The sequence below is a fragment of the Aristolochia californica genome, unplaced genomic scaffold, assembly GCF_029961685.1.
Source record: "Aristolochia californica isolate CCGP_79_NKW_82.1479 unplaced genomic scaffold, dmAriCali1.0.hap1 SCAF_7, whole genome shotgun sequence".
Lineage (NCBI taxonomy): Eukaryota > Viridiplantae > Streptophyta > Magnoliopsida > Piperales > Aristolochiaceae > Aristolochia > Aristolochia californica.
The window spans coordinates 32,913,799-32,985,887 of NW_027182268.1; the positions used below are offsets into that span (position 1 = coordinate 32,913,799).

A 72,089-nucleotide genomic window follows, 5' to 3' on the forward strand; every position below is an offset into this window, starting at 1 on the left:
AACTCAAAGGCAACTCCCTAGATTTAGATGGCAATATTTCCGAGTAAAAAACGAAGCTGAGGAACTCGGCCACACTTGTTCGTGATTTTCCACCTCTCATGACTCATGACTGACATGAGACCCGAGCCCATCTCTCTCCTCTCCATTCTAACCATCAACCTATACACAACCAGCCAGGCACTGGACTTGGAGAGTCAGAAGGGACCCCACCCCTAGAGATGATTTAGACAGTCCAATTGCTGATATGGACGTGGAAGGTAGTCCCACACCAGGAGGAAACTCCAACCCATCTCTTTAATGCTCTTGCACCTTCCACATGGAGTGTCAGTGTGTCAACGCCAGACTTCCAATTAGACCTTTCTGGATAGACACCGGAGGAGGAGATAGCTACGAAGGTGCTGTGTATTGAGCGTGAATTTGATCCTACCAAAAGGGTCTCTGGTTGGATTCTCCATCTTTAACACCATTGAAGCTTATCAGGACTGGGAACCGGAGGGCTCCATGATGGACTGGGAGACTGGGAGGCTGCCTGCTCGAATGGGAAATCCCATCAAAGCACGTTCTCTTCTGATTTTTCCATGGTGGTTGGGAATCTTCATCTGAGTGTTGGTAATGGGATTTTTTGTCATTCCATTACGATCCAATCAAATCACATCTGTTTGGAGTTGAATCGAATCGAATCAAATCAAATCAAATCAAACTCTAGCATTATCGTGATTAAGATAACCTTCGAAACGTGACGCTTTTAACTGCTAGGAATTTGCTGCTCCATAGGAAGCACCAAACTTTGGTTCTGCATCAGCCACAGTCAACCTCCCATTATTCACATGAGGACGTCAAAGTAAACAACGATAGTGTTCTTGTTGGCCGTATCTGAATTTTGGTTTCCTTCTGTCACGATGAGCAGAATGATCGGATAACTGTCCGCCTGGATCCACATTTCTTACTGTTCTTGGATTTTAATTCATATTGGACTTCCCGGAAGTATACTCTTGTGTGCCTGAATGAGAGGCAGATGCAATCTCAGCAAGAGATCGCAGATATTACATATACAAATACTAGAAACAGGGTTCAACTGCAACTGTATGGAAGAAAACATAAAAGAAAGTACTTGATGACCTATAAAGACTAATATTAACAGATATAAAAGGCCTTTGACAGCTTAAAAGTACTCATTAATCAATTGTAGTTCATTTCATCAAATTAATTATGTGCATTTTGGGCTGGACGACGAATCTTCAGGTAACCAAACTTTCCAGCACCAGGTGAAGAGCCCTCGAAGACATACGGCAAAAAGCCAGTAGCTTCTTTGTATCTCTGTTGGATCTGACAAACATTATGCAGAAAAATATAAAATGTTAAATCTGTAAGTCTGTACATACTGTGTGAATACAGCAAGTGAAGCTACGAGCTACTAAAGTGAAAGTTACCTCGAGAATTTGATCACTGCTTTCAACACAATTCCTGCCTATCACACAAACAGAGCCACCCGAGCCTCCGCCAGTGATTTTTGCACCAAATAAGGTCCCTCTTTCAGATGATGACTTGCAGTGCTGCTTTTCTTGCACCAGTTTCACCAGCCTGTCTGTCCCGTCTGAGCCAAGCCCACACTCGTTGTAGCTGTAGTGGCACTGAACAAAACAAAGCTTCCATAATTTAGATAATCTATACACCTCATATAGTAAATGTACACAAATAAGAAAAGAGAGATTTACCTTGAACAGGGAGCTGAAGGGGGCATAAAAATGAAAATGACAAATCTAACTACTTGCAATGGCCAAGGCTTTATAATTTATTCCTAAAATTCGGTCCCAGTCACTGTCACTCCCCCAAGTTAATTTGAACAGTAGGAATAGTTCTAGAAAAACTCAGTTCCTCAACGAGTTAACCAAGCATGTTTTTACAGATTTGCTGAGTTTTAGAAACTTATTGCAAATCTCAATAGGTCCGAGTCAATACAAGGAATTCAGCAGAGTCACTTCAATATAAAAAACCAATTTTTTCTTTAATTGTTCTTCACTACACCTTATTAATATCTTTGTTTGGCTGCATTTGTGCAATAAAAGGTAAATTAACTGACGGGTTGGATTAATATCTTTGTTTGACTGCATTTGTGCAATAAAAGGTAAATTAACTGATGGGTTGGATTAATATCTTTGTTTGGCTGCATTTGTGCAATAAAAGGTAAATTAACTGATGGGTGTCCAACGGGTTTTATTAGGGCAACAAGAGAAGAGAGGTAGACTGAGGTAAGTTGAAGGGAGAAACAAAAAGTGCATCTGAGGGTAGAAGCCATCAAGTCAATGGCCGAGGGTGGATCTCACCTAAGATTTGTTCATAGAAGCAAATTATATCATCTGTGAATTGTTGGGATATGTCTAGCTCCAAGGTAAGGGAGATGGGTGCCCATCGCCCCGATAGCTTTACCAAACAAAGAAGGGCAGATGAAATCCCACCAATGATACTAAAGAGGAGGGGTGAGAGTGGATCACCTTTGCGGCTGCCTCAAGTGCCTTTGAAGTATCCATAAGCCATACTATTTAACAGGACCATATATGAAGCGGAAGATAAGCAGATTCAAATCCAAAAGGATCAGTTCTCCAAAAAGCCATTTTGATCATAAGCCCATCTAAAAATTTCTGGTTGATCAAATCAAACACTGCTCTATATCAAACTCTTTCTTGAACTGATCAAGGACCACATGCATCCCCAATAACAGAATCAAGGATATTTCACCCTTTCAGGAAGGCACTTTGATGTAAATGGACCACCAAATGAAGGGCAGCTTTTAGGTGATGTGCCCGTGAGAGATCTTGGGTGCATGTGTAGTCAATATTAAAAAAAAAGGGGGCCAAAGGCCTCTAGGGTATCCCACATTTTTCTCATGTTTAAATCCTAGTAAGGGCATTTTGGTCATTTAACTAGTCTGCTATGTACCTTGGAAGATAGCCAGCCATAAGCTAAGTTTCATGTTAGAAGTTTTAGTACCTTGGAAGGCTCTCTCTCCACCACCTTAACTGATCGCTTCTTCGTCTAAGAATCCTGAGGTAAGTGATATACATCTTCCTGTTGTTGTTTGTAAGGTTGTTCGTGCATGTACATGGTATCCCACTTCTTTGTTTGTTTCATTTGATTCCTTGTCTGGATCCTTTAAAGAACTTGCTCTAATTGTCTTCCACAGTGAAGGAATCTTTGATGTCTCTTGTGTGAAAATAGGGAATGGATGCAAAAATGGACACTCATATTGAACGAAGAACATGGACGCTATGTGATTTGCCTGCTAGTGCTATAATTGTGGGGTGTCATTGTGTCTATACAATTAGGAGTCAATGGTTCTATAGAAAGGTATAAAGCTCACCTTGTAGCTTAAGGGTATACCTAGACATATGGTGTTGATGTTTTTGAGATATTCTTTCTTGTAGCCATATTATCTTCTATTCAATACTTGTTTTAGTGGTAGTGACCAAGGGATGACCACTATTTCAATTAGATATCAAACATACAATCTTATACGAAAACTTGAAGAGGAGGTCTATATGGAGTAACCTCTTGGGTATGTTGCTCAGAGGAGACTGAAAAGGTTTGTCAGTTGAACAAGGCAATTTATGCTCTTAAGCAGAGTTTGAAAACATGGTTTGACAAAGCAAAATAGTTGCATCATTGGGATTTTCTAGAAGTCACTGTGATCATTCTTTGTTCATATTGAAAAGACATACAAGTATTGTGGTACTACTACTCTATGTGGATGATATAATGCTATGTGGAGATGATAAACAATGGATTGAAGTGGTAGAAGCACATCTTGCTAGATACTTCCAAACTAAAGACTTTTATATGGAGTATACCATTGAAGTACTTTCTGGAGATTGATGTAGTAAGAAGCAAAACAGGAGTTGTGTTGACACAATTGAAATATATGATAGATGTGCTATAGGAATATAGGTTGCAAGGGGCAAAAATTGCGTAGACTTCTATGGAAATGAGTCATAATCCACATGAAGAAGAAGGTAGTGAAGAACCTCTTTAGAAGACTGATAGATAAACTTGTTTATGCTATTGTTATACGTTCAAATATATCATTTATTGTTAGCAAGATCAATCAGTTTATGGAGTGCTCTAGTAAAGTTCATTTGAAAGCAACTCAGAGAATATTAAAATACTTGAAAAAGACATTAAGGAAAACTTTATTTTATGAACCACACGGTCAATTGAAGATAAGAGGCATATTCAGATGCAAATTATGTAGGGTCATAACTAGATCGAAAATCTACTAAATATTATGCTTTTCTGGGAGGAAACTTAGTTGGAAGAGAAAAAACGGAATATGGTGGCCCACTCTAGTACATAAATTAATTACAAAGCAATGACACATACGGTTAGTGAACTTATGTGGGTCAGATGTATGCTGCGGAAGTTGAGTTTTCAAAACAAAGTGCCCATAACTATGTATTGTGATAACTAGGCAGCAATTTTTATTTCTAGCAACCCTATATTTCATGAAAGTACAAAACCTATAGAAGTTTAATGTCACTTTATGTTAAGAATTAGATACCCTAATTCCAAACTAACAAGAGCAATAATAATAAATGCGAAAGAAGGAAAAAAGCAAGAACAGAATGACACAACAAGATTTATATAGGTTCGCCTCAAGGTGAGACTACGTTAGTCTTCCGCTGCTACAGTAATCCACTATAAAGATAAAATAGTTCACAAGAGAGATCGCACACACTTACATGTGTTGTTTTTCTCTAACCTCTCTCGGCTGCAACTGATGCTCCTCAGATGATATATTCACCAAAGCTTTGGGCAAGAAAAAAATTGGGATATTTTTTAACAAGTCGGGGCTTCTTGACATGCATGCTCCAGGTTGAGAGGGAGTATTAGAATCTTATTTTGGTCATTTCACTAGTGTGGTATGTACCTTGGAAGATAACCATAGGCTACGAGTCATCATAGAAGTATTAATTTTTTTGGTAAAGTTTTGAGTAGTATTCAAAGAGATATGAGGATTTAAGTTGTAAGGGGCATTTTTGTAATTGTTGATTTTTAGGACTCCATGGATAACATCCTGGGTAAAGAAGAGAAGGAAGAAACGAGAGAGCAGGTGAGGAAGAAAAGGTAGAAGAATGGGATTCTGTACTTAATCCAAACCATCCCCCTTAGCTATATGTATAGATAATAAAAGTACAATATTACAATTACACTCTTCACCCTAGTAAGAGTGAAGAAGAGACAAGAAAAATAAACTAATTACATCAATAACACCCTAATTACATTATATCTTCCAACAATAATTTTGCAAAGCCTTCACTTAAGTTGTGTTTAATAAATGGGGCTCAATTTCTGCCTCCCAATTCAGTACTTTCTGTCAGAGTGGTTTCATCCACTCTTGTAGGCGGTAGCTTTCCGCACCTAACAGATCGGTCTTTTGGGTGTATTGGCTACCTGCTGTCATGGTATCAGAGATGGACACGTCACGTCCGGCGTTCGAATCCCATGAGAAGCGGTCAAGAATGGGCGGAGTGGGTGTCAGAGTGGTCCCATCTACTCTTGTAGGCGGTAGCTTTCCGCACCTAACCGATCGGTCTTTTGGGTGTATTGGCTAGCCGTTGTCACTTTCTCACACATTTTTCTCTCCCCTTCTCTATCTTCACAAAGTTTATATTTTTACAGCTTCTTTGGACTTGAAGCAGTAAAAGAATCTCCAATGGTGCATCAAGTGATTCCGTTTTTCACTAAAAGTCGTCCACCATCTCCTTGATATCATTTCATATGCATACATATATTTGCTCCAATGTTTATAAGTTATAAAAAATGACTTGCTCCAATGTTACAAATAATCTTTTTTGAATGTTAAATCCCATATCTAGGTGAGATTTGGAGCTAAAATCTCAACTCAATAACCACCCACCATTGAAACAAAAGGCTCATTCCACTACACACATAAACATAAATATATGCATCAAGACACCTAAGTTTGTGTTAACTTAGATTAGTAAGAAAACAATGAAGTCAAAGTTTCTACCTTTTTAATCTACTCACGATAATCTACTACCTAGGTTAGGATAGACAATTAGAGGTATTAGTGTTAATGAGCTCCCATTTGTTAGTTGTATAAAGAAGCATATTAGCATTGTCAGAGGTGGTCCTGGGTTAAGTACTCTGCTTTCCGCACCTAACAGACCGGTCTTTTGGGTTGTATTGGCTAGGCGTTTGACAAGCATATCTGTACTGAGTGATGTTGTTAAAGTTGAGTCTAGGTCCTCCCCTAAATGACTAGCCAATGTAAGGAATGTCATTTCCCAACTAGTAACTATAGGATATTTTTTTAAAGCTTATCCGTGTGGGTCTATTCTTACTAGCTCTCCCTCTTATGTTCAGGCTTGCATAATCGGGTAATGGATGTAAGGACATTGGTATAAACTTAAACTAGGCATAAACTGGGTTCAACAAGGAAGACATCCTGCTTTCATACCATTTTAAATTCAAGTCCAAGTCTTCCCCAAAATGACTAAATAAAGTTGGGAGGTTGTTTTCTAACACTTATCTATGTGGAACTATTCCACTAATAGATATAGTGGGATTACCACCAAAATTGGAATAGAGCAAGAAAACAAAGAAAGACCTGAGTGAGAGTTCACTCTCATGCCTTCCAGTTTCAAGCTTAAAGACCAAACTATCTTTGCATCAAGTCTGACAGACACGAAATTTTTTTATGATAGCTCTAGTAGTTGTTTTGTATTTTTTCTCACCATTGAAATGGCTTCTGCAGTTTGACAACCTAGCTCAGGGAAGTTTCTTGAAATTTTTGTTTCTAAAATGAGAATATGTTTAGATGTCTTTTTAGAAATTTTTATTGAAAACTGTATAGACCAGAGCCATGAACCTAAACTTATAAAAATTACCTGATACAGAAGTTCTCCAAGAGCAGTAAGCTGTTCATCTGACGATGTCGCAGTTAGAAGCATTTTAAATGCCTGAGAATAAGCAAGCAGCCAATGCAAAGTCAGATGAACCAATTATGATGCACAATTTCTAAAAAAAATCTAAACATACTGCTAAACAGTGATACATCAAAATAACATGTAAAATATACATGAAATCAGAGTATTAAAATTACTGTAATGATTTTTGAGGAGAAATGTCAGTCACTGTAATATATTATTCATTTCTCTGAATATTGATTGTTACCACTAATATTAGACTTACAATCAATATAGTGTCGGAATGTTGCTATACAATTATATCCACAAAAAAAAAAAGACTATCCTCATCTCCATGTCATTCTTCCTTTAGTAGAATATGTTTTCTGTTTAAAACATAGTAGTAGCATATGTTGAAATAAAGAGTTTGAGACGAATCCCGAACTCTTGAGTTGGGGTATTACAGACTAACCTTGGCCTTTCTCCTTTAAAACAAAGCCAGTCTATTAGACTTCCACTAGGTTTATCTATGTGTTAAGAGGGACAATTAGGGTTCATATCAGAGGGAGAACATTGAGAGAATTACTACATTGGTTATGAAGGGCTTGACAAGTTACTATAAGAACTTGAGTTGGGACTATGCACTGAATCTATTGCCATTCTTTATCAGATATTAGATTAGTGGATAAAGCAATTGATTCTCTATGCTTTGGCAATCAAGGAGCGGGTCCTCAGTCCCTTGTGTGAAAAGACGATATTATAAAAGTATAAAATTGAAATAATTAAAGAGAAAAGTGATAAGAGAAAGAGAGACAGAGAGAGAGAGCAGAAGATGAAAAGCAGCATGAGGGAGGCTGCTCTTGTTAGGGGTTAAGCTCGACCCCTAACAGTATTTATATCACTTAAGTTAGAAAGGGTTAAATGACCAAAATGCCCCTTAGTACATGTACCCGTAATACACTGAATATAAAGCCATAAAATAAACAGAAAACAGGCCAGACTTATTGACTAACTTCCTACATTGCCGTCTGACAGGGGTTAATAGCACACAGGCAGAATTACCAAAATACCCTCAATAACCTTTTCTAAAAAATATAAATGTATTTATGCAAGGTTTCGACAAGGAAGTGCACCAGAAACCTTACCATTAATTTTTGAAACTTGCACATGAAACATTTTCAAAACAAGAACAAAATAAAATCAGATGAAATTCAGACAAAAAAGACAGATAGTACAGTGGAAGAGCCATCCCCAGTAAGAAATAGTCTACAACAATATTGGAAGAAAACTTAAGAAAACAACCAAACCTTCACACGGAAATTCTCATAGATGGGATGCCTTGCAGGTGCTTTGACAACATATTTGTGCTTGCTATCAATTACTGTCACAGGATCATTGTGATCAACAAACTGGTCCAAAAAATTCTGTCCGAACATAGATTCGGGAAGTTTCTTCGCATAGACTGCTTCAAATCTGCAACATAGGATAGAAAATGAAAGTATATGTCTGAAGCACACTTACTTTTTTTTTTTTTTAAACTATATTTTTTTATAAGTAAAAGCTATACAAGAGTTGCTACATGGTTTTCACTTTGTATGAGATCTAGAATAAGTTTTTCAAGTATTTCATGAATATTTGAGTCATGCAGCATTTAAACAGTATTAAGTGATGCTGCATTTGTTCCCATGACCTTACCTATGTGGAGGAAGATTACATAAGTAGTCTAATGAAGATTCAGCTTCAAGTAACTCAATACCATGCTCTTCAAATTCATCACAATATGCTCCATTTCCATTCTGCATGCCATTGGCTCCAGCTTTTGAACTGGATAAAAGTGTAGATGCCATGGACTTTATGATCTTTCTGCCCATAAAGGCGCCTATTCTTACAGATCCATAGTCAGCTCCACCAACACTGCAACAGATGATAGTTTCGGTTAAACAGAATTTCCGACTAAAAAAGCATGGAAAGACCAAAGCAGGGGCATTGTAGAACAACTAATAGAACTACATTCATAAACAACTAAACAAAACAACCATAATTGCATCACAAAATTCATATTTCATCATCATTTAGCAAGAGATAACACACTAAATAGGCAATACTACTGACACTACAGACTAGAGACTGCTTCTTTTGTTTCAGGATGTAAAGTTAAATTATTCAATAATAATACAAATTTTATCCAAACATCAATATCAACTTAATTAATAAAAATGCCTAGCTCCAACTGGAACAACAAGACTAAACTGTGCGCAAAAGTAGATAAATAACATTTGATCGTGGATCATAACGGTCATAATGGCCAGGATCCACTTACTGATCACATGCATGTCAACTTTGATGGGTACTGGTAACATTACCACCATCAGCACATCTACTCCAATAAAGTACTCAGAACGTTGAAAATCTAACTCGAGCACAGGCATTCAAGAACTTACATAGCTACTATGTTTTTTTTTAAATAATCCTGTACATAGTTACTACTAATACCACCATACACTTATTAAAATAGAACATAGGTCACCCCTACAGAACAACAAAAATATTCTTCTTAGGGGGAATAATCTCCACATTGGACTAGTAAATTTGGGATAGATCTCAACCAAACTTTAACTTGGTTAGGGTTTCATTTTTTGCTAGACCTAGATTAGCCTCATTTATGTTGTCTACATCTCAGGCCAAACTTATTTAAAACTGGACATGGGAAGGAGTGTTAGTAGGAATAATCCCACATTAGGCTAGTCATTTTGGGATGAATCTGGATCCAGTTTTAATGTAAGAAGATAATTACTCAAGTAAAACAGAAGACCTAACCTATGTCGTATTCCCGAGTCGATTCCCCAAAAACGGATGTGGCTTGGAATACTGACAAGTTCTTTTACTTCAGCAGGCTGCACATGAGAACATAACAGGCCCATCAGAATAAGAGCAGGCATAGAGTCGATAAAATCTCTGTACTGAACTGCTTGTGCTAACCTGGCAGACCATCGCTAGAAGTTTATTCACTTCGCCACATGCCGACGTCATCTGGTCCATGACTCCACAAGGAGCTCCTACAATACAGTTCTCCACCTGGCAAATTATAACAGATTTAAAAAATGGCTTCTAATGTCCCACATATGAAATGAAACTCTTCACAAAAGGTTTTATGGGTAATCATGCCTTCTGGCAGAGTAGAGCCAGATCTCTTGGAGGGATATTTAAACCTGCAAGCAAGGAAAATACAAAAAATAAGAAATCATCATTCATGTATATAAAGATAAAAATCAAGGCAGCTATGTGTACTAAGAAGCACTTGACATGGACAAGGAATATTTTGAAACTGCAAAACCAACCATGGGCAGCGGCAATCGCAGACATAGTTGCAACCTCCACGGCTGCAGAAGAAGATACTCCTTTCCCCTCTGGAACAGCTGATGAAACCTAAAATATCACACTGCTATATCAAGCAAACAAAACTGCAGGTTTGCTGCACCACGATAGCTATCATTGACTACCAAAATACTAAAAGAAAGAACAGCAAGGGTAACAAAGGTCTATGTGCTGGCATCTGGTGAACTATAGCCAAGAGTGACCATATAATACTGCTCATCTATTTTGACATACATCAAAGAAAAGAAAAGATCTTTCTAAAAATCTTATAATCATCAAAGAAAAAGAAAATAGTTTTTTTCCTGAGCATATAAAAATAAAGTCAATTTTTTTAGATTTGAAGACTAGTGGGTTATCAACCAAAAATTTATTATTTGCAGAAAAAACTATAAATTTCTGCTTTCGACTCAGGCTAGCAGTCTGAGAATGACAGCAGTTATTGTGGGAAAACAATCGTACATAAGACATTGAAGAACCTAAAGTTATTAGTTCGGAAGAGGTCTTTTAGCATGAGGAGAGACAAGAAGTGAAAAACACAGCACATAATGGCGACTAGTTTGCCATGCCAGAAAACCATGGATTCCAGTAGGACAAAGGAAGCAAACTACTGACAGGAACTTCTACCGTGTCGTATATGGAATTACCACCCTCACCATAGCCACTGTGGAACGTGCCTCTGGGGTGATAGTTCGCGTTACAGGGAGAAACGCTCCTTTGTCTCTATCCCAATCGTGGTAGTTTCAGCCTTCACCACCCAGTTTAAAGGGCTGACCTCCGACCCAGTAACTCAACGGCAATTGAAGGAGCTTTGGACGGGTTGCTTTGCCTTCTACCTCTCTACGACAAACTTCTGTGGAAAGCACGAATGCAAAATTGTCCAATATCATGGAGACCTTATCATGGCATGTTTCTACATACTGGAGCAGACTGCATCTCACTTCTACTGGAGACTTTTTTCTCGCCTGCTTACAAAAGCTCTCATCACCATCCCCACTTCATACAGCCAACCAATCCCAACCACTCTGAATGCCCAATTTTCTCCCCTTCCCACATATTGTTCTGCCACCCAACTTCTTCAGCCATCATCATCCCTTGTGCCCCCACTGTCATCACCAACCGCCCCTTGTCAGCCTACCGCCACAGCAACAGAAACCCCATCACACTGCGCCAGTATCATTCTTTCCTCTCAAACTCTTCACTCTGGGTGAGTTGCACTATCCCTGTCCCTGGTTGTCACTGTCAGTCCAAATTGTAGTGGGACTGAGATAACTAACTGGCTTGTCTCCTAGTTACAACTCAACTACTCATCATGCATCTTGTACCTGGAGCCCTCAGAGTGGCTTATCCACCTTTGCTCAGCTAGCGACAAATCTTCAGCCCTCAAACTCATCCCTACAATCGTACAGGCATTACTGGTATCAATGAGTGGCTACCATCCACCCCTACTGGCTCACTCGGGCAGTGAATCATCGTGTGGGGGCTACCTGTAGAACAATGGCAGATACATGTCTTCTGCAAATTTGCTAACACTTCGGGTGTTCTGATCTCTCTTGACGACAAGGTACATCGGCATCATATGGACTTCACTAAGCTCCTTATTAACCCAAGCAAGCACTGGCAGGGACAACACTTCATGCAGATTAACATAGATAATGCCAGATTCTGGGTTAAAGTCTTTGAAAGCCTTGATGATTTCTGGCAACCAACCAAATGAATGATGTGTCTCTCCTGGTTCCGACAACCAACTCCTCCACTCACTGAGTCGACACCACAATCCACCGACTCAGAAAGCTACCCCACCTCCAGTCTGCATCACCACCAAGCTATCGACAAAATGCAAAATTTCCCCTCCTGAACCAGCCACCCACCACCCTTTGCAACCCCGTCACGGCTGACACTGCTACCCTTGTTCAGACTGACCTGGCTACCCTTCCCTGTCAGCTCTGTCCACCCCGTGACCCTGACACATCCCAAGAAGCAACAGAATTCCTCCCCCCCCCCCCCCCCCCCCCCCCCCCCCCTTGTCAGTGACAATACTAACCCTATCCCTTCACCTCCTATACACCAGCCTGCCACCAGTCAAACACCCAAAATCTTTTACCAGTCAACCTCACAACCGCTACCAACCAACCACACGGACCCCCTTCCCCCTCCCTACCCCGCCTGTTACATAACTTGTAGTACTCCTCCAACTCTAAGTCTGCCACTGAAACCAATGACTAACCCCAACTGAACCACCCAAACCTCCTCATTGCAGGGGACTTCAACTCCATCCAGTTGTGTAGTGAAAATTGTCCGCAAGTGAGCTGCATTACCTCCTCCATGTGGAACTTTGCTGATTTTATAAGAAGCTGTGAGCTGAAAGGAATTGTTCTCTCCGGCAAGTCTTTCATTTGGTCGAATGGTCAACGTCCCATTCCATCCAAGCTGGAAAGATTCTTAGCCAATGGTGACTGGCTTCACCTTTATGAAAACACCACTTGTAGAGAACTTGATCGTGCCACCTCCGACCACTGGCCAATCCTTTTGGACACCCACTTTGGCCAATGGGGCCCATCCCCCTTCAGATTCGAGAAGTCATGGCTAAATGAGGACAACTCCAAAGTTGTTCTCTCCGGAGGGTGGAGCAATCTTTGTGTGAGGGGCCCGAGCGGTTGGTCACTCCCACAAAAACTTAAGACGGTAAAGCACCATTTGAAGCTCTAGTCCTCGAGGTATCGTTGGTGAAAGAGTCTCCCTCCTCAATCAGCTTGCCAACCTTGACACAGACGAAAAGCACAGGTGTCTTTCTTCCACTAAGTTCTTTAATCGCATCTCCATACAAAATCAACTCTAGACCCTAGCCAAAAATGAAATGACACACTAGAAACAGCATGCTCGACTTAAGTGGCTATCTGAAGGCGAACGAACACAAAGTTCTTCCATGCCATCGCCTCGACAAGAAGGAGAGCTAATCGAATTACCTTTTTATCCATTAAAAACGAGGTAACATTAGAAAGGTCCTCCATAACTGATACTTAGGTGAGTTTTTTTTTCAGATTTGTACACAAAAAAATGCTTGAACCGGCCTAAAGTTCAAAACATCTGGCTGTCCAAGATCTCCCCAGTTGTTGCTACATTTATTGAGCTTCACTTTTCCGCTATGGAGATTGAGAATGTCACCCTCAGCCTCCCTTGTGATTGCACCCCAGACCCAGATGGATACTGCTGAAGAGCAAATATGGAAGAGTCTTACATGAATCTCACAATAAGAAGTCTTACAGAGCCAAAATTATTATGGAAACAGGTCTCACAAAAGAGTTTTAGTTTAAAGGTGTTTTAGTTATGTTAGTCTTCTCTTTATGTTGAGTTATTTAATTATGCTAGGACTTATCTTTAAGTGTTAGAGTTTGGGTGTAATTGGGACAAGGGTAGTTTAATTGTAATTGGACTCTACCACTTTCCTCCATTATAAATAGGGGTTCATGTACTCTGATTACAACAAGTCAATGAAGTATTTCTCTTTTCCATAAATTCAATAGATACAATGGAGACTTCTATAGAAGGAGCTGGCCAATCATTCGAGATGTTGTTATTGCCATGGTTTGCGCATTTCACCACAAGGGCATAACATACAATAGCTAGCATGGGAGCATTGTTCATTGCTCTAGTCCCTAAAAAGGCAAATGTGGAGCGAAGCAACCATCGGACTTCCGCCTTATCAGCCTCGTCATGAGTACATATAAGATTATTGCTCGCCTATTGGCCCATTGTCTCAAAGCGGTCTTGCCTCTGGTGACTCATCATGGCCAATGTGCTTTTATCAAGGGTAGGAAAATTCTCAATTCAACCATGGCAATCCACGAGCTCATCGACTTCTTCAATAAATTGGGCTTGCCCAGATTTGCCCACAAACTCGACTTTGAAAAGGCATTTGACAGAGTCAATGGGAGCCTCCTTGATGATCTTCTTGAAAGAATGGGATTTGGGCAGAAATGGAGATTTGGGGTTAACAGTTGTATATATTCGGCATCGTAGTTTGTGGTTATTTCAAGGGCTCTTGTGGTATCCGTCAAGGGGATCCCCTCTCCTCAAAGTTGTTTAATATCATTGCTATATACCTTTCTTCTATGGTCTACACGGCCAAATAAGTTGGTTAGATCCCTCCTGTTGCACCTTTGGCTGTGTTTGATATACCTATTCTCCAATTCATAGATGGCACTATTTGCTTCAGAAAAGGTACCATGGACCAGATTCAGAAACTGAGGGCCTTACTTGGCATCTTTGAGGTATCTTCTGGGCAGTAGATAAATTGGTGCAAGACTATCCTCCTCGGATACCACAAGATCCTGATTATGTGCAAGAAGCTGGCCCAGACTGACTGGGCGAAGCTGCAATGGAGGAGCACATGAGTGGCGTTTTTCGATGAGTTATGGCAAAAGGGATAAGAAGGGTTGGGAACATGGGTCCCGCGCCAAAGCAAGGAATTAGAGGTGAGGATCTTATTCCAACAGGCGCACCAAACAAAGAATCGGCATGAGGCGGGGCTTGTAGAGACCAAGCAACAACAGCTGGATGGTGGGGCAAAGAGGCATCATAACCCATCAAGCGGTTGTAAGCGGAAGCCACAGTAAAGTAGCCATTAGACCAGGGCATCCAAATAAGCACATCTGGAGTGGAAGGTCTGATTTTGATACTAGCAAGATCAGAATGAATGCGGGAAGCCTCCAAAGCCTCATCCTAAGTAAGTCTTCTATGGAAGTGGAGATTCCAGTCACCCACTTGATGCCAAAATTGAATCAATCGAAATTGTGAGAAGGGTGGAGAGGCTCAAAAGAGAGCAATAGGATTCACGCTGACAATAGGATAAAGAAGCTCCGTGCCCGACAAGTTGAACTGACTTCCCACTGACAATAGCTGTTTTTCAATCTCTTCGGCTTTCTCACTCATTGGGGGATGGTTCTCCATCAACACTTATCAGGACGCTGATATTGCCTGGAAGCTGTCTGTTCCCCATAAAATCAGATTCTTCATTTGGACAACCATCCTGAACAAGATCCTCACTACAAATAATCTCCACATACGGGGTAACTTCGGCCCATGTAGCCTTTGCGCCCTCTACAATGTTGAGGATGAATCCGTTGGTCCCCCCCCCCCCCCCACAAGATTGGAAAGCTCCTCCTCTTTGCCTGCCTTGTCCACATTCCTTGGTGCCTCTAGCTTGAAAGAAACAATTGTCAGTTCAATTGCAAATTTAGCAACGGGGATGACACTGTCAACAACATCATTGGCCTTATCTCCTCTTGGCTCCACACCAGGAAGAAGTTCTTTGCCCTTACAAATGTCCCCCTCATAATCAATTGGCGCACTCTCGTTCAGATGTCACCCCCCCCTAGAACCCTTGCCATGGTTGAGTGGTCTTCCCCTCCTCTGAGGGTCATCGAGCTCAACTTTGATGGTAGTGCTCTTGGTTGCCCCAGCTGGATTTGGTGGCGTTTTTCGGGACTCAACTGGCTCCGCTTTCATCACCTACTCAGGCCCTATGGGAGTTGTTGACTCTACTTCGGCTGAAGTTTTTGCCCTCCTCCAAGGGCTTATCATTTTCCGAGATCACCTTTTTAGCCCTTTGCTCATTGAAAGAGATTTTAAAGTGGTCATTGGCTAGTGCTCTGGCTCGCAATGCCCCCTTGGAAACATTGTTCAAATTTGTATTATATTTTTTACAGTTGTTTTAGGTGAAAAAAATGGAATGAAAATGCCAACATCAGTCATCCAAAAATCCAGCTCAAGATCTAGGCAGGACAAGAAAAGGACATCATCATATTAATCAATGCCTACGAAGTAAGTGAATTGAACATATTATATTTTTAAGGATCTCAAGTTTCTTTTTGTTGTCAAAATGTGAATATACAAAGATTTCTTAAATATTAGCCCATTAGGTAAAAACCTACTCAACATATTCTGCTCTGTATCACTAGTTGGCTACCAAGTTTTGACATTTTCTACAGCAGGAATGTATGTTATGCTACAAATCAATGATTTTCATGAAGTAATCATTCTGATATCCAGCACACTCTTACAGCCTTCCAATCACATTTTTTTAAATGGTGCTAAATTTTATTAAATCAAAAGCTCAGAAGAGCAAGATTACAAAGGGGGGAAGCCTTCCCAAACAATGAGAGATTGCTGGGAGGTTTCGAATTTAGCCAATTTATCAGCCAATTTATCTAATCACATTTGAAGTCAACAATCTAAGATCTAGCAACATCTTGTTGCCTTCCAACTGGCTTTTTAGTAATAGTTGGCCTTGCTTGTGTAATTTTTTTATCCCCCTTTTATTTCTTAATAAATTTAAAAAGTTCTCCAAAAAAAGAAAAAAAGGATCTCTTGGCTAAGAGAATAGAAAATAACTGTGAAGGAGGTGCTGTACCAGTATGCTGATACTGTCATTGAATGTGACACCCAATTCAGTCATCAGAACAAGGATTGTACCAGCAATATAAGCAGCCCACCTAAAACAAAGGCTCAACCAGTTATAAACATGAAGTATGAGCATTCAGCAACAAAATAAATGACAAGAGATGCATACTTCTGGGCTGGATCTTGGGCAAAGAATGCTTTTGCTTTTTCATATGTTATTGGCTTCAGACCATCCATCATATCAGACAAGTCCATGTCATATGTTGGGGCACGGTTACTCAATTCTGACCCAAAGGATACCTGAAGTGCATAAAGAAATTATGGCGTTGATGTCAAAATGCATTGAGCTAAAAAGAATATCATGAGATGACGGCAGGCAACATGAGTGTCACCAGTAAAACACTCCAAAAGTGTAGAGATGAATAGAAAACAAAACCAAAGGGCTAAAGTTCTTGATAAGATAAGATCACACAATTTGCACAACAGGGCTTGGTCCTTGTCCTTTGGCTTGCTGGCGTGCTAGTGCATGTTTCCAAAGCTTATGCTTGCTGGGGTGATTCCTCTGTACAGCAACATGGCAAGCTTCTCTAATTGGCATCTGGAGGAAAATAAATTGAGTCAAACACATACCGAAGTAAAACTTTAAAATAAAAAACACAGTATCTATAAATATACTTGAAAGATTTAAAACAAGTAGAATATTTTTAATGGAAACCAAACATTCTGTCAATGTAACCAAGTATTTCCCTTCTTAGAGTTCTAAAAGTTGATCCATCATATGATCCTGGGAATATAACATTTTCTTCCATGTTGATTACACAAATGCACCTTTTTTGTCTGTGAGACTAGAACATAATACCTCAGACGAGAAAGGCTCCCAAAATGACTCTGGAGCCAGAATAAGCGCAAAATTCTACACAATGTTATAAAAAACAACCCGCAGAGGTGACCTGGTCTGGTCAAACCCTGGTGAATGGGTTTGACTACTAGTTGACCCAATATGACAACAGCTTGACATTAGATTTGGAAAAAATTAAAAAAAGAAAATCGGGTCAAAGGGGGGGGGGGGGCACCCCTCTCTCCTTCCTTTTGCAGGTGGAAGAAGGACCCCGCCCTCCCCTTCCTTTCCCCAACATCCCGAAGAAGAGAGCCCCCCCCCCCTCCTGCTGCCTTGTGGGGAGGCATTTTACCCTTTGCAATACAACCTGGCTGATGCGCTAATTCGGTTCATAAGCAATTAAACCAGCAAATTGTCAGTCAGGTTTTCAACCTTTCCCTGTTTTTACATATATTTAAACAGAATAAGGCACTGGCTCCAGTTCAACCCAGTTCAACTGACCAGTCTGGTCCGTGTTTTAAATCACTTGTTGTAGTTACAAAAAAAAAAAAGCATCAAATTCAAGACATTCCCAAAAATATTGGACCCAAATCATCTTTTATATGAATTTTGTCTTTATGGGTGATATTGAGACATAACCCACAACAGAATATGTTGTTTCCACAATTTAAAGTTCTGAGGTCTCACCATAACACCAGGTAATTCCCTGAAACTAGATAAATAAGCATTTTAATCAAATCCATTGTACGTAAATTAGCAGAAATTAATAAACCTAGGATTTTTTTGCATGATTTCTCTAGGATGAAGCATGCTGCTAACATGTATATGAGAAAAGAAGCACAGAAGCTTAGTAAATGAAGAATACAAGTCACCCTAGAAAGTAAATTAGCATGTAATTTGGGTGGCCTAACACTTCAGAAGTGACATGTAGGATTGATGACTACTGGCTTATGTTGTTGCTAATTTGCATTCTGTAATGGAGGGAGACTCTTTTCCACTTCAGATTGATTGAATAATGTTCTTGAGGTTTGTCTTCTCGGCCATGCTGTATTTTGATGTATCTTTGTACTTTCTTCTCCTTCAATGAAATTCACACATTTTTTCAAAAACAGATGTAAGATTGACGACATATTGTCTCTTTATTTTAAAACACTTCAGTAGCATGTGCAAAATTTCCTACAAGAGGGTCCACTCGCCTTGTTTTGGCACTGATGGATGGAACTCATTTTAGCTAGGAAATTTACTTCCAACTCATATTCTCTGTCCTATTGCTCTAAACACAAAATGGTGGCATCTCAAAGAAGAGAATCTGAGCCACACTTTTTTTGCACATCATTGAATTGTTTGTCCTTTCATAATTCAGGAAGAAATTTGTGCCAGAACAGGCTACATGTGTCACAAGCATTATGTTCAAAAGAAAGTTAAAACATGCATATAATTTGCATAAAGAATCTAATGTGGAATGATAACACAGGCAAACAGATGAACAGAAAGATTACCTGCAAAACAAGACTTCCTGAATAGTCTGCAATTCCCCCCATGACATCTAACCGTCCAGGTGCCCTTGTGACAAATATTTCTTCCTGAGATACATTTATGAAATAACTAACACTAATGAATAGTGGCAAAGAATGTGTACAACTGGATTCAAGCATATTCTGTAATCATTCTACTGAAATTTTTGTTCTATTTCCCTGGTTCTGATAAAAAAATTATGGCAGAGTTCCAAGCCACAAGACAAGATGAATATAAAAGTTTCTTAGCAGAGGAGACCCCGAGGTATTCACTCAAAAGGTGTCGCTAATTCCACCAGTGCCGCTTGTCAGATGGGACACATGACAAAGACATTATTCTGGTACACAGACTTATGAAGCAAGCAATTCAATAATCAGCATACCTCCCAGTTAAAAACTCCAGCAACGGCCATATGCTCCCGCTGTAGACGCTTCTCAGAAGAATCCACTGCCTGATCAAGTCCAGCTAAGGTATTGAGAAAAGAAACTGTATCAGGAAGACTAAGGAGGTTCCCATGAAGAATCTCAAAGCTCCCAATGCATCTGCAGCAAATAAAAGTGAACAAGTATTAACAGAATATACATATAAAACTGAGGATACAACATGTATCGAAAGCTTTAAATAGAAACTCACGATTCTGCAAGCGAACTTTTCTCAGTGGCTTCCATACTTGGGTGTGAAGGTCTTAAACCTAGTTCATTTTCAGCAAGGGCATACCAATCTGGTACACTGATATCTCTGCCAAAAGCTCTTTGAAGTTGATAGCCAAGTACTATTGCATCACTCAGTCTCCTCACCCCACTTAACTACATTGCAAAAGGGAGATAATCAACACAGTATTCAGAGTAACATGTTCAAACATTGACCATTCTATGGTATTAGAGTTTTTTAAGAAAATTGTAGAAAGAAAATCACAAAAATAGACAGCAAGATAGATGTTAATAGTAAAAGAATATCATCAGAAACTGCACAATAAACTGCCAGTTGAAACTTTACCCGCCACAAACATGTGGGATCTCTTATACCCACATATAATATGTAGCAATTCCTAGCCAACAGAGCATGTCCAGATAATACTTCTAAATTTTAATACACAATCCGTTTAAAAAAAATTGTAATACACATTAGGTGTAAACATAAACTTTTACGCAAGCACTTTCGGAATTGAAAAAAAATATATATCATAAATTTTTTTTAAAATCCCATGAGAAAAACACCAAACAATGATGGTGGAGATCAATTTTAATTCAAGCTAATAATTAGAAAATGACCTCGTATTCAGTATGTAGAAGGTAGCCACAACTATGTTCCAATTTCTAAGCCAGTTTATAAGTTAAATTCTCATTCTTAAACAGTCGAAGTGTATTAGCTTAAACGTCCTATTTGATCACTTATGTAAAATAATTTAAAGAAGCCAGCTGAGAATCTAAAGAATAGTTGCACATCTTCCCTGTTTACTTTCTCTCAAGTATTTCTTCCTCTTCACTTCTCCACCTTTTATCCTGTTTGTTTGTCCAATACATTCTTTACATGTACTAGCGCATAAGGTTTGATCCTTGTGTGCTTTCTTTTTTTGTAAACAAAGCTCATTTTATATAAAAAAATAAGGGATCTGAATGCTTAAATAGCAATAATACATAATCTTCATCTGCCCTGGTCATGTGAATCATGGTTGATGTTGAAATTAAATCTATGTTTAATTTTCTCATAATCATAAAAGTGAGATACTAGCATCGTGGCAAATAGGGTGTATTTAGTGGCAATCTTGTAAATTTCCTGACTTTCCAAAGGGAACTTTTTATAAAAAAATTTAAATTTTTACATTTATGATGTAATTAATTTTCTGTATATTTACATTTTTTAATTTTTTAAAATTTTGATATGGTAATTATTATAGTTGGAATAGGCTATGGGCCGTGGATTTGGCCCAGATGCAGGGACAGGGACAAGGCAGAGGCAGGGTTTGATCATCACAATTTTTCATGGCGACATGTTTCAGGGTTGGGTTCGCTCGGTAGTGCTAGGTTTTCAAAACCCCACATTGAACCCAACCTGTGTGCACCCTTGTAAGAGACATTGGAAATATCAAAGGGTCAAATGAATCTTCAGCACTAGATTCTTTGATATCTCTAACAAAAGATTTTTTTTAAATTTCTCTAATGAGAGAAATTCCGCAAAAAGAATCATAATTATGCTAAAACAAATCAATGAAATATGTAATTTATTTTCCCCTTTAAGTTGTAAATGGAATCACATTCCGCGCTCTGCTAATCACCTGGCAGACTCCCAGGCCAAGGCGGGCATTTCTCTCCAACACTTTGTTGTGGAGATAGGCCCCCGGACCTAGGCTTGTATTTTTTGCTCTTTTCTTCTCAATATACTCACTATTCGTAAAAAAAAATTATGCTAAAAATTCAGGAAGTGAATACCTTATGTGAAGTGTAAATTTTTCCCGCAGCAGTATCCTGTAGTATGGCAGCAGCTACCTGGAAAAAACAATTATCACTATCTTCCACAAAATCAACAAATTATTCCATATTTCATATGATACAGGCAATCCATACATATGCTAGGGGTACATGTGCCCACTGCATATCAATATGCATTAGCCTATACTAATAGATGCACAACCAACCTAAAGTAAACAAATAATTTTACACCTTAACATGTATCAATACAATGGAATCAGGCAGCTGAAAACTGAATTGAATCAGAGAACCAAATAATAGACATTTTCTTTATGAAAAGTTAGTAATAGATTTCATTCTCTCAAATCGTATGTTATCTAATAAAGCAGTTTCCAATGATTCCCAACCCTTCTAATAAAAAAAACAATTGCCACCAAAAGTCCTGAGAAACCACTAGAAAATAAAATGACTGTGTAGAACATACCTCTCCACCATTGATCCCTCCCTCATAAGATGGTCTTAGTGAAAGTGCACGTTCAAGATAAGGCTTCCAGTGTCCAGTGAAGAGATCCCGTCTAATCATCTCAACCCCACACTGGTAGTACTGTTATAGGAAAATGGATGTTACACATGACTGAATCCAATAAACCATGGAATTTTCTAGGCAAAGTAAAACAAACAAGAGTCACAATTACCTCAAGCATATTCCGCAAAAATGGCTCTTCATTAAAATAGTCTCTCCTTACAAACACAAAAGGTACCTTATAAGCCAAAGCTTCACTGAAGGTGCCATATCCAATTTTTCCTGAAAAAGAAAAATTTAAGAACATCTAGAAAACCTACTTTCTTTCTAGTAAAATCACTATAAAAATTTAAAATATCCAGTACCAAGCATGCAGTCAGATGCAGCTATCAAATCGGGTGTATAAGCATCTTTTGACAGCTTGATATAATTAGGAGGAAACTCTTGGTTGTCAGATGCACCACAGACCTATGAAAGATAAAACGTTGGAGTTTATCCACTTAACTAGAAAAAGATTACAAAGAAGCAGTAGAGATGATCACGTAAAACTTAAGCAAAAAACTCTCACCAGGCACAACCAACCAGCAGGCAACCACTCCTGCTTCAAATGCCAGCCTGCAGGCTACAAGTAACCCATGAAAGTATTAAAAAAACCATCAGGAATAACAACTTCCAAATCATCATGTGAGCAGAGGTTAACATATGAAAAGGCCACAGAAAGGTATTAGTAAAACCTCAAGAAAGAAGCCAAAGCCATCAATAGAAAAGAATATTTGATTATACCAAGCAAAAAAAACCAAGAAGCATTGAGAATTGGCATTTTTTTTCTAGTACTAGTATTAGCAACAGGGGTATAATTTTCAGACATCTATTTAGCTTTAATTTCTTAGTTCTGTGCTGGAGAGCATTCATGTAACTACAAGTATTTGTCAGTTTAGTACATACAAAGGTAAGACAAAAGCACAATATTATTCCAGAAAACCCTCCTCTCTCTGCCACCAGCTCCATTGCTCTTATTTTTCTTTTTTCTTCCTTTCTTCACTCTTTGACTGAGACTCTCTTCAATCTTCCTTCTTCCTCTTATCTATTGTACAGATTCTATATCCTTTTTAACCGCTGTGTCATCGAGATTTTTTTACATAGCCTGAAATAATCAGCAAAGACAAAAATCTGCCATAAACTCACGTCAACTCATTGTCTCACCTGTCCGCCAAAATTAAAAATAACCACTTTCACATCTTCTCCAATTCCAAGGTCCTTCCTAACCTGCAATTCAGATATTGATTAATTTTGAAAAACATATATTCAAAGTATCTCCTGTAATGTCATCATGATGCTAGATATTTGCTTAAAATCACCTCAGCTCTGGATTTGTGTAACCTTCTTACAACAAGGGGCCCATCAATAACATCACGAAAAGCAGGCACTGCAAAAACAGCACCTATTTTAGATCCAGAGAATAACTAGAGTACAGCATTAAAAAAGACCACAAGAAGTGTTAATCCTCCAAAGTTAATATGACTCACTGGGACAATATCCTGGAAGTCGTATGAGGAACTCACAGTAAGAATAATCATCAGCAATCTGAAAGTATATCCAAGAGAAATAAGGGAACTAATAGCCACAAGACAATCATAAATTCAAATTAATATAAACCAAACAAGCGTAAAAAAACACTTATTTCCCAAACTAACAGCAACAACAACAGAAGGAGCATATCTGACATCAATGCACTCTACCAATTATGCTTACTGATGAAGCTATAAAGAAGAAAAGAATTAACAACTAAATATATGAATAGTTGATTCACATGCACTTTATGGTAAAACATAGTTTTCTGTTCATAAAGCATATGTGCCCAAGAGATTCAAAAAATAACTGGCAACTTGATATTGAAAGCTAAAGTTTCTGTCAAGAATAGTGAGATTTCGTTAACAGAAAGAAAAGAATATGAACGTTTACAAAATCGAAGCCAGCCTAAGCACAAGGCCACCAAAAAATAAAACAAAAGCTTAAAACAACCACATAAAACAGAGGTAAAGACAAAAACAAGTGAAAAATAGAATCAATCATCCCTGGTCAAAGGGTTAAGTGCAGCTCTCGACAAGATGTGGGAGAGTGACACCCATCCTAGCTAATGAATCAGCTATCCCATTCTCATGTCTAGTAGTGTGGCACCAACTCACTTGAAGACCTTCACAAGCTGCTGCAATTTCATCATGAAACACCAATACCTCCAAGACGAAGTCTTCCCATAAAAAAACCAGCCAATCACCACTTGAAATCTCCCTCCATGACAAGAGGATTGATCAGCAATTCTATGACCACAGAGAAAACCTCAAAGTTCTACCTTAGTAGAATGACAAACCCCAAACGGAATAGAGTACACATGCAAAACTGTCCCCAGAAAGTCATGAAAGACAGCACACCACCTACAAGGCCCAGATTCCTTGGGGTGTTCCCATAAAATTTAATTTGATCCATCCTTTTGGGGGAGGCTTCCATTGGAGAATCTAACAACCCTTGGAATCAACAGAGAGAACCACATCTTCCAGTGTGTTCTCAGGACAACACTTGTGAAATGTGAAAGCAAGGGAATTTACTAATCTAAAAGTATGTAATGAATCATTTGCTCAATAACCCTACCAAAAAAATAAGAATTGTTCTTTAAAATACCAAAGTTTCTTTCTTCCCACAAAACCTAGAAAGTTGCATATAAAATTCTTACTCGCAAAATTTTCCTCTGCTTTATTTATTTATTTATTTTTGAAATGATACTGAATTTTATTATGAGAGCTCAAACGAGCAGATTACAAGAGGGAAAACTTTTCCAAACAATGAGAGATTGCTAGGAGGTTCCGAATTTAGCCAATTTATCAGCACAAAGTATTGGCTGATCTAGGAACGAGGTTCTAATTACAATGAATGGATGACAAAATGTCAGCAATACAATCAGTGATTGGCCAGTGGCGCCAAGGAGGGTAGTTATCTTTTGAACACCAGCTGATGACAGTCTTTGAGTCGCCTTCGATAATCAGCTTGCCATGAAGCCACTCTTTAAAGATTTAGAGGCCGAATAGAAGAGCACTCACTTCAGCAGTATTTGAATCAGCAATACCCACCGGCCCTGCATAGGATAGAATAGGGTCTCCACTGCTGTCTCTGAAAACACCACCAGCTCCAGCCGGCCCAGGACAACCTAAAGCACTGCTGTCAAAATTGAGTTTGGTGCAGTCGTAAGGGGGAGGATCCCAAGCGGCCATAACCGGTTTCCTACAGGGACCCACCATGTGCGCAATCAAACCCCAATTTTCTCGAAGGGAGACGCCCGACAAAGAAGCAAACTCCTTCCTAGAATGTAGCCAACTTGAGATAAGGCCCACTGCCTGAGAAGCTATATTATCCGGGTTGCTAGCCTTGGAGTTGAATCTCCGGTTTTTTCGCTCGAGCCATATATACCATGGGACATGGGCAAGGCATGCCAAGAGAATTATCTTGCCCAACTTAGGAAGGCATATCCCCATAACCATCTCAATGGTTCCGAAATGGTCCTGATGCAGCCCCATTTGGAAACCAATCTTCTGAAATATCTTCATCCAGACTTGCCAAGAAAAGTCACAATGTAAGAGAACATGCTGGACTGTCTCGTCGCACACACCACAAAGGGGACAAGTGCGATCGGGGGCCGTGTAACCTTTTTTATGGAGGTTGTCAGAGGTGAGGATCAGATTCCTGATGATCGTCCACATGAAGAATTTGATTTTACTAGGCACTGAAAGCTTCCATGCCAAGTTTGCCTTGTGCTCATGCATGTTGTAATCTTGTTTTCTAATGTGAGAGTAGGCGGATGCAGTTGTGAATCGGCCATTAATGCCGGGCTGCCATATCAGTTTATCAACTGCATGCTCATGAATAGTAGTGTTGTTGAGTCTGGAGAGGAGAGAGCAAAAAGCCATTGTTTCCTCATCATTTTTTCCTCATCATTTAGTCCTCGGCGAAACGTGAAACTCCATGAGCGATCTCTCCAAAAATCAGCCACTGAGCAAGAGAGGTCCCTCACCACCCTAGAGAGCCCCGGGAAATCCTCAGAGAGGGGGCGGGGGCCACACCATTCATCCGACCAAAAGAGGAGGATCCTTCCGTTGGGAGGAGATTTTGAATTGCTTTCCATACAGGGGATAGGAGGCGAGTAGCGCCATCCTCCCTCCACCAGGCACCCGAAGGTTGAAGATAGAATCTGACCGTATTGCCCCATAGGTTGTTATGCTTGACATTGAAGTTCCAGATCCATTTGAACAAAAGGGCATTGTTCATCTCCTTCGTAGGCCAAATGCCTAAACCACCCAATTGCAGGGCATGCAAATATCTTTCCAACTCACCAAATGATATCTGAAGGTGTCCTCTGATCCTCTCTAGAGGAAACGTAGATGGATGGCGTCAATCCTGTTGCAAACAGAGGCCAGACAGTGCATGAATGATAGTAAATAGTTTGGCAGTCCTTCCAAGCAAGACTTGAGGAGAGTGAGTCGCTCAACAGTAGATAAAAGCTTGCCTCTTCTCAAATTTCTCAATGAGGGGGGACCAGAGCGTCGCCGAAGGCCAAGAGTCAAACAGTGGTAGTCCAAGATATGTAGCTGGCAAATTTCCCACTGAACACCCCAAATAGTCAGCCATACCCTGAAGCACCGGTGAGTCAATATGATAGCCTAGGAGGGTGGATTTCATCCAGTTAATATTTTTACCAGAAGCCAGTTCAAATAGTCCCAATACAGCATGCAATTTTCGGATCTGATCCATAGTACCAACCCCAAAGCAAATTGTATCGTCTGCAAACTGAAGGATCGACACGTCAAAGGTGGCACAGTCCGTCGTGGGGAGGAGCCAACCCAGATTTTTGGCCGAATAAATCAAAGATGATAGGTATTCCGCTACCACATTGAAGAGCAAAGGGGAAAGGGGGTCTCCCTGTCTGATCCCCCTGGATCCCTTATAATAATCGCAGGCCGTTCCATTGAGAAGAACGGAGTAGTTTAACAAACTGATCAACCTCCAATTCATTTTACTTACTCTAGAAGGAGTAAGCAGCAGTTGAAGGCTAATTAGAAGAAATAACAATTGATGATAGATTAATGAGGACAGGGGTATTTTTTGTATACTATCAGTTGAGTAATGGGGGCAATTTTCTGATGTGGAATTTTACGGTTTTGGCTTGGGGATTTGGGAAAAGTTTTGTTATGGGAATTGTGGGTGAATATAGGTACAGAGGAGAGAGAGAAGAGCGGGGATTGATTTTTTTCTCTTAGAGCTTTGCTCAAGGAGAGTACTGGTCTCTCGAATACCAGTGGCTATGTTCATTTATTTTCTTTGATTTCCACAGTGAATATTCAGCATTTCTTTCTATTTTATTTGCATAATTTTACTACTGCTATCTGGGGTATATCATTTGGTATCAGAGCATCTATTCGATCCTCATGGCTACTACCACAATGGAGTCGAGAGTGGATTCGGTGGAGGGAATCATGAGTTCAGTAAGAGAGGAGGTAAGCTCGATGAAGAAGGAGGTTCGGAAGATTCCGGCCATGGAGCAAGGGTTGACGACGTTGATAGGACGAGTTGAACAGCTCTTATGTACCCAAGAGGAACTCACATGGAATCTGGCTGCGCAGAGTAAGTCAACGACGGCAAAAGAAGGGCTGAACTCGGTAGTTGGCGATAACTCAATCCAGAGAAGTACCGGAAGCAGACGTGACGCTAACAAGGTTGATCGAAATATATAGGGCCGATTTGAAGTGCGACCCAGAAGGTTAGAGTTCCCTCAGACTATTTCTACCCCTCTTCATGTTGACAACACTAGTGCTATTCAGATTGCCACCAACCCTGTTTTCCATGAACGCACCAAGCACATTGAGGTTGATTGTCATTCTATCCGAGATACCTTGGATAGTCGGGTGATATCTCTTCCTTACATTTCTTCGAATCTCCAAGTGACCGATGTCTTCACCAAAGCAATGACTCGGCACTGGCATCAATTTTTGGTTGGCAAATTGTTGTTGGTTGACTTACCAACATCAATTTGAGGGGGGATGTTATCGAATATTATTGTAATTTTTGTATCATGAAAGGGAATTATTGTAATTTCTGCATCTTATAACTTAACCTATGTATATCTATGTATCGGGAGGAAATAAACGGCATCGAAATCAAAAATCAATCTCTTGGTTCGGGAAATTTATTGACATGGTATCAGAGTTGCGGGAGATCATCGGCGCCAGAGTAATTCTTCGACGTTTTCGACAGAGGTAAGTTATCTTCCTCCCAATTTCTCAGTTCGTTGGATCTAGGTTCTTGATTTGGTTTCGGTCGACTCTCACGGAGTCATTTGCGAGAGATTTGGGGAGATTCGACTCTCACGGAGTCATTCGCGGGAGATTTGGGGAGATTCGACTCTCACGAAGCATTTGGGGGAGATTCAGTAACAAGGGTTCTGCGTGGTTTTTGCGCGTCGTTGGGGTTTTGCATGGTGTTTACGCCGCGAGGGTGTTTGACGGGAAGCCGGATTAAGATCCCAGAGAACAGTGCTGACTACGCACTTCTGGGTAGATATTTCACCGCTCATGGTTTCAGGATTGGCGGCCACTTCTAGGTTAACGTTTTCGTGAGGTCAACACTCAGTTGGTGGTATGATAGATCCCATCTCAAGTCTCTGGGGTGACGACTGTAGCAACAGTGTGGGCAGCTGAAATTTGTGTGTCTAAGCCATTTTTTGGGCTCTGTGTCTATAGATATAGAACACCAGCCAAAGAAAGGAAACACAATAGGGTGTTTCTTTTCTGCAATTTGTGGGCTTCTGTCCAGAGAGGTATCATCTGGATTTTATCTTGTCATCTGATAGGTTAGACTCGTTCCCTATCCGTTTCACGGGTAAAAATTACACTGCTTGGAAATTTCAGTTTCGTTTATTCGTTATGGAAAAAGAGTTATGAGGTCATATAGATGGGAGTAATCCCGCACCTCGAGAAGCCGAAGCTTTGTCCAAGTGGACAGTCAAGGATGCTGGGGTCATGACCTGGATCCTTGGCTCCGTTGAGCATCACTTTGTTCTCAATCTGAGGCCTTCTAGAAATGTGGTTGACATGTGGAGTTACCTCGCCAAGGTTTACCATCAAGACAACACGGCTTGGCGTTTTCAATTGGAGTATGAGATGGCTAATTTCACACAAGGAAGTCTCTCCATTGAGGAATATTTTTTTGTTTTTCAAAACCTTTGGGCTTACTATGCAAACATTGTTTATTCGAATATTCCCGTTGCAACTCTCTCTGCTATTCAAGCAGTGCATGAAACCAGCAAGAGAGATCAATTCTTGATGAAGCTCCGTTCTAATTTTGAAATTGCACAGTCTAATCTAATGAATCGTCATCATGTACCATCTCTAGATGCTTGTTTTAGTGAACTTCTTCGTGAGGAGCAGCGTATAGTAACTCAGGTTGGCATAGAACATCGGTTGTTGGTGCCCCTGTAATTGTGGCTTATGCAGCACATGGGAGGAATAAGGGAAGAGACATGAGTGTTGTTCAGTGCTTTAGTTGTAAAGTTTTTGGTCATATTGTTTGGGATTGCCCTAGAAAGTTTTGTAACTACTGCAAGAAACAGGGTCATATCATCTCTACCTGCCCCATTCAACCTGAAAGGAAGCAGGGTACTGCTTATCATGCCTCCGCTGGTGCCTCTAGTTCTACTGCATTGCCTGCTGCTTCGCCGGTTGTTCCTATTCCTACTGCCCCTACAACCTCAGCAAACACGAACATTCTCACTCCTAAGATGGTACAACAGATCATTTATGCTTTCTCTACTTTTGGGCTCTCAGGTAATCATAAAGTTTCTTCTAAGCCATGGTATTTGGACTTTGGAGCTTCTAACCATATGACCAATACTGTTGTTTCTCTTGCCAATGTCAGAAATTATGATGGAAATCAGAAAATTAACACCGCTGATGGCAGTTCTCTGCCTATCAGTGTTGTTCGTGATCTTTCCTCATGCTTAATTGATGTTTTTGTGTCTTCTGACCTCTCCACAAATCTTATTTTTGTTGGTCAATTGGTCAATAATAATTGTAATGTCCATTTCTCTCGATCTGGTTGTGTTGTGCAGGATCAAGTGTCATGGACGATGATCGCGAAGGTGCCTAAAGTGGAACGACTTTTTCCTCTTTATGTTTTTCCTTCCACCATGAGTCCTAGTTTTCCTTTTCTTTCTTTTGCATGTAATGTTGTTGGTTCTAAACCTAAGATGTGGCATAAACGTCTAGGCCACCCCAACTTTGATGTACTTCGAAAATTATTTAATTATGGTATATTGGGACATAAAACATGTTCTTATCTTTATCTTTCTTTTGAATGTCCATCATGCAAACTTGGCAAAAGTAAAGTTTTACCGAAAGCAGACGTGACGCTAACAAGGTTGATCGAAATATATAGGGCCGATTTGAAGTGCGACCCAGAAGGTTAGAGTTCCCTCGTACTACTTCTACCCCTCTTCATGCTGACAACACTAGTGCTATTCAGATTGCCACCAACCCTGTTTTCTATGAACGCACCAAGCACATTGAGGTTGATTGTCATTCTATCCGAGATACCTTGGATAGTCGGGTCATATCTCTTCCTTACATTTCTTCGGATCTCCAAGTGGCCGATGTCTTCACCAAATCAATGTCTCAGCAACGGCATCAATTTTTGGTTGGCAAATTGTTGTTGGTTGACTTACCAACATCAATTTGAGGGGGGATGTTATCGTATATTATTGTAATTTCTGTATCACGAAAGGGCATTATTGTAACTTATGTATCTTATAACTTAACATATGTATATATCTATGTATCAGGAGGAAATAAATGGCATCGAAATCAAAAATCGATCTCTTGGTTCGGGAAATTTATTGACAACTCGAGCCAGAGAAGTACCGGAAGTGGACGAGATGGTAACGAGGCTGACCGGAATATACAGGGCTGATTTGAAGTTCGACCCAAAAGGTTAGAGTGGCCAGTTTTTTTAGGGAGAAGACCCCGATGACTGGATTTACAGAGCTGAACGATATTTCGCGCTAAACCGAGTATCTCAAGTTGAGAAACTGGAAGCTATTGTAGTGTGTCTGGAAGGGGAGGCATTAAAATGGTTCAAGTATGAAAATAACAGGAGGGAGATCATGAACAGGGAAGAATTTCAGTCTTTATTGCTCAAACGATTCCGAAGTTCCAAAGAAGGCTCTCCTTATGAGAAATTCTTGTCGTTGAAGTAGGAGACCACCGTGAGAGATTACAGAAGGCGATTTGAGGGTTTGACTTCCATGTTGGAAGATATCCCAGAGAAGTTGTTGGAGTCCAACTTTGTTAATGGGCTTAACCCAGAAATTCGGGCCAAGGTGAAGGTGTTGGAGCCCAATGGACTGGGAAGGACCATGGAGCTGGTCCAAAAGTTGGAAGAGAAAAATAAAGTTATTAAGCAGACTCGGTTTGGGCTAGATACTCCAAAACCAGCGGGGACCATAGTTGGGGGTAATGGGAGGACCACGACAATGGCAGAAACGACTAAAAATAGGATGGAGAAGAGGGCGCCATTCAGGAAACTCAAGAAAGCCGAAATCCAATACCGGAGAGAGCGGGGTTTGTGCTACTGTTGTGATGAAAAATTCTCAGCTGGGCATAAATGTAAAAACAAGGATCTGCAAGTGCTGATTTTACAAGAGTTGGAAGAAGAAGTTATGGAGGATGGCGACGACAGGAAGTGTGGACAACAGGAAGAAGAGGTTAGGGCAGCTGCTCAAATAGTGTGGAAGCGTCGCTGAATTCGATAGTTGGATTAACCCTTTTGAAGACCATCAAGATTGCGGAAAGCATCGGAGAACAACCAGTCGTCATGCCCATTGATGGAGGAGCAACCCATAATTTTATTTCCACTACAGTGGTGGAAAAACTGCATCTACCTCCAACAGAGAAGTATGGTATTCAATTGGGCACAGGTGCAGCACTACCAAGGGAAGGAATTTGTAAGGGGTTCAATTAACTCTTCAAGGAATAGAGATCGTGGAGGATTTTTTGCCTTTGGAATTGGGAAGCACCGATGTTATTTTGGGTGTACAATGGTTGGAGACCTTAGGAGGAACGTAAACGAATTGGAAAACCCATGTTATGAAGTTTAGATTGGGTAATGAGACGGTGGTGTTACAGGGAGATCCCTCCTTGCACAAAACTTTGGTTTCACTCAAGGCGATGATGCGTACTATCAAGCATGAGGGACATGCGGTTCTTGTGGAGTTGGGGAGTACCACAGTGGTAGCGTCACAATCGAAGGAGGACACTACAGGGATGGTGAAGAGAGTTTTGACGAAGTTTGGGGATGTTTTTGCTATGCCCCAAGATTTGCCACCAAAAAGGGAGAAGGAACATGCCATAATTTTGAAGGATGGAGCTTCACCGGTGAGTGTTCGTCCATATCGATACCCCCAAATACAAAAAGATGAAATAGAGAGATAGGTGGGAGAAATGTTGGCTGCTGGAATAATACAGCCTAGCACTAGCCCTTTTTCAAGTCCCGTGTTCTTAGTCAAGAAGAAAGAAGCTGGACATTTTGTGTGGACTATAGTGCCCTTAACAAGGAAACTATTCCGGATAAGTTTCCTATTCCCGTGATCGATGAGTTGTTAGATGAGCTTCATGGAGCACAAGTCTTTTTGAAGTTGGACTTGAAGTCGGGATACCACCAAATCAGAATGAAAGCAGCTGATGTGCACAAGACAGCTTTCCGGACTCATGAAGGACACTATGAATTCTTGGTCATGCCTTTTGGTCTTACCAATGCACCGACTACATTTCAATCCCTTATAAATTAGGTATTCAAACCTTTTCTCCAGGCAATTCCTTCGGTCGCAGCTAGTCTCATCGAGCTCCCTTTCTCCAATAAGGAAATTGAAAAAGCAGCATTGGGTCTTCCTTTGGATCGTGCTCCGGGTCCAGATGGTTTCAATGGGGAATTCTACCGCTGATGTTGGCCCTTCATCAGAGACGACATTGCCTGCATGGTCCACTCGTTCTATCAGCATGCAATCAGATATAGAAGCATCGGAGCTTCTTTTATTACCCTCATCCCTAAAAAAGAAGGGGCAGAAATTCCATCTGACTTTTGGCCAATCAGCCTCACCACTAGTGCTTACAAGGTGCTTGCGCGCCTCCTTGCCAATCGCCTCAAGGTGGTTCTCCCTATTGCAATCCATCATGACCAAAGTGTTTTTATCAAGGGAAGAAATATATTAGACTCGGCCATGCATTTCACGAGCTCATCCACCATTTTAAACTTTAAAGCTTCCCAGATTCATCCTGAAGCTTGATTTTGAGAAAATCCTTTGACAGAGTTAATTGGAAGCTTCTGGATACTCTCCTGGGGAAGATGGGATTCGGGGAAAAATGGCGCTTCTGGATTCATAGTTACATCTCCTCTGCAAGCTACTCCATTCTTCTCAATGGAATGGCTTGCGGTTATTTTAGGGGATCCAAGGGAATCAAGCAGGCAGAAGCCCTTTCCCCTTTGCTCTTCAATGTGGTAGCGGAATACCTATCATCTTTGATCTATTCGGCCAAAAACCTGGGTTGGATCCTCCCTACAACAGACTGTGCAGCCTTCGATGTGTCGATCCTTCAGTTTGCAGACGATACAATTTGCTTTGGGGTTGGTACAATGGATCAGATTCGAAAACTGCGTGCTGTATTGGGACTGTTTGAATTGGCTTTTGGGCATAACATTAACTGGAAGAAAACCACCCTCCTTGGCTATCATATAGACTCTCCTGTGCTTCAGGGAATGGCTGAATATTTGGGGTGCTCAGTGGGAAATTTGCCAGCTACATATCTTGGACTACCACTTTTTGACTCTCGGCCTTCGGCGCCGCTGTGGTCCCCACTTATTGAGAAATTTGAGAAGAGACTAGCTACTTGGAGGGGCAAGCTTTTATCTACAGCTGGGCGGCTAGTCTTGTTTGGCAGGACTGCCAAACTATTTATTATCATTCATGCACTGTCCAGCCTCAGTTTGCATTAGGATTGATGTCATCCGTCGACGCTTTCCTGGAGAGGATCAGAGGACACCTCAAGATACCATTTGGTGAGTTGGAAGGATATTTGCATGCCTCGAAATCGGGGTGGTTTAGGCATACGGCCTACGAAGGAGATGAACAATGCCCTTTTGCTCAAATGGATCTGAAACTTCAACATCAAGCATAACAGCCTATGGGGTAATATGGTCAGGTTCTATCTTCAACCTTTGGGTGCCTGGTGGAGGGAGGATGGCGCTACTCGGCTCCTATCCCCGATATGAAAATCAATTCAAAAGCTCCTCCCAATATTTAGAGATGCAACTTCCTTTCACACAGGAAATGGAAGGACTCTCCTCTTTTGGTCAGATGAATGGTGTGGCCCCTGCCCCCTCTCTGAAGATTTCCCGGGGCTTTCTAGGGTGGCGAGAGATTCTCTTGCTCAGTGGCAGATTCTTGGAGAGATCGCTCATGGAGTCTTACATTTCGCCGGAGATTAAATGACGAGGAAACTACTGCTTTTTGCTCTCTCCTCTCAAGGCTCAACAGCACTACTATTCGTGAGCATGCAGTTGATAAACTGATATGGAAGCTCAGCATTAATGGCCGATTCACAGTTGCATCAGCCTACTCCCACATTAGAAAACAAGATTACAGCATGCATGAGCACAAGGCAAACCTGGCATGGAAGCTCTCAGCGCCTAATAAAATCAAATTCTTCGTGTGGACGGCCATCAGGGAACAAATCCTTACCTCTGACAACCTCCATACAAGAGGTTACACCGCCCCCGATCGCACTTGTCCCCTTTGTGGTGTGTGCGATCAGACAGTCCAGCATGTTCTCTTACATTGCGACTTGGCAAGTCTGGATGAAGATATTTTAGAAGATTGGTCTCCAAATGGGGCTACATCAGGACCTTGTTGACACCTTTGAGATGGTTATGGGGATGTGCCTTCCTAAGCTGGGCAAGATAATTCTCTTGGCATGCCTTGCGCATGTCCCATGGTGTATATGGCTAGAGCGAAACAATCGGAGATTCAATTCCAAAGCTAGCAACCCGAATAATATAGCGTCTCAGGCAGTAGGCCTTATTTCGAGCTGGCTACATTCTAGGAAGGAGTTTGCTTCTCTATCGGGCGTCTCCCTTCGAGAAAATTGGGGTTTGATAGCGCACATGGCGGGCCCTCGTAGGAATCTGGTTATGGCCACCTGGGATCCTCCCCCTTACAACTGCATCAAACTCAATTTTGATGGCAGTGCTTTAGGCTGTCCTGGGCCGGCTGGAGCTGGTGGTGTTTTCAGAGATAGCAGTGGAGACCCTATTTTATCCTATGCAGGGCCGGTGGGTATCGCTGATTCAAATATTGCTGAAGTGAGTGCTCTTCTGTTCGGCCTCCAAATCTTTAAAGAGCGGCTCCATGGCAAGCTGATTATTGAAGGAAATGCAAATATTGTCATCAGCTGGTGTTCAAAAGAAACCTCCCCTCACTGGCACCACTGGCCAATCATTGATTGTATTGTCGACATTGTGTCATCCATTTATTGTAATTGGAACCTCATTCCTAGATCAGCCAATTCTTTGGCTGATAAATTGGCAAAATTTGGAGCCTCCAAGCAATCTCTCTTTGTTTGGGAAGGCTTCCCCTCGTGTAATCAGTTCGTTTGAGCTCTCATAATAAAATTCAGCATCATTTCAAAAAAAAAAAAAAACCTTTTCTCCTACGATTTGTATTGGTATTCTTCAATGATATTCTAATATATAGTCCAAGTTGGGGTGCTCATTGTGATCATTTAGTGGCTGTTTTGGAGAAATTAAAAGAACGCAGATTGTATGCTAATTCTAAGAAGTGTTTTTTTGGGAGAGAAAAGATACAGGCTATGGTCATATCATCTCTAGAGAGGGGGTGTCGGTTGATCCTAGTAAGATACAGGCTATGGTTGATTGGCCAACACCAACCACACTTAAGAAATTAAGGGGTTTCCTTGGTCTTACAAGATACTACCGGAAATTTGTTTTGAGTTACGGAGATATTGCTAGACCCTTGACAGATCAATTAAAAAAAGATAGATTTGGGTGGATGAATGAAGCAACCGAGGCATTTGAGCTTTTGAAGAAAGCCATGACTACAGTACCGGTTTTGGCTCTACCTGATTTTTCGAAGCTGTTTATTGTGGAGACTGACGCTTCTGGATATGGGCTAGGGGCTGTTCTACTGCAAGATCAACGACCAGCTGCATTTTTCAGTCAAGTATTGAGTGAACGAGCCCAACTGAAGTCTATTTATGAAAAGGAGCTAATGGCCATTGTGTTGGCTATTCAAAAATGGTGTCCTTACCTGCTTGGAAGGAGGTTTTTGGTGCGAACTGACCTGCAAAGTTTAAAATTCTTGCTGGAACAGCGTTTAGTAAGTGTTGAATATCAATGCTGGTTGGTGAAATTGATGGGCTATTACTTTGACATTCAATACTGATCAGGGGCAAGTAATAGAGTGGCAAATGCACTCTCTCGCAAACCTGAAATGATGAATATAGTTGCAATTTCTGGAGTGCAATGGCTGGATATGAATGTTTTACAGCAAGAAGTGGAAGCGTGATGCGAACAAAGGTTGGATTGACTCTGTTATATTGTGGGACCCACCATGGAGGCATAATCTAGTGGGACCCACCATGAGGACGTGTGATGCGAACAAAGGTTGGATTGACTTTGTTATATTGTGAGACCCACCATGGAGGCACAAGCCAGTGAGACCCACCACGAGGATGTGTGATGTAAACAAAGGTTGGTTTGACTCTGTTATATTGTGGGACCCACCAAGGAGGCACAAGCTAGTGGGACCCACCATGAGGATGTGGGCTAGATTTACTTTAGTACAATGTGGGACCGACCATGGTGACACAAGCTGCTGGGACCCACCATGAGATCTCGTGGGACCCACAAGGATATCCACGAGTTGGCAGCTTATCTTAGAAGATCTCGTGGAATCCACTAGAATATCCACGAGTTGGCAGCTTATCTTAGAAGATCTCGTGGAATTATATTAGGCTTCAATTTACGTCAAGTTACCTTAGGTTTTTCCTTTAATTGAATTGGGACCTTTGATCATTATTGAAATTGAGAGTTATTCTTCTTAAGTTCTTGAAAGAACTTTTCGAACTTATCAAGGATTTCCTTGTGGCGTTCAATATTGACTTATCAAACGGATTATCCATCCCCGTTTGTGGCGTCTTCACTATACCAAGGTTCTTGCTTTGCTAAGCAACGAGTCGCGGTTTCCATCCAAACTTGAAAGGTCTTGGGACGATTACCAAATTTGGTATCGGGTTTCATCACAGGTTGACGTGGTTCGTATCACATCGGACTCATTCTCACAACAAACTATCACACGGTTGGCAGCTGGTGACAAGGTAGTGGGGTTTCAAGTTGAACATGGGCAGCTCTTTTACAATGGTAGGTTGGTTTTATTTGAGACTTCTTCCCTAATTTCAACCTTATTGCATGAATACCACTACACACCTATTGGGGGACATTCGGGAGAGGTTAAAACATATAGAAGAATGGTTGTTGACTTATATTGATCGGGTATGAAGAAAAAAGTGACTGAATTCGTTCAGAATTGTGAGATTTGCCAAAAGAACAAACACTTGGCAATGTCCCCAGCTAGTCTTCTACAGCCTATTGACTTACCAGAGCTGGTTTGAGAGGAGTTGACCATGGACTTTATTGAAGGGTAGCCAAGGTTTGAGGGCTTTGATACTATTATGGCGGCGGTGGATAGGTTGAGCAAGTATGCTCTTTTCTTGGTGTTGAGGCACCCATTTACAGCCAAAACATTGGCTGATTTATTTGCGAGACAGGTGATTCGATTGCATGGGATGCCCAAGTCTATTATTTCAGATCGGGACAAAGTGTTTATGAGTCATTTTTGGCAGGAACTCTTTCATCTCCAAGGGACAGATTTGAGACACAGCACCGCCTACCACCCTGAAACAAATGGACAATCTAAAGTGGTTAACAGGTGTTTGGAGACCTATCTTCGATGTTTCGCTTCTAACAAACCAAAAACTTGGGCGAAGTGGTTATCCTGGGCAGAATATTGGTATAACACCAGCTTCCATTCATCTACGGGTACCACTCCATTCCGGGTCTTATACGGACATGAACCTCCTTCCATATTGCACTATAAGTCAGGGACAACTACAATTTCTGAAGTAGAACAGATTTTAGAGGAACGGGATGCGTATCTTGACGATTTAAAGATGCAATTACTGCGGGTTCAGTAGCGAATGAAGGCCACGGCTGATATTAAAAGGAGGGATGAAGAGTTTCAGGTTGGGGATCGTGTGTTTGTCAAACTTAGGCCCTATCGGCAACACTCTTTGGCTACTCGGCGCAATGAGAAGCTAGCAGCACGTTTTTATGGACCTTTTGAGGTGGTGTCACGAGTTGGAAAAGTTGCTTACAAACTGTAACTACCACCGGAGTCCTTCATGCATCCGGTGTTTCATGTCTCCCAACTTCGTCGAGCAAAAGGAGTATCACATTCATCTCCAATTCTTCCTCCACAATTGATTGCTGAATTGGAGATGTTGGTTGAACCTGCTGCCATTTTGAATATACAAAGAGTGGGAAAAAATGGGCAGCAGGGGCTGGAGGTTTTGGTGCAATGGAAGGGACTACCAGAGTTTGAAGCCACTTTTGAGGCAATGAGGCTCCAATTTCCAGCTTTTCACTTGAGGACAATGTGAAAGTTTGGGTGGGGGGTAGTGATAAACCTTCAATTCATTTTACTTACTCTAGAAGGAGTAAGCAGCAGTTGAAGGCTAATTAGAAGAAATAACAGTTGATGATAGATTAATGAGGACAGGGGTATTTTTGGTATACTATCGGTTGAGTAGTGGGGGCAATTTTCTGATGTGGAATTTTACGGTTTTGGCTTGGGGATTTGGGAAAAGTATGTTACAGGAATTGTGGGTGGATATAGGTATAGAGGAGAGAGAGAAGAGAGGGAATTGATTTATTTCTTTTAGAGCTTTGCTCAAGGAGAGTACTGGTCTCTCGAATACCAGTGGCTATGTTCGTTTATTTCCTTTGATTTCCACAGTGAATATTCAGCATTTCTTTCTATTTTATTTGCATAATTTTACTACTGCTATCTAGGGTATATCACAAACTCATAGCAAAAGCTTGAATTAACAAGTCAGGGAAAGAAGCAAGAAAACATAAAATGAAAGCCAATTTTCACAGCATGGCACTTCAGACAGAAAAAACAAAAGGGACAAATATAAAAAATATGATCTTTTGTTTCATTAGCCACACAAAACAATTTAGATGCATCAACATAAAATAATTTACCTTTGGGGGTAGGGAGGGTAGGGGAGGGGGGACGGTATGGAAGGACTACAAATTCTATCAGAGGTTGGATGGCTTCGGGTCATAGGAGAGAAGAAATGGGAATAGAAAGAAGCAGCGATTTAGAACTATGAGATACTACATTTCCAATAAGTTGATCCTCTTCTTAACATGAACCCACTCCCTAGCATCGGAAGAACTCTATACACCTCCGGCATTTTACTATTCCATGAGCCCCTCCTAAGATTTAACTCCCAATTTCCCTCTCTAAAACAATTTTCAACGAACACGTAATGGACTCAATAAAAGAGGAAGAGAAGAGAATGGAGGCACAATAATTTAATGTGTAGTCAAAGCCTTACTCTATTCCCACATCTTACATGAAACTGAACCCCTTGCATAAACTTAAGTTTTAACCTAAGGTAAATGGGAACCAAGAGTCAAGGAGTAATTTGTACTTGACTAAAGCATTAGATTCATTCATCACATGAATCAAGCTCTCTTATCCAAATGGTTGTGGTGGTTTAGTGATAAAGTAGTTTATTTTTGGCAAAGAATTATTTTTGAGAACAGAAGTTTTTATTTCATTAAAAACTAAAAAATGAATCTTCTTCTAGGAGACGAAGCCTCTCCTTTGGTTTAGGGATTGCCAGTTCCTCCAAAAGTTAAATGTTTCCTCTAGTGTGCTTAAAGGTAAGATTCTGACGACATATTGGCTTCCAAAGAGAGGCCAAGTGGCCATAGATATGTACTAAAAACTATACAATGACATAGAGAAACCTGTAAGCATATCTTTTATTCACTGTCTGTTTGTAAGGTCCATTTGGATTTTATTTTTATTTTTTATTTTTTGCTTTAGTTTAGTTTTCATACTTGTTTTACATTTACATTTTCGGATTTTATGTGCAATTACCTTTTGCTGGTGTAGCTTGGCCTCTTTGGAAAGAAAGAAATAATAAAACTTTCAATGATAAAAGTAGAATGCCTGGTAGGGTCTTCAAAAGAGTAATCATTACATCCATTTTTGGATCAGCAAGCTTTCTGGTGCTCAAGCTATTGATGGAAAGAATTATCCCTCTTTTAGTGAAATGGGAACCTCCTATTGAAGGCTGGTCCAAATTAAATTCAAATATAGCTCTAGAGATAATTCGGGCCCGTGGGTCATGCACGTTCACTTGGTTACTGTTATTAGAGTGTATTCTACACCCTTTGTCCAATGCAACTTTGATAATGTAGTACTCCTTCCCCTTTAATGCGGTCTTCGGGTCAAGCAGAGGCTATATCATATCCTTTGGTGATAGAGGGAGATTCTTCGGTTCTTGTTTTTTAGTTTGCATCTTAGAAAAGCCCTTCTTGGAGGTTTCTTCACATACATGAAGAGATTGAGGAAATCTGATCTAATCTTCAAGTCAGCTAGGTAATTCTGTTGCATATTCTTTAGCTCGTCAGGGATTTTCTTTAAAACGTCTTCCAGTGGGGAGATACTTGTCCTTTCGACTTAGATTGTTTTTTCATTTATTTTGTTGGCTTTTGTTGGGTTTGATATAATTTTGCTAGTTTCTTGTGATTGAACCTTTCAACACGGCTCTCATCTCTTGGAATGTCTCTTCCTCTCTTTAATGAAATTTAAAATATATATATATTTAAGAAACAAATGTTGTTTTGGTTTTCCTTTTATCCATTCACCTCAGTTTTTATCAAATTGTTCAACAAGAACTGTATCTTGAATTTTTTAGTCTCTGGAAAAGAAAATAATGATAGACTTGTCCAAACATAGAAATGCATCCCTACTGATATTGTTCAAAATGTTGAATATGAGCTCTCTCAACAAATAGGAAAAAGTTCTAGATAGGATCTAGGCTTAATCCAATTACTACTTGCTGATGTTTCTCAAGGTAAAAAACAGGCACAGACAATTTTTATTTTTATCTTCAGAAAACAGGCACAGTTGATCTCATCTAGGAACTAAAGGATGAAAGATTAGGAAACTACAAAAGTGTCAATAAGAATCTAGAGAACAATTCCAACTATCACTAAGCCATAGTTATAGAAATCATAAGTTCTTGGAGAAAATAATTAAAGAACCATGACATTAGTATTGCACCTGCCAAATAATTGAACGATGATGATAACCAGCAGCCATTACATATTCTGCATAGATAAAATCCCAACTGCAAAACAGGTTAACGAGGTGAAAACCCGCTCATTGACACTGGAGATCAAACTCAGTAACAAAAATATGATAATCATAAAAAAAAAATCAGTTAGGAAGATAATGAGGATAGAAGAGCATTCAAAATAGATATTAAAGTCGAACAAGACTACTTCATTCATAAGAAAATGTGTTCAGTGCTTGAAAAGTGTGCATAAGATGCCATCTCATAATATATGCTGAAAGAGAACCTCCAAATGAGACAAAATAAAAGAAGAAGAAGAAGTATACACCAAAGCTCCAAGATAATAGTAATATGACTAGTTACCTGAAGTTTGTAACACAAACAGCACGAATTCCAGCATCAGCTGCTGCTCGACAGGCAACAGGGACAACATCTGAAACCTGCATCCATAATTTTGTGAGCTCTATGGTTTTTTTTTATTTTAGCTTGATAACTTAAAGAATCTGTATGTACAAAAAGCTAAGAAAAAGCTCTGAATCACTCTGCAAAACCTCAAAAAGGCAGACTATAAGCCTCTGTCCTGGTGTAGATCCTAGTTCAAGAAATTATCCATAAAGCAATCAGCATCATGCTATTAGACAACAAAGTTCTTGGCTATGAGCATGCAGTTTTCATTGGCAACAAGATCTCTACCTGACACATGTGGTCTTTGACCCAGACTTCTGTCTACACTGTATACATATATAGGAAAAGGAAACTAGACAAGAGTCCACCTAATCCACATACACACACACACACACGCGCACATATAAATGTGGGAAAAGAAGGTAGACACAAACCCAATCAACCTTAGAAGCAGCCAAAATTTTCGTCCTTAGAAAAGTCACACTATTGACAAGAATGTCATTTACTATATTAAATTTATAACTGTTAGAATTCATGTAAGGGTATTTTGGTCATTTCTCATCCTAGTATATTCCTCTAGAGGCAACAAAGTCTGGTATTATGTTAGAACCACAAGTTTCAATTTTCATATTGTTTTGATTAGTATTTAATAAGTTATAAAAATTTAAGTGATGGAAGGATATTTTTTCTAACTTTTATTGACTCTCACTTAAGCGGTAAATGAATAGAAAGGAGGCCGAATTTCTCCCCCATCAAGTACTGGACAATGCACTCTTCTCAGAGATCAAGTACTGGACAATGCACTCTTCTCCTCTCTGTTCTCTCTATTCTTATTTTTTCTCTCTATGGTATTAGGGCAATGAGAACCTATGCAGAGCATGTGAAGTGTTCTATTTCTTCTTTCTAAGTTTACATATGCTCTAGAAAAGGGGATTTTCAGGATTCTCTTTTGATTGAAGTTAAAGGTCAGGTTTTTCCTTGTCTTTTGTGCCATAACCTAAGGGTTGATGGCTTATATCACCAATTGAGCAGTTCTATGTGACATTTGTGCCCCTAGAGAGTTGTGTTTCTCAGGATTGTCCCAATTACTACCACCGCAGGTTAGCAGACTTCTCCTATTGCTTGTGTCACCTTATAGGATGCTGACATCATCCTTATTTTTGAAAGATTTTAGTATATTGAATTCAATTGTCTTCGTTGCCCCTTTAATTGGATAGTTGTGACTGGATTGGAGTTGTTAGTTGCCCTAACTATTCTGGAGGGGGGTTATTGGATCTGATAATTCCATTTTATTATGACTGCCTTTGGTAAAGTGTTTACACCTATTAAAGAGACTGGAAATTCAGATGGAAAGTATAATATTGTGATTACTATTGAAAAATTGAATGGCCAAAATTACTTAAGCTGTCCAAATCAGTTTGGATCTATCTTAAGGCCAAGCAAAAGACTAAATATCTTAGAGATGATTCACCTGTCCCAATAACTTCTAACTGAGAAGAAGAAGATAGTTAGGTAATGATTTGATCACTCAACAATATGGACTCAAAGCTTAGAAGTCAGTATGAATTGTGAAACTGCTAAGAAAATTGTATTTCACTTCAATCAATGTATGCCTAGGAAAACAATTTGTCTAAATTTATAAATTGTATGTCAAGTTGTTTAGTCTGTAGAGAGGTGACAAAATAGTCATAGATTTTATAGTGAGTTGCAAAGTATTCTACAAGAGATTAGTATTTTCCATCTCTTTACCATTGATGATCTTAGGAAGCAGTAGGGAGAGATTTATGTAGCAAAGTTTCTAGATGGTGTGGAGTCGACATATGATGTATTCCAAGCACAATTACATGCCTCTAATGAGGTGCTTCCTAATGCTTTCAATAGTGTAATGCACATAGAATCAGCTGTGAAACCAAAATGCAGCAATGAAAATAAGTGTTGAGGTTGTTGCTCTCAACATACAAAGTGGTCTGAATCAATCAAGGCATGGAGAAGGCAGCAAAGGATGAGACTGAGATAGCTCAAGCCATGGTAGAGGTCGAGGTGATGGGACAAGTTTGGTAAACCAATGTGGGCATACAGCATGAGATGTCTATAACTCGTGTAGTTGACATTGTGCATGATGCTCCAAATGAACTTCAGCAATTAGTCCAACAGATGGCTCAGTTGACTTCTTCCTCTGCATCTTAGTTCAGCCACTCTAACCAATTCAAGTAGATCTGCTTTGCATATGAATCCAGTTTCTACAAGGGTTGTTGATTCAAGTGCATCTTCACATATACCATGTATGTCTTTATTATTTTTGTCCCTTAATCAGTCCTATTTTTGTCCCTTAATCAGTCCTTGTCATTTAAACAGGTTACTCTTGTTGATGGTTCATCCTCTCCAGTTAGTGGAGTACACTCAGCCTACCTTGTCTTTACTCTTAGATTTTGATTTCTTTGAACCGAAATTTTCTATTAGTTAGATCACTAATTCCTTGAACTGTTCCTTAACCTTTTATCCTACTCAATGTATTTTCACGACCTCCAAATCAAGAGGATGATTTGTTTAGGGCGTGAGAGAGATGGGTTGATCACTTTCCATCATAGCAGACATCTTCAACACTTAATGTAAATGATAACCACTCCATGGGCATCTTCGGCTAGGTCATCCTTCTCTAGTAAAGTTGTCTCAGCTATTTCTGCCTTGCCATCTAGTCTCGTGTTTAAGTGTGAGTCTTAATAGGTAAGGAAGCACCGATGAGCATCGTTTCCATCCAATCAAACTCACAATAGTGGTCTATTTGAAATAATTCATTCAGATGTATTGGAGACTATGTCCTATTACTAGTGTCTTTGGTTTCAAGTATTTTGTTTCATTTATTGATGATTTTAGTAGGTCTACTTGGGTGTATCTCCTACAGGACAAATTTGAAGTTCTCAATGTATTCTTGAATTTTTACAATAAAAATAAAATCACAGTTTGGTGCTTGCCTTTGTATCTAGTGTACAAATAATGAGTTTTGAGTTCATGAACCATAAATTTGATTTGTTTTCTTAGGCTACCGGTATTATTCATCAGACATCCTATGTGTGTACTCCATAGAAAAATGGAGTTATAGAGAGGAAGAACCGTCATTTGCTTGAAGTTACATGCACTATGTTATTTCTTATGCATCTTTCCAAATCTTATTGGGGTTAGGTGGTTCTTATTGCATGCTTTCTCATTAAAAGGATGCCTTCCTCGGTGATTGAAGGGAAAATTTCTTTTCCAAGTCCTTAAGCGCGATAGTGAGTTACTTCCTATTTCTTCTTGAGTTTTTGGTTGCGTGTGTGTTATGCATGTGTTTTTGGCTCATCTATTAATAAATTGTTTCCCAAAACCATTATGTGTGTTTTGTTGGGCTACTTAATACACACGAAAGGGGTGTAAATGTTGTTGTCTTTCTACCAAGAAGACATTTGTGTCAGCTGATATTACATTCTTTGAAGACACTCCATATTTCTCCTAGTCCATCACTTGCCCAATACACCTTCTTCTGACATGGATCTTGTTGCTCCTAGTCCTATGTAGGAGGTTCCTAGTCACATGCCATTGGTTTCCAAATCAAAGCCATTATAGGTTTATCAGCATAGAAAACCTCCCAAGACATTGTCAAAGGCTCTTTCTCTCCACAGCTATTGTGTATTTTTTTGAGAAAATTTAATTAGTAGGAAGACTAAGAAACAAAATCTGGTGGTTCACTCTAGTGTAGAAGAGCAATAAAGAACAATGGAGCATACAGTTAGTGAGCTCATGTAGGTCAAGTCCATGTTACAAGAGTTGAATCCCACCATAGAGTTCATGACCATGCATTGTGATAATCAAGCTATAGTTTTTATTACTAGTGATCCCGTATTCCATAAACAAATTAAACATGTAGAAGTTGATTGTCACTTCGTTCCTAACATAGTGACGAGTGGAGCAACAGTCACTTTGTATGTACAATCTCTAATAAGTTTGGTGATACATTTACCAAGGCCTTGGGCAAGAGAGAATTTTTGGGATTCTTTGGGACAAGCTGGGGCTTCTCAACATGTACGCTTTAGTTTGAGTGGAAGCATTAGAACTCATTTAAGGATATTTCGGTCATTTTAGCCTCTGAGTATATTCCTCTAAAGGCAACAGTGAGAAGCATAATAAGTGTCTTTGTGTATATTTAGTAAGTTATAAAGTTTAAGTGATGAAGGTATTTTTGTAACTTTACTGACTCTAACTTTAGTGGTAAGTAAATAAAAAGGGGGTTGAATTTTTGTCCCCATCAAGTATTGGATAAATGCACTCTTCTCATTTGTCTTTTCTTCTTCTTTTTTTCTCTCCTTTTCTCCAACAATTTAATATTTTACAATAACAATGTGTATCTCTATTTTATCAATAAAAAATGATAAAATAAATTCAAAAAAATCTCAAATGAACATCACTTATGAATGCACGAGACAAGTAATAAATATAGAATAAGAAGAATTCAATTTTAAGCAACTCAATTGAAATGTGTTTATTTAAGTAAAAATCGCGTGCACCAAACTTAGGTGGACTTAGCTTGATACTTCTTTTTATATGTGTATATAGGAGTTAGGATCTCAATGTTTTAGAGCAAATAAAAGCCAAAGTTCTCCTAAAAAAGCAATTCTTTTACCCATTTGCTCCTATTATCTCATCATACAAAAAATCTCCCTTTAGAAGCTTTCAGACATTTAAGAGAACATTCTAGACTACTTTCCTGTCACATGTCCATCATCATATCCAAGACGTTAGCTAGCTAATACTCCTATAAATTACAGAGATCCTACACACACTCTAGTTGTTAGAGAGATTCTCATTCTACTCCAGTTGTTGGCCAGAAATGCTATCGTACCTTTTTTGTTCTTGTCTCCATTTAAATGTAATTTATTATTTACATTCTATTTACATTTTATGTTTCAATACAAGGACAAGCACATTTCACACCACTAGTTAAGAGAAAGGCATTTACGTACCACTAAATCGGCTTGGATGGAATTCAGCCATTCTGCCTCTGTTGCCAAAATAGATGCCCTTGGCACAACGGCTGTTTCTGAATACTATTACGAAAGAATGAAGTGACAAATTAGCAAGATAAAAAAAATCTCTACAAATAGGAGTGAAATTAAGCCAAATTGTTCCCAGAGATGGTGTTTAATCTTAAAGATAGATGCTAAAGAGAAAGAAAAGGACAAAAAAAAAAAAATACTAAGCAAGAAGATTGCTCCATTCCTTCATCAATAAAAACCAGAACTGACTATGAAAATATCGACATGTTATATCATCATCATCATCCTACGGTATAGTTAGAATATGGGAAACCATACTTTTTCCAGAGAAGCAAGGCGATCCACGGTTAAAGCGTCTGCTTGCACAGCTCCACAATCAAGCAAAACCTGCAAGAAGATCTTTATAATTAAGCAATGCACTCACACAAACACAGGTGAAGAATACCGGCCCTTTGTGCAAGTTTAGAACACATTCAGTACATCCATTAATTTTTTTAATGCCTTATCACATAGAACCACCCATTCACTATGTTTAATACCTCATTCTATAAATTTATTGTACGAGATTTTAACAGAATGCCATGGAACCAACGGCATACACTATTCAGTCGTTTGTGATTACTGACCTTCCGAAGGTGAAGATTCGGGGACTGCACTTCGGAAGTATATACAAAATCAGGAGCCCCAGTAACCACATGAACAACATGTCCGGAAGCAATGAGATGCCGTACAACCTGAGGAAAACTGAAACGGATTAGTACATGCACGAAAATCCATGCGCAAAAGCGGTAAGAGTTAAAATATTTCCATGACATGTTAACAATCAATCTGGTCAGAGAAAATTGAAATTAAAGAGGCAGAAGCAATGAAAGCTCGTAGACTAAAAGAAGAAGAAAAAAATTCAAGAGTGTAAACCAAAGGTCTAAAACGGTACAGACTACAGATTACATTGAAAATGAAGAAAAAACGGAAAGAGGTACCTCGACGACGCGCGTGGCATGGCCGAAACCATGGCCGGTTACATAGTATGCAAAAACAAGTGGCTTGGTAGGCGATGATCCTTCAATTTCTTTGTCGTCCCTCATTTTCCTGAAGCGATTCAAAGATCGGTCGAGCGAGAGGGAGATGACAGAAGTAGAGGCCGGCGCCGCAAGAGCCAAGTGGAACTGTCGAAGTCGAACCGAAGGTAGAGTCGTCAAGCTTTGGAAATGCTAATTACTATAGATGGCCGTTTTCGAATTTTACTTTCAGGCGAAAATGTCGCTCACGGTGACGTGATTTTCGTTAGCGTGACATATTTGCCCTCGATTCACGGGCTAAAATTGCGAGAACGAAGAATAATTTTTTTAATTGAAAACTCATCAGTAGATAGAAAACTAATTACATTATTTTTTATATTAGCAATTACATTTAAAAATAAAATTAATTATTTTATTTGAATCCAAGACTCAATTTTAAATAAAAGCTGAGCTTGGCGGCCGCGCGTATTCCGTTTATTTGGTTATGGGGCGGGAGCTGAGCCAAGACTCGATTCCCTTTAAACGTTGAAAAGGAGATTGACAACGCTGACCCAATGAACGTTATCGTGTTCCCCTATGAAAAAGTGGATAAGATTAATATCAGCCTAACTCTGACGCTGGCACTGACTCATCCGACACAACGCCTCCCACACACGTTGACATGCACCAAACTCTTTTGGCACACTAAGGTTTTTATTTTAAACGAAAATTGAATAAATTATATTTTAAATTATTTTTATTCTCTATTTGTCTGTTCATATTTCATGCCAATAAAATAAAAATAAAGATAATAGTGTCACTATAAATATAAAAAAAAATTTACAAATTTTGTAAAGAAGAAAAAAAGGGGACAACCATGGTAAGATGGGTTTGAGTTCTGCCTTTTTTATAAATTTAAAATATTTTTTTGTGTTTATTATTTAATAGGGTTGCCTCGTGTATTTATATATCTAGAGCTAAATTTTAAATACAATTCTATTAAATTTTAAAAACTTGTTAATATAAATATATTTCATCTTTTTAAGTTATGAATTATTTATATTTTAAATATTTTTTTATTTATATTATATTAAAAAGAAACACACTGGACAAAAAGAGTGGAGACGTAGGGATGCTTTCCTCCCCTTATTCCATTGTCTGAATTCAAAAATAGAGCAAGGGGATGAGTAAGGTCTTTTGTCTCATGTGCAACAAATAAAGGAGGGTGAAGGGAGGCCTTTCGACTCAAAGATCTTGACGAAGTTAGTTTTGATAAATACTTTAAACTAATTATAAAATTTAAATGGGCAGTTTTGATAAAAAAAAAAAAAAAAAAAAAAAAAAACTTTTGAAAGTGTTGAAGAGCATATATATGAGTCTTATATGACTCTCACAAAAAAAATTAAAAAATGAGAATTAATATGGTAGAGTCTATTAAAAGTCTCATGGGAAGAAGTATCACAAAATTATTCAGTTCAAATAGCTTTTCATTTTACTATTTCTGATTGGTAGTTGTTTATTTTGATTATAATTAAGAGTTCAATTTTGGGTATATCTCGACATGTGTAATTTAATTTAACTTATTTTCTATGTATTCTCTCTATTTTTAATAGAAAACCAGTGTACTTAATTTATAATAGTCCATAAAATATTTTATCCAAAAATCCAACATGGTATGAAAGTAGATTGTCTGAGTTCACTCGATCAACCCACTAGACAATGTGTTCCTTTTTTGTGTCGATTATCTCCATTAGTTTTTCCCTTTAGTATTCTTCTTTCGATACACCCATTTTTCCCTTGGAGTTCTCACTTCATACCACACTTTTCATATTTCAAATTATATATTTCAGAAAATATGTGAGAACTAGTTTTTAAAGAAAATATATTTTTTTATCAGAGTTTTATATAAAGAGAAATTGGCATTTAAAGTAATAAAAGTCAAGTAGTAGCAAAAAATTGTGCAGTAACAGAAATCATCATCTTTAGAGATATTCCCATACCATCAGTAATGAGAATTTACATGTAGAATTATATATCAAAAAAAGTATTGTGATATATTTTTATACCGACAAATGATTTCTCAATCTGATTTTTTCTGAGAAATTTCAACATCAAAAGACTCAAAGGACATGCTAAAAACTGTTGCATGCAGAAATCCGTATTTCAAGCCAATTTTTTCCTTCTCATTTTGAGTTGCTAATTTTATTTTGCCCAAGTTTCCTTTTTTTTTTAGACTCTAGTGCAAATATTACCAACATGAGGCATTTTTGTTGGTCTTCTAAATTGTTCTATCCATTTTTTTTGTCAAGTCTGGTCACTCTCGTTAATCTATTGACTTAATGAGAACCTCTTCGTTTTTTTAAGTATTAGTATTTGCTCTTTTTTTTTACTTACAATCCTTGAGTTCATGTGAATCTTTAGTGTTTTTAAATTTTTTGTTATTTTTTTATTACTTCAGAATAATGCCTATAGACCCACTACCTACAAAGAACAATATTGTACCTAACATCCAATATGAGTCCAGTATTTTTATTCACCCAAGTGGTGATTTTTCCTAAAAGTGAGTAGTTTTTTTTTTTTTTTGTCCTAAAATTGGGTCTTTTCTGCCTTTTAAATTGAGCAGAGTGCTTTTAAACTTTGATTTTTTTTATTTTTTTTGGTGTATGGGGTTAGGAGTGTTTTTTCATCTATCATATTTGTTTTTATCAAAACTAAGTTTCTTTGTCCTTTTTATCCCTAGCTTGATGGGGAAAACTAAAAGAAGTACAAGAAATAAGTATTTTATTTACATATTGTGGTAAATTTTATGTAACTAAAATTTACATGTAAAGAAGAGAATAAGATGAAGACTTTTCTAGCCAATTAAGTTTGAAGGCCAAGTTTAAAGATTAAAAATTTTTTTCTTTATAAGCGAAAGTTATAAACTCCGGTTTGAGGGGGAGTATTGAAAAGTAGATATGGCACTCTTTCATAATTCTCACAAAAAAATCTCAAAGAAGAATCATTAATATGGTAAAGTCTAATAGAAGTCTCATGAAAAGAAGTCTCATAGAGTAGTTCAGCTTTGAGGTCTTTCAGTTTTGCTATTTCTCTTCTATAGTTGTTTATTTAATTGTAATTAGAAATTTTATTTTGAGTGTAACTAGGACACGAGTAGTTTAATTTAACTCATATATCCTCCACTATAAATAGAGAACCAATGTACTCAATTTAGAACAATTAATGCATTATTTTCTTGTCCAAAAATTTAACAGAATTTAATCTAATAGACCTATCTAGCTAGTAAGCGACCAACCAACCTATGTAAAAAATTAGAGCAATTGTCATGAGTGTGTCAAAGTTCATTTGAATGCCGGATTGCTTGATTGCCTGATTGCCAACCAACAGTCAAGGAAAGAGAAATGATACAGTTGAGATCCATTCACATGTTCATTTAAATGACTAAAAGTATGAAAGCAAATAAAGAAGTATTTGATTGGACAAGAGTACTATTGTGGTTTGATCGCCCAAGCATCTAGCTAGCTTTTTCAAGTAAACGATAGAAGATAAAAGAAGGCAACAATGTTTGAGAAAGAAGGTCATCCAGCTGGACAGACACCCTTCACTGAGACTAGAGAGAGAAAACTAAGGTAAACACTATGTTATGGACTCCATAGCATCCCAAGTTATCAACAAGCGTAGGAACTAAAGTAGTTGTAATTCAATTCATTAGGGGTTTATTTGTAATTTGTTGAACTTATAGCCTTTGGCGTGTTTTCCCTAATTCCCTATATAGGGACGTGAGATGAATGAAGAAACTAAGCATGGAGTAAATTAGTTTTAGCCAGGTCAGATTCTCTCTCAGAGGTCTAGGTCGGATCCTCCCTCAAAGATCCAGGTCGAGCTTCCTTCAAAGCTCAATCCATTCCATTCCGATTCCACCATTACACGTTCCAAGAATAGGGGTTCTCTCCCAGCGTCAACAATCAATCTAGAGGGAAGAGAGAGAAGAAGGATGAAGAGATCCAAGGCCCAGGAAGATCCTAACACACTAATCCATTCTACTCACTGATTGGATTAAGGAAAGGTGAAATAGCACTATAAGAAGGCCATTGGACTAGACCATAAAGCATTTGCCCTTGTGGCCATATTAGAACCATTAAGATTCTACTAGCCTTTGCATAAAGGATTTTACACTATAAAAATGGATGTGAAATCGATATTTTTGAATAGTCTAATAAAAGAAGAAGTATATGTTGCATAACCCCATGACTTTGAGGATATCACAAAGTTAAACCATGCATTTATATGGATTGAAACAAACACCTAGACCACGGTATGATGATGTCAACCAATTTTTGATTGATCATGAGGTGAAAATTCTAGGGTTTCATGCAGATAAAGGGCTAGCTTCAATAGGAAAGAAGAAAAGAGAAGAAGAAGAGAAGAGATGAGAGGTTAGGATTTAGAGAGTGGACGTATGGGAAGAACAAGAGAGAGAGAACCATGAGAAAATTGGCTAACATGCTTGAGCCCTCTCTCCTCCTCTTTATTTGTAATGAAAGAAAAAAATTAAGGGTACAAAGTATCCTTATACATCCAAATATGATTTAAGTGCTAAAATATGTAAACGATTGTAATAGTTACATAGAGTAGATTCCTTCTTCTTTAATACTCCACCCCCAACTCGTGCTTAAATATCAAATATGTCAAGTTTGGAGCATGTGGATTAAAGAGGACTTGTTGCAATGGCCTTGGAAAATATATTTGCCAATTTTTGAAGGAATATAATGCATGGGTATAGCACTGGTGTATAACTTTCCCCCAATAAAATGACTATTAGTCTCGATTTGCTTTGTCCAATCATGAAAGACCAAATTAGTTGTAGTATGTATGACTACTTTATTGTCACAATGAAACTATACGGGTTCATTCTTAGAAAAAACAAGCTCGGTCAAAAAGGATTTAAGCCACAATATCTCACTCAATGCATGGGCCATAGTATGATATTTTGCTTTAGCACTTGACCTTGCAACTACACTTGTTTTTTGTTTCTCCTCGTATCCAAGTTTTCACCTACCATTATGCAATATCTTGAGTTGGATTTTCAATAATCAGGTTAACCAGCTCAGTCTGCATCTATAAAACCTCCAATGTTAAAATGACCATGGCACTTATATAGTAGTCATTATCCTAGTTGTTTTTTTTCTATTACCAAAGAATCTTTTTCAAAATAGGGCAATGAGATTGTCAAGGTTGATACATAAATTGGCTAATAACACTAATAATGAACGAGATATCATGTCTTGTAACAATAAGATAGATAATCTTGTTAATCAACCATCAAAATCTACCAACATCTATCTTTTGACTTGTTTTGAACTCAATTTGATACTTGGATACATAGGAATATCAAATAGCCTACACATGAACATACTAGTTTCTTCAAAAAGATCTAATAAATACTTCATATGATACAAAATTATATTGTGTGTGGATTGAAGGATTTCTACCCTAAGAAAATATTTGATTAATCTCAAATCTTTAGTTTGAAATGCATTACATAGATTCTCTTTCACTTGTTGAATGCCATTGATGTTATCCCCCTGTTATAATAATATCACCTATTTAGGCAGCCATAAGAATCATGTTTCAGTTAGTTTTCTTAGTGAACACAAAATGATCAACTTCACACCTTTTAAAACCAAATATGAGGACCACTTCACTGAGTTTTTCAAACCAAGCATGTGGCAATTGTTTCAGCCCATATTTTTTAAATGTACACACGGTCTCCCCCTCAACCACAAACTCAGGTGGTTGCAGCATATAAACTCTTCATGTATATCACCGTTAAGAAAGACATTCTTGACATCTAATTGAAAAATAGACCATCAGAAGTTTATTGTAAATAAGATAAGAACACATACCGAATTTAGTTTAGCCACACGAATAAAAGTCTCCTCATAATCAATATTGTAGGAATGATTTAAACCCTTAACAACCAAGCGGCTTTATATCAATCAATGTTACCATCAGGATTATGCTTTAAGACAAAAACCCATTTGCAACCCACAACTTTTTTTGTCGGAAGAATAGATGTTAACTCCCAAGTATTGTTATTATACATAGTTGTCTCCTCTACCATGGCAGCTCTCCATCTAGGATCTTTAGAAGCCTCATCGAAACTATTAGGAATGGAAACACAAGAAAGAGCTACCAAAAAAGAACAACTTGAAGATTACTGATGAATGGAAAAAAATTATAAATAGGATGAGACGTAGAAGATTGTTTCTTAATACAAGAACAAGGTTCTTTGCAAAGTGCAATAGGTTAGGTATCACATGGAGGTCCAAACATGGTAAGTGAAGGCGATGAAGTACTTACCTCAAGGTCATCACTTGACTCTAAGAGTACTGGTTCAGCAAAGGGAAAGAGAGACTCCAGCTAATAGGACAGGTATCACATCGAATGGAGGAGTTATATGTTGATTTGGTGAAATAATAGGTTGATGCATCCCTATAGAGGAAGGAAAACCGGGAGGAGATATACCCGAATAATATGGTTTTTTTCGCAAAGATTGTGATATTTGCTGATATGAAGGTTTTAAATAGAGAAGGGACATAAAAATAACCTTTCTGATTATTAAGTATCTTGAAAAAATATATTTAATAACTCTAGGATCAAATTTGTGGTGATAGGAGGATGATTGATAGACAAAACATATCCTACAAAATGCTCGAGGAGGTAAAGGAAAATGAGACAAACCAGTAAATAATTTTGAAACTGGAGTTGTACCACTAAGAACAACATACGACCAGTAAAACTGAGAAAACATTCATGGATAACTTGTGCTCGGGCAACATCCAAAAGATATCTATTTTTCTTTCAGTCACACCATTTTATTGAGGGGGATAAGCAAAAGATGTTTGATGAATAGTGTCATTCTCCTTACAAAGCATTTGGAACTAAGATTTAGAGATACTTTTTGGCACTATGCGATCAAAACACTTTATATTTTTCATCAAATTGTGTGTGAACCATAATACAAAAAGATTCAAATATGGGTAATACTTTTGATCATTCTTTCATCAAATTAAGCCATGTAACATGAGAAAAATCATCCACAAAAATAACAAAATACTTACATTAAGTAATATTTGGAACATGAAGTAATCCCAATACATCTAAATGTACTAATGAAAAAGACTTTCATTAACATAATTGGGGGGGGGGGGGGGGGGGGGGGGGGGGGGGGGGGGGGCGGCGCACTTGAAGTGAATCACTTATTGGTGTTAGTATGGTAGATGTAAAGTGCATTGGAAATCACTTTCCTGTGTTAATGCCCAAAATAAAAAATATAGTGTAAATAAGAGAATGAGTTACTTTTATAATATACCTAAATAGATCATATATCTAAACATATAATTAACCAAAACAAACATGGTTACTATCCTAATAAGTAATTTAATGTAATATTAATATAATAATTAATTAAATAAGATATTTTCATTAATAAATTAAGATAGATTGTAGTTTTATCTAAATTAATACAATAATTACATGTAAAAATTAAGTGGAGCACTAATTAATTATAAAAATAGATAAAAAGTAAGCAAAAACAATAGTAAGAAATATTAATAACGCAAGATAGATTTTTACGTAGTATAAATTAATAATATGTTTCCACAAAATTTAAAAACATTAGTTTATTTAATTATAAAAATAGAATAATTAAAAAATACTAGATCAAATGCTTACTTTAACAATATTTTAATTACCACTTTTAAATCACTAATTTAATATAGTAATAAAAATAGTTAATATAATAAATAAGTAAATATACTATTTTATTAATAACATAAGATAGATTTTTATGTAGTATAAATAAATAGTATATTTACACAAAATTAAAAATCATTAGTTTAATTAATTATAAAAATAGAATAATTAAACAAAATTGCTTGATAATGAACCGACTTGTAAAATTCCACAATTCGTAATATAAAAGCAAACATTTCGTGCCTTTAATATAAAAAAAAATCAAGTTAATACATGTGAAAGACAACATACATGTTCAAAATCAGTAAGATACAATAATCAATAATCATTCCATACAATAATCAATAATCATTCCACATGTGACGCTAAGGCATCTTGGTAGTATGATGCTCTTACGGATTGTAATGCATGCTCCCACCAAATATTTGTTAATTGGTTGTAATCATCCACAAGACCATCACTATCATCGCTATCTTGATAATTATTTACACTTAAGACCTCATCATCTCCTCCACCAAGCTCATCACCCGACTCAATCACTGTCGTTTGAAAGATATCTTTGTAATCCTTCGTACATAAAAGTATGTAATATACAACAAACAATTACAATTTTTTTCTAGATCTCAAAAGTAAATGGAGGAGCGTCTTTCAATATTTGAAATTGAGCCTTTAAAGGCCCAAAAGTACGTTCAACAGTATTCCTCAAAGATTAGTGCCTTCAGTAGAACAATTCTTTATCATTTCGAGGAAGATTATCTCCAAATTCTTGCAAATGATAACGAGTGCCTCGATATGGAGCCAAAAATTCTGGAAGATTTGCATAACCAACATCAACTAAATAATATTTACCTACAATAGAAGATATATTCCACTTAAAATTAAATTATGATAATAATAGATCAAAAAATACTTCGTAAAAATAAATTATTTACCTTCAGGTACCCAAAGTTTATCTCGTTGAGTCAATGCTAACTTCAATACACGTGAATCAGTTTCTAATCCCTCCCATCCAACAAGTACATTACTGGATTGTAAGTCAAATGTACACGCTACCATTACATTTTGTGAGAGAAAACCCTTCTTGTTCTAGAATCTTTGTTGTTGCTCAAGTGGGATGTTCGCTTTTATATGAGTTCCATCAATAGCCCTAGTACAATCCTAATGATACAATTTCAATTAATACAAACACAAATTTAATATGAACCAAAAATTATTCATCAAATGATGAAGTTACCTTAAAGTAAGGATAAAATATGGGACTGTTTAAAATCTTTGAGTGAGTGTGTTTTGAAGGCCGTTTAATGTAATTAGAGTGATGTTTGAGAAAAACATCCAACATGTTATTTAAGTATTTACTTATGGTCCAATTCGATCTATCAAATATCTCTTATGTGACATTGTACGATTGTTGTTGACCAACAGTGAGGAGAAAATATGCAAGTTGTTCTTCCACTGAGATAGTCCTTGTCTTTGATAAGAATCGTCTACTCTTTATTATGTCCATTTGTGAAAAACAGTTTTGATTCATCCTTTATTGATCGAAATTTAACAGGTGATTTTTCTAATGTCTTTTGCAAATATAATGGACCACCAATCCCATAAGAATGTGGTACATGTTTATTGCAATGGAATAGATAGTATCTTGCCATGGAGAACATAATTGTTTTGAAGACAAACATAATGGATATCTTTTGTTTCTCTATAATGCTATCCATGGATACTTGCAAACACAATCATGACAAACACAAAATCATGACCTGTATCAACCTAAAAGGCATAAATACAAACACACCCCAATCTTCAATCACAACTCTACACATTCACAATCACAACCACAAAACCATGACCTATATCAACCCAAATACATAAATACAAACATGTCCCTATCTTCAATTACACCTTTACACAACCACAAACATACCCCTATCTTCAATTACAACCTACCTTCAATCACATCATATCTTCAATCAATTCCCTAACTCCCATGAAACATATTCATCCATATCCATTTTCATCCACATTGACACATACTACATTCATTCACAACCCTACACAACCATATTCATCCACCTCCATAATCACCACACCCATATTCATCCACACAACCATCTTCATTCATACATCCTATCTTCATTAATAATCTTACACAAACATATTCAACCACACAATCACAACACAATAATGATTCAAAAACTTAATGACATTCATAACATAACAATAATCACCCAAGTCTTACAATGTCAAAATTTAAAAAGCATCATTAATACAAACCAATTGTCCCAAAGTCAATATTGTACTTAAAACTCATTACAATTCATGATAATTAAAATCAAGCTAATCACACCACTCTTCCACTGTCATCCTAATGAACATGTCATTCTTATCTGACGTGTCTATTGAATTTATGGAAAAGAAAAATACTTCATTGACTTATTATAATCAGAGTACTTGAACCTCTATTAATAATAGAGGAAAGTAGAAGAGTCCATTTATAATAAAACTACCTTTGTCCCAATTACACCCAAACTCTGACACTTAAAGATAAGTCTTAGCATAATTTACTAACCCAAAATAAATAGAAGATTAACATGACTAAGACTTGTTTCCATAATAATTGTGGCTCTGTTAGACTTCTTATTGTGTAAAGCTTACTTCACGTGATTAGGGCGGGTCCCATATCTTATGGGTTTGGACCCATCTTCCAATATTCTTAGGTATGTGGGCCAACCTTGGCCGTGTGGGCTTAAGCCCATCTTCTAAGGATCCATATCTTATGGGCTTCAACCCATCTTCCCACACTCTTAGATATGTGGGCCTTCCTTGGTCGTGTGGGCTTGGGCCCATCTTCTAACAATGTCCAACCACTTAGGAGTGCAATATTTCAACACTCTCAGCAGGTCTAGGATTTCTAGGAGGGTTTTGTACCATGACAATTTGGTAACGACATCTTTAGGTTGGAAGACCTCCATAAATGATTCAACAATACTTGTCATGGCATCAATGAATCTGCCGATGTCATCAGTGAACATTTGGTTTCTCTTTCTACGATGAGTTGAAGGTGATGGGTTAACTCTTTGCTTCTGGTCAAGTGCCGACTCAACACCCAACTCTACACAAGTTTGACAGGTTGTCCCCACGGCTATGGAGCTTCCCATAACCATAGACAATTTGTTGTAAAACGGGCACCCTTTCCGTCTATATTTGTCAGCATCTCTGTGCTCCCAAAATAAAACAAAAAATAGAAAAGTGCTTCAAAATGCATAAAAACATGTTGTTATGAACTCGATAGCGAGCCGTGTAACTCAGCGGCACCGTGTAAAAACTTGTTGTCATTGGGTACTAAGTCATTTAGTTATATTTATGTTTTTAATTCAGTAGGGATTAAATATGTCTCAGGGTTTTTTTTTTTTAATTTTTGCCCTAAACTATGGTTGGCATGAAGTATTTGTAGGAGGGAAGATTGGAATTGCAAGGGACAAGTTTGATTTGGCTGACACAGGATTTGAGTTCTCCTTCTGGAGCTCAGGGTTGGAGTTCCCTTTGAATTCTCGTTATCCCCCCTAAAATCTTTCCCTTTTGCTGTTAAACCTTCCATTTTCTATAGATCCCTTCACTGAACAACACGAACCTTTTCTAGTTTTAGGTGCTGCTATTCGTTGTGTTTTACAACAGAAAAGTGAACTTGGAAGAGGAAACGGCACCTTGGGGTGTTGTTGTTGAGGTGGTCAGAGAGCAACAGGGAGTTGTAGTCTCCCTACAGCAGAGTAGGAACTCGACGGTGAGTTTTGTGAGTTCTTCCTAAGCATGGTGACAGCTGGGAGGTGCCAACAAATTTCCTCCAGACAGCAGGGGACTGCTATTCAGACATTTAACCACTAGCAGTCCCTCGTTGTCCTGCCACCGAGCACGACTAGGGTGGATTTCCAATCCACTGGGAACAACAGGAACGCACCCTTCCAATCTGGCCAACTTCCAACAACCCGCGGCTCCACCAGTGACGAACATACTAGTGATTAAGGGGGGGTTAGTGCACAATATAAGTTCAGGGGGAAAGTGAGAGGGAATGTAAAGTACTTGTTTGTGTTAGAGTGCACAATGGAAAGTGTTGTGTAAAGTACTTCTTTGTGTTAGTGTGCACAATGGAAAGTGTGGTGTAAAGTGCAGATAAATTATTTATTAAATAAAATATTTTGATATATCTGACTTTCAGAAAATTAAATTAATATTAGTTTTTAAATAAAATATATTAAATATAAAAATTAAATAAATGCTTACTTTTATATTATTAAAATTTTAATTTTATAATATCTAAATATGAAATAATTCTACAAACATCATACTACACAGCGTACTACACAAACATCGTAATAATAAAAATAAAAATAATACAAATATAACTCAAATAACTTATTTAATATAAAAAAATTACAATTGTATATACAAAAATACAACTCACAAAATATTTGTCAAATTAGGGTGGAAAAACAGGGTGGATCTAGTACCTTTTTTTAGACTTTTTTTTTTGTCAAATTAGAAGTAGGGGTTTAAGGTTAAGGGCTCGGGGTAAAGTTGAGTTCTTAAATATATGGCTCGAGGTTAGGTTGAGTGTTTAGAAACTCCACTTGACCCAAACATTAAACAAAGTTAAAATTACTTTAAAAGGAACAAAATAATTTAAAAATAAAATATTAGTTTTAATTATACTTTATAATTAAAAAATAAAATTGGGAAGTAATTAAATACTAAGTATTGCATAATGAAAAATTCCAAAATATGAATATAAAATAAAAAACAAAAAAACGAGATTATAAAAAAAATAAAACAGAACATAAATAATAACAATGGTTATTTAAAAGGAAAAATTAATAAATTAGCTCGTCTTCCTCGCTTAGCTATTGGAACGAATAACAGAGGTTGCAGTGAGTGGAACGAATAACGGAGGTTGCAGAGAGGGGAGAGAAGTCGTCGATGCAGGGGACCGAGAGAGGAAAAGAGTCGAGCGTCGGGGAGAGGTCACAATAGGGCCGATTGAAATCGGCGAAGGTCGCGAGCGAGAGAGGAGCCGGAGAGGTTACAGAGAGGGGAGAGAAGTCGCTGAAGGTCGTCGGTGCTGGGGACGGCGAGAGGAAGGGAGTCGAACGCCAGAGACAGGTCGCACAGAGGGCGATTGAAATCGCCGAAGGTCGGTCGCGAGCGAGAGACAATTTTTTTTTCTCTGAAGCCCTCGTTCAACAGAGCCTTCCTTCCTGACAGCCCGAGCCCAATGTAATTGAGAGAGGGAAAGTGAATTTAGAGCTCGACCCCTCTGAATTCAGTTTCCCTCCCATTATGCCTAAAACGGGGAAAAGTGAAATACATTTGTGTTTTACTTTCCCCCTGCACTTACACTGCGCACTAACAGCTTTTGGCATATTTTACCCAGCATAAGAGAAATACATTTCACATACGCTGCCCACTAACAAGGCCCAAATAAAAATCATTTCACCAAAGAGCAGCAGTAAGTTGTTGTCTAGACAGGGGTCGTGAACCAGGAAGGGTCCTGCCCTGAACCAGACCAAAAGCTTCCTGAACTTGACCCGAGCAGACCAGTGGGCCCACTCCGTCACAGCACTGGATCCATTCGTCCTTCGCCATGTTACGCAATCCATGACTCGGGACTATAACATCTTGGTATCAAAGCAGGGTAACATGGGGGACCTGTCCCACAGTGAAGAGCTAAGGAACTTTGCCAGAGAACTGCGGACAAAAAATGAAGCTCGAATGGCAGAGATGATGGAACAGATCACAAGCACAGTTTCAGTGATTGTGGTGGGATTAAACCTATCCCCAGACAGTACAAGAAGGAAGGAAGAACACTCTTACAACAGAGGGGGAGAACAACATTCTGAGCTCAATGGTCTACCGGTACAAGGTGGAGGATCAGTACCCAGGTATACACAAATTGATTTTCCCACCTCCACCGGGTCAGTACCCAGATGCAAAAAAATTTTGCCCACCAAGGCACATCTGACATGGACAAGGTGAGCTTAGCTGCCTTCCACTTACTGGATGAAGCTCAACTTTTTTTCCATCAAGTGGAATTGGACCGCCTAGTCATGGAGTGGGATGAGAGTAAAGAGCTATGAACAATACAGTTTGGACCTCCAGCTTACAACAACCCTTTGGGAACTTGGTCTTGTTATGACAAACCGGTTCGATGGAAGCATACCAGACTCAATTTGAGGAAAAATAGCTCAAGCCAGCCACCTAGCTCGAAGTGACCAACATGTAAATCTGTTCACATCAAGGCTTACTAATTTGTTGAAATTGGAGGTAAATCTGATTTGGGGCGAGCGATGAATTTGGCTCGGGCAATGAAAGCAAGACAACAGATTCAGAATAAGAGGAGTGGCTAGCAAGGGGGGAGTACCAGTGCACCCGGGGGGTAAGCGGACAGGACTTATTCGACTCCGGTGACAGGGCCACTTGCGCCCCCACCCAATTTACACCCAGACATCCTATGGCAGAAGCCCCTAAAAGCAGCAACCCCCCACCCCCATATATAAAAAAATTAACAGGGATGGAAATGGCTAACCGAAGAGCGAAGAACCTCTGCTATAATTGTGACGAACCTTACCAAGAGGGCCACCAATGTAAATGATTGTTTTGGTTGGAATTTGGAATTGGAAGCATGGGCAGAGGAAAGGGAACCACCAGCAGATACTCCAAAGGAGGCCAAACCAGAAATTTCCTCACATGCCATTATCAGACAGAAGTTGACCAACACGATGCAAGTCAGAGTCAATTGTACTAACCAGGAACTAGTGGGATTGGTGACTCGAGCAGCACTCATAACATCCTCAGTGTGACCACGACAAAACACCTCCAACTTGGGATTCAACATCACCCCATTGGCACAGTTTCTGTCACCAATGGTGAGAAGGTTCTGAGCTACGAGGTCAGCTAGGAGGTACAATTTTCCATTGGTAACACTGACTTTACTACTGAATTTTTTGTCTTCACTCTCACCGAATTTGATATGGTGCTCGGGGTTAAGTGGTTGCAAACATTAGGCCCCATTTTGTGGGACTTCTCGGCATTAACAATAAGCTTTGTGTAGGAAGGCAAACTAGTGTTGTTAAGGGGCAGTCATGCTATAACCGGGCCTCATGTCCACCTATTACACAAACAGCAACCGCCAGCCCGCAACATGGATAAGTTACTAGAGGAGTTCACCGAAGTCTTTTGGGAGCCGTCCGGGCTTCCCCCATTGAGGCCCTGTGACCACCGGATTTGTTTCAAAGCCGGATTATATGCATTGGTGGTTAGACCCTACCGGTATCCGCACCTTCAGAAAGATGAAATTGACTAGCCATGCAAGACCATGTTGGAACAGGGCCTTATCCGCACCTGTGACCACCGGATTTGTATCAAAGCCGGATTAGATGCATTGGTGGTTACACCCTACCGGTATCCGCACCTTCAGAAAGATGAAATTGACTAGCCATGCAAGACCATGTTGGAACAGGGCCTTATCCGCAAGGAAGGTCACTCACATCCTAGAATTACTCTTGCCCAAGCTCGCTTAACTTCGGAGTTCTGAGTCAGATACCTAGCCAATACAACCTGAAAAGACTAGTCGTTTAAGGTGCGGAAAGCCACCTAACTCAGACCACAAACTCTAACAAGAAAAGACTAGTCGTTTAATGTGTAGAAAGTCAAGTACCTAACTCAGACTACAAACTCTAACAAGAGTGGATGAAACCACTCTGACACCCACCCTGCCCATTCTGGAGCCGCTTCTCACGGGATACGAACGTGGGCCATGGCGTGCCTAGCTCTGATACCATGTCAAAGTCCTAGACAAGAGTACTTCCCAGGAGGTCACCCATCCAAGAATTAGTCTTGCCCAAGCTCGCTTAACTAAGAATTAGTCTTGCCCAAGCTCGCTTAACTTCGGAGTTCTGAGTTAGATACCTAGCCAATACAACCCGAAAAGACTAGTCGTTTAAGGTGCGGAAGCCAAGTACCTAACTCAAACCACAAACTCTAACAAGAGTGGACAGAACCACTCTGATAGACAAATGGTGGTTCTATGCGGACTACAGGTAGCTCGAACGCTTCAAATGCTCCTATGGGAAGGCCCAAGTCGCCTCTCTTGGCCACATCAATTCAGTAGAAGGCATCACAGTGGACCCAAAACAAATTGCAGCAATCACCACCTGGCCTCAACAACACACTATTTTGGCCTGACAAGGATTTTTGGGGCTATCAGGCTATTATCGAAAATTTATACAGAATTACGGTCCACTGGCCAGTCGATTGACCAATCTTCTCAAGCGTCACGCCTTCATCTGGGCGGATGCAGCCACGAAATCCTTCATGGCCCTCAAGCAAGCTTTAGCTTCAACTCTGACCCTGCAATTACCGGACTTGAGGCCTATTTATCGAGCTTGAGGACAAACTCTTTCTTCAGGGGGAGAGTGATGTTATGAACTCGATAGCGAACCGTGTAATTCAATGGCACCATGGCTGAATCACTAGGTACTAAGTCCTTTAAGTTATATTTATGTTTTTATTTCAGTTGGGATTAAATATGCCTCAAGGGCAGTTTTTTTATTTTTGCCCTAAACTATGGTTGGCGTGAAGTATTTGTAGGAGGGAAGGTTGGAATATCAAGGGACAAGTTTGATTTGGCCGAAAAAGGATTTGAGTTCTCCTTCTAGAGCTCAGGGTTGGAGTTCCCCTAAAGCTCTAGTTATCCCCCATAAAATATTTCCCTTTTGCTGTTACACCTTCGTTTTTCTACAGATCCCTTCACTGAGCAGCAGCCCGAACCTTCTCTGGTTTCAGGTGCTATTGTTTGTTGTGTTTTACAGCAGAAAAGTGAACTTGGAAGACGAAATGGCACCTCGGGTGTTGTTGCTGAGGTGGTCGGAGAGTAGTAGGGAGTTGTAGTCTCCCTACAGCAGAGCAGGAACACGACGGTGAATTTTGTGAGTTCTTGCCGAGCACGACGACAGCAGGGAGGTGTTGTCAAAAGTCTGCCAGACAGCAGGGGACTACTGTTCAGACATTGAACCACCAGAAGTCCCTCGCTGTCTAGCCACTGAGCACGACCAGGGTGGATTTTCAGTCCACCGAGAACATCAGGAAGGCACCCTTCCGATCTGGCCAAATTCCAACAACCCGCGGCTCCACCAGTGACAAACATACCAGTGATTAAATAAAAATCTTTTCACTACAGAGCAGCAGTAAGCCACTGTCCAGACAGGGGTCGGGAACCAGAAAGGGTTTTTCCCTAAACCAGACTAGAAGGGCTCTTTCCTGAACCATACCCGAGCAGATCAGTGGGCCCGCTCCATCACAGCACTGGATCCGTCCGTTCCATGCCGCATGATTCGGGACCCTAACACATGTTTTCCTATATTAGATTTACTGACCTTAATGTAGACTTGCCATATAGACTGACTTGCAGTATCTCGCAATGTGATTGCATCCTAACCGAACCCACTAGTATTGAGACAACTTGTTATTGTTTGGTATGTTTTCTTCCACGTTCATGTTCGATTTTTTAGCTGCTCACTCATTTTTTTATTGACAACATCTTCATTGAACTTATTGACATAGTCAGAAAACACATCTTGTTTTTAAGCACCATTGGGCAACTTGTTTCCCATATTGACTTGTTTGATCATGAGATGAGCATCTTGCTATCTTATTTGAAGCTCAAACGTCATATGACTACTTATAAGCTTCGTCCATCACACCATTTCCTCTTCTTCTTCCAGCCATAAATAATCAAAACCCTAAACTTCACAAATATGACAATGGTACGAAATTAAACCCTTAAAAACCCTAAACACAACAAACTAATTTTCAATTAACCCTAAATCCATTTAACCCGAAACCCTAAACCCTAAATCTTTGAAAACCCTAAACCCTAACCCCTTGAAAACCCCAAACCAAAATAGCTAAACCCTAATTTCTATTGACTCTAAACTCGAAATTATATCCTAAACCCTTAACCTGAATGAAGGGGTTCCACCACTTGAACTCGCCTCCGATGCGTGCACTAACGCATTCGGGTCAAGTGACAGTCTAATCACTTACCAGATGCACTCACTTACATCCCCTTAAACATAATCAGGATCGTTCGTCAACAAGAATAAATCTATCGTTGGTTAATGACATCCTTTCTTACTAGAGTACGTGAAGAAACTATTGTTGATTGCATACTTTCGAGCATTCTTGAAGAGTCTTGTTGATCCAAAAACAACCCATTTTTGGGGCCCTATTGCAAAGGAGGGTTTCATTGTTGCGGTATTAACAAATCCTTTTAGTTGTTTCTTAGAGTGTATAACTTGTGTATCGTTATCTTTTTTTTTTTTTGTTGGATTGATACTTTTACTTAAATGATGGTCTAATGCATTACATGACTTGACCGTTATGTTCTCTTAGATGTGGAAAAGAGATTGTTGACCATCACCCTTCCATATAATATAGTTTAGTTGACAACCAATCTTTTTGTAGCTTTTATGTCTTGCGTCCAATATAAAGTACTTTTTAGTCTTCTATATGTTAGACATGTTCTAGATTTTGACCCATTCATTAGGAATTAATTTCCTTAGATGTAGGAAGAAGTGGATATCCAATAGTTACAACTTCTCCACTTTTGATGGGAAAAGAAGTGTATAAGTTTTATGGATCTGGTCTACCAGAGTGTTTGTGACTTTCCATCGAAGAGCCTCTGAATAGACGAGCCGATCTCCATTCTTCCAAAATTTGATTGTCTTAACTGGAGGTAAGCAACCGTTCACGTTTCCTTTTATATATTATGAATTTCATGTCGTATTAGAAATTCATTTAGGCTAACATTTGGCTACCATTGATCTGGCTTGATTTCTATTAAAAATTTTGAGTGATCTCAAATTCTCTATGCATGATCAGGGCATTGTGTGTGGCTATTTTGTCGTACCAGTCGACCTAGCCAACACCAACCAACCCTCAGCAATGAGATGCCAAGGGAGGTGCCCATTGTGCCGATGGTTAAAAAATTGAGACCCACTAATGGCGCACCCATTTGAGTGCATGTGTCGGTTTTTTGATGAATGCCAAAAGACGCTAGATTCGTGGCTGTGACCACTGAAGGATGCATATGACGTCAGTTGCGTTATGCGTCAAAGGAAGCTGAACCGACAATGACGCGCATTAGTGTTGCAAAGTTGACCGATGCTATGTGCGTTGGCATTAGGAAGGCTCTTGGAAGAGCAAAGCCAGGCCAGTAGGAGTGGCATCGAACCAAGCAAGTTCGCGAGTAGCTCGAGCTTGGTTCGATTCAATTTGAATAAACCCGATCTCGAATCGAATTTGAGATCAGTTTTCAACACATTTAAGTAAATGAGTCGAACCCAAACAAGGCTCGGTTTGGTTCATGAGCTAGCGAACCGGCTCGTTTACTTAAACTTAGGGTAAGTAGTCAGAGTTGGGACAAGTCAAAGATGAGGAGATTAGAGTGAAAATTGGAAAACCTTCATGCCAACAATTGGCGACAGAGGTGGAAGGAAGAAACCTCTCTTTTTACCCCTTAATCCTATCTTGAGTTCCTGATTTTGTTGGAGAAATTCTGAAATTTTCTACTGGTCGAATATGTTGTTTCCATGTTATACTTTGTACTTGCGTTGGTGCCAGTTTCTTTTTTCTCTCTTTTGTTTTGATGGGATGGGGAGTTATTGAGTTTGGAGTTCAGTGGATGGGATGGGGAGTTATTGAGTTATGTTGTTTAAATTTTGCTTGGGAGGTTTTCTTTTTTTTTCATGTTTCATTTTTTGGAAGCGTTTCATTTTCCTGAAGCCTATGTTTGACATGCGATTTTGCAATTCCTCCTCTTTTCCCATTTATGGGATTTGGACTTTCGTGAAATTTATTGTTGATACTTGCCCTTGGTTATAAGCCGAAGATTGCTTTTGACGTTTTAGACTTTTTGGATTCTCAGACAACCTTTGTTTGAGTTATATGCAATTTGATGACTATGGGAAAGACAACAACTGATGGATTACGGTTCTTGTTAGCAGTATGATTTTTTTAATTTTTAGGATATCTTCATATATGTTTTAGTTTTTGAGTCGGCCGGAACAAATTCTCTGAGAAATTTTAGAGATGGAGATTCTCCTTGCAAGATTCCTATACTACAAAACCATAAGGGGGAGGAAGTTGACAGCTTTCTCTTCTTCTAGTTTGGCATGTTTTCTTCTTCCAGTTTGGCATCTAGGAAAGTTTAAGTGTTGAATTTTTGTTATATTCTTTATTGTTGCAGTTGTACAAAAACGCAAATACTAGGCCGGTATGTAGGTTTTTACTATCTTTGGGGGGAAGACATAAAAGATATTTTTCTCTTTTATGTAGAGATCATGCCCAATTTTAAGTATAATTTATGCATAATATTATATATAATTTATTTGACATATATTTTATGCAAAGTTTTAAATGTAGGTTGGAGCTCAAACTCGGTTAAAATTATTGGGCTTGAGCTTGATTAGAATTTCAGGCTCGAGGCTGGGCTGGGCTCGAGCTCGAGTTTGAAATATTTAAATCAAGTCCAAATAAAATATAGATATGTTCAAGCTCGACTTGACTCGATGCCACCCCTACAGGTCGGGAGCACCGATTTTCTGCATTCTACAACAATCCTGATTGTGTCGTCCATGCGCTAGAGCATCAACTGTGCTCTGTGCATGTGTCGGTCGATGATTCTCGCATTGGGTATGTCATGTGTTAGAGGAAGAAAGATTGGCATCTGTGTGTGACACCATTGGCGCTATGAAGTCCACAAGCATTTGTGCACGTCTGTTGGTGTCGCTATTGTTAAAGACGGCCCTAGCCTTCTGCGTGTGGTTGGAGGTAGAAGACGACCTCCAATGCATAGAATCAATAAAAAAATTCATATGGTTGAACTCAACATTTAAATGGTGAGTTCCGACTCGTGTGTTCCAACCCATGCAATCGAGTCGTCCGAGCGAAAGGCAGGTCGACTTGGTTCACATAAAAAAAGAAAATCGGTTGACCGGGATTGGAACCGATGCACCTGATTTTCTTCTAGCGCAAGTGACCATTAGGCCATCTGGTCTAAATTGTTATATTTTATACAATTTAATAGATGTATGAATATTCATTTGGTTTTGTCATTATTTTTGGTTTTCTCATGATTTTTCCATTTAATGCATATGACTTCATACATGTGTCTATGACTATATCATATGCAATTTAATCTTATTTTGTTTGGGTATAAGGATACTATATCTATGGGAACCATTTTTGTGGATGTATCAATATTCAATGATACATAGTAAGTATGTGAATGGGTCAAGTGTGAGATTGTTTGACCCTTTCTAGATTTTTACCCATTCTTTAGGAAGTAGTTTTCCTTTTGAGGATCATGATCGGACGACTGAGATAGCCATTTCGTAGGTTTTGCACCAAATGGCTTTTCATATTGTATCAACGGTGTGTATATATGTATACACACACACATATACATATATATCTTTTTAAACCATTTCTAAAGGTGATGGAACTTGAGCCATGGTGATGTTAGAAAATATTTTTAGAGGTATTTTGGTAATTCTATCTTTATGTTATTTACCCCGAATGGTTAGAATTTAGTATAGGAAGTTAGTCTATAAGTCTATCTTTTTTACTTATCATATGACTTTATATTTAGTTTATTATGGATACATGTATCAGAGACATATATGTCATTGTTGTCTCTCTTTAACTTAAAGTAATATAAGTTGAGGGGTCAAGTTCAAACCCCCAACATGGAGTAGCTGCTCTCACGCTGCTTTCTCTTCTTCTCTCTCTTCTCTTTATCTCTTTTCTCTTGAATTTCAATATCATACTTTTACATGGTATCAGATCAATATAGTTCGGACTTAGGGAGCTCTTCTCGCAATTTTTTTCTTCTCTCTTCTTTCAGCATCTCTGTGCTCCTAAAAGAAAACAAAAAATATTTTAAAAGTCATGGAAAGTGCTTCATAATGCATAAAAGCATGTTGTTATGAACTCGATAGCGAGCCGTGTAACTCAGCGACACCGTGGCTAAGTCATTGGGTACTAAGTCATTTAGTTATATTTATGTTTTTAATTCAGTCGGGATTAAATATGCCTCATGGGTATTTTTTTAATTTTTGCCCTAAACTATGGTTGGGTGTAAAGTATTTGTAGGAGGGAAGATTGGAATGTCAAGGGACAAGTTTGATTTGGCTGAAACAAGATTTGAGTTCTCCTTCTGGAGCTCAGGGTTGGAGTTCCCCTTGAGCTCTCGTTATCCCCCCTAAAATCTTTCCCTTTTGCTGTTAAACCTTATGTTTTCTATAGATCCCTTCACTAAACAGCAGCCCGAACCTTTTCTAGTTTCAAGTGCTGCTATTCATTGTGTTTTACAATAGAAAAGTGAACTTGGAAGACGAAACGGCACATCAGGGTGTTGTTGCTGAGGTGGTCGGAGAGCAACAAGGAGTTGTAGTCTCCCTACAGCTGAGTACGAACACGACGGTGAGTTTTGTGAGTTCTTCCTAAGCACGACGATAGCAGGGGACTGCTATTCAGACATTGAACCACTAGCAGTCCCTCGATGTCCTACCACTGAGCACGTCTAGGGTGGATTTCCAATCCACCGGGAACAGCAGGAAGGCACCCTTCTGATCTGGCCAACTTCCAACAACCCGCGGCTCCACCAGTGACGAACATACTAGTGATTAAGGGGAGAGAAGTAGTTGAAGGTCGTTGGTGCTAGGGACAGCGAGAGGAAGGGAGTCGAGCGCTGGAGACAGGTCGCACAGATGGTGATTGAAATCGCCGAAGGTCGATCACGAGCGAGAGAGAATTTTTTTTTTCGCTGAAGACCTCGTTCGACAGAGCCTTCCTTCCCGACAGCCCGAGCCCAATGTAATTGAGAGAGGGAAAGTGAATTCAGAGCTAGACCCCTATGAATTCACTTTCCCTCCCATTATGCCTAAAATGGGGGAAACTAAAATACATTTGTATTTTACTTTCCCCCTGCACTTACGTTGTGCACTAACAGCTTTTGGCATATTTTACCTAGCATAAGTGAAATACATTTCACTTACGCTGCGCACTAACAGGGCCTAAATAAAAATCATTTCACCAAAGAGCAGCAGTAAACTGCTGTCCAGATAGGGGTCGTGAATCAGGAAGGGTTCTGCCCTGAACCAAACCAGAAGGGCTCTTTCTGAACCAGACCCGAGTAGATCAGTGGACCCACTCCATCACAACACTGGATCCATCCATCCCTCACCGTGTTACGCAATCCATGACTCGGGACCATAACATCTTGGTATCAGATCAAGGTAACATGGGGGACCTATCCCACATTGAAGAACTAAGAAACCTTGCCAGAGAACTACGAACAGAAAATGAAGCTCGAATGGCAGAGAAGATGGAATAGATCACAAGTAGAGTTTCAGAGATTGTGGCAAGATTAAACCGATCCCCAGACACTACACAAAGGATGGAAGAACACTCTTACAGCAGAGGGGGAGAACAACATTCTGAGCTCAATGGTCTACTGGCACAAGGTGGAGGGTCAATACCCAGGTACACAAAAATAGATTTTCCCACCTACACGGGTCAGTCGATCCCTAAATCTAGCTAAACAGATGCGAAAATTTTTTGCCCACCAAGGCACATCTGACATGGACAAAGTGAGCTTAGCTGCCTTCCACTCTTTGGATGAAGCTCAACTCTTGTTCCATCAAGTGGAATTGGACCGCCTGGTCATGGAGTGGGAAGATTTTAAAGAGTTATGCACGATATAGTTTGGACCACCAGCTTACAATAACCCTTTGGGAACTTGGTCTTTTTATGATAGACCGGTTCTATGGAAGCATACCAGACTCAATTTGTGGAAAAAATAGCTCGAGCCAGCCACTTAGCTCGAAGAGACCCGCATGTAAATCTGTTCACAGTAGGACTTACCGATTCGTTGAAATTGGAGGTGGAACTCCATGCGCCTACTGATTTGGGCGAGCGATGAATTTGGCTTGGGCAATAGAAGCAAGACAACATATTCAGAATAAGAGGAGTGGCTGGCAAAGGGGGGAGAACCAGTGCACCTAGGGGCCAAATGGGGAGGACTTATTTGACTCTGTTGACAGGGCCACTAGCGCCACCACCCAATCTACTCCTAGACATCCTGTGGCAGAAGCCCCTAAAAGCAGCAACCCCCCACCCCCGTATATCAGAAAATTAATAGGGATGAAAATGGTTGACCGAAGAGCGAAGAACCTCTGCTATAATTGTGATGAACCTTACCGGGCCGGCCACCAATGTCAATGATTGTTTTGGTTGGAATTGGATGCATGGGTCGAGGAAGGGGA

General features: G+C 39.1%; 1 protein-coding gene across 1 annotated transcript; it reads right to left on the reverse strand.

Annotated features, from left to right (window-relative positions):
- Nucleotides 1-901: 901 nt before the first annotated feature.
- Nucleotides 902-48,122, reverse strand: LOC137936032 (L-arabinokinase-like). Its single transcript, XM_068780532.1, has 29 exons — nt 47,938-48,122; nt 47,584-47,691; nt 47,276-47,344; nt 46,925-47,008; nt 41,889-41,965; nt 41,513-41,579; nt 23,508-23,565; nt 23,340-23,407; nt 23,185-23,247; nt 22,550-22,603; nt 22,347-22,449; nt 22,154-22,263; nt 21,943-22,062; nt 21,480-21,536; nt 19,684-19,856; nt 19,433-19,592; nt 19,035-19,118; nt 17,170-17,295; nt 16,867-16,997; nt 16,708-16,789; nt 10,262-10,349; nt 10,089-10,132; nt 9,903-9,998; nt 9,741-9,817; nt 8,619-8,837; nt 8,231-8,396; nt 6,906-6,977; nt 1,431-1,631; nt 902-1,326 (listed from the first exon to the last, which is right to left on the reverse strand). Exons 1-29 carry the CDS (start codon nt 48,040-48,042, stop codon nt 1,204-1,206), a joined length of 2,985 nt encoding a protein of 994 aa, XP_068636633.1. The 5' UTR covers nt 48,043-48,122; the 3' UTR covers nt 902-1,203.
- Nucleotides 48,123-72,089: the final 23,967 nt, after the last annotated feature.

Coding starts and splice junctions, on each gene's coding strand:
- LOC137936032 (XM_068780532.1), bottom strand. CDS start 48,042: ATGAGGGACGACAAAGAAATTGAAGGATCATCGCCTACCAAGCCACTT. Junction 23,408..23,507: donor ACTTCCAGGATATTGTCCCA/GTGAGTCATATT, acceptor CTGTTTTTGCAG/TGCCTGCTTTTCGTGATGTT. Junction 1,327..1,430: donor GCAGTGATCAAATTCTCGAG/GTAACTTTCACT, acceptor AATGTTTGTCAG/ATCCAACAGAGATACAAAGA.